Source organism: Diadema antillarum, unplaced genomic scaffold (genome assembly GCF_040938485.1).
Source record: "Diadema antillarum isolate AM-2024a unplaced genomic scaffold, OU_Dant_1.0 seq00000637_RagTag, whole genome shotgun sequence".
NCBI lineage: Eukaryota > Metazoa > Echinodermata > Echinoidea > Diadematoida > Diadematidae > Diadema > Diadema antillarum.
Window position 1 is genome coordinate 1,066,932 of NW_027271554.1, and position 72,089 is coordinate 1,139,020.

Consider the following 72,089-nt stretch of genomic DNA (forward strand, 5'->3'; position numbering starts at 1 on the left):
GGCTGCACAAGCTAATGCTTTTAAGCAGGCCCCGTCATATTGTTCGCATCATGACCACAGTTCAATTCGCATGTATACAGACCTTGAGTTTATACCAAGACAAATTTTTGTACATTCCGGTGAAGTTTTATCTAATTTATGTTTTGTATAATTTTCGTATTTACATACTTTATTGTGATATATGTAAGAAATATGAAAATAAATTGAAATGAAAATAAAATGAATATGAGAGCATGAATAAGTTTCCTTAAATCCACGATTAATTTCAAAGTGAAGTTCCAGATTTTGGTCAAATTTGAACCCTCTGTACAAAATTTAACTTTACACAGAAACCAATGATGTGTATGTGAGTGTGTGCTTACAATGACCCTGAACAATAGACATGAACACCACGAATACCACCTTTTCAGAGCTCTGCTGAGTAGGCTTCTATGGCCTCTTGCTTCAAGGCACGTGAATGCTTTATTGATAATTCATGACGGATCGCCCTGGGCGCTGCTAGTCTGAATTCATGGTAAGGGCGGACGTCCACTTGGGCGCGGACAAGCCCAGGAAGGGTTGCGGAAGCAAATTCTGTCATTTCGGCATCCTGTCCGCGTCAGACGCGGAATAAGTGTGTGAATCGGCTTGTCCTGGGACATTCCTAGGAATGTCCGCGGACTGTCCGCGGACTGTCCGCGGACTGACTGCGGACATTCCTAGGAAGCACTCCGGAAGAGCGCGAAATACCTCGGAATATGCTAATCGTAGCCGGGCAGCGCGGAAACATCTAGGATTACACCAGGAATGAACGCGGACAATCAGGATGCCTTCCGGACAACATAAGTTAGGCATGCGGACAAACTGCGGACAATACCAGGAAAATGGAAAGGTATAAACTTGGCGCTGACTTTGACTTTTCCTCATTTGACTGCTAGCCGTCATTGATGCTCCTTGTTGTGCTTCCGCAGTAGCTGCTGATATTATATTGATATGATTGGTCAATATTATTTTACAAATGTGACCACCAATAGTCGAAGAATAGGACTGTCTGCATGTCGGCTGACGACTCATTTTTTTTTTTTTTTTAATTTGTCTCATCTGGGAGAACAATCTTTTCTCTACCTACAGTCACATGGATGATATTCGCAAACTTTTTGAACCATATATATATATATATATATATATATATATATATATATATAAAGAAGTATTGGAACAAGTTCACGCGGTTGACTATAGGTTCATCCGTATTTATTGCTACTCGGAGTTTCATGCAACCTCCATGAGGCGCAATCATCAGGCAATGATGATTGCGCCTGATGATTGCGCCTCATGGAGGTTGCATGAAACTCCGAGTAGCACTAAATACGGATGAACCTACAGTCAACCGCGTAAACTTGTTCCAATACTTCTGTCTAAAGTTCTTCCTTTGAGGATATCGAGCACTCCTCATAGAAGGAAAGAATCGACAAGTGTACACTGCAAAAATTCCGGTGTTAAATAGTGAACACAGAGCTGGTGTTAAATTTTCGGTGCTCATTTATGGTGTTAAATTAGCACCTCCGGGTGTCATTTCCAAATTTTAAACTGTTTTTTGACGAGTTTCTTAGTAACTGCACTTCTAGTTGATTTTTAATTTAAACAAGACGATCAAGAATTTTACATTAAAATACTAGATTTTTGAAAAAATGTGAAAATAAATTTACACCAAAGTAACACCAGCTGGTGTGGTCTCTTATTGAAGCTGGACGGGTGTTAAACCATTGATATTAACACCAACAAATATCAAATCAACACCATGTGGTGTCATTTTTGAATTAACACCAGTACAGTGTCAAAATAACACCAGGTACAGTGTCAAATTAACACCACGAAGTGTTAAATCTAACACCGATGTTTTTACGGTGTATATAATATATACATATATATATATATATATATACATATAAATGTATATACATATATATATATATATATATATATATATATATATATATATTATTTATTCCCTTTTTTTAGACCTGTGCTTTATCCATCGTGAAGTATATACATGTTTTGTCTGATACTTCTGCAGAGCATGCCAAACTGACCCTAATCATTACATTTGTTTTTCTTTCTCTCATTTTTACTCTTGTGCATCTCTAACTCTCTCTTATTTTGATCACTTTTGAACATTTTGCAATGATTCAAGTCCGAGAAGTTTTTTTTTTTTTCATGCTGAAAGCTTACTAGCCTATTGTCAATGAAGTGTAAAAATGGGGAAATATTTTTAACCTACTTTAATCTACTTTTTTTTTTTTGGGGGGGGGGTTCAGCTGGGCTGTCAAATTGGGCAATCGAGTTTATTTGCAACTAAAACAAAAAGAGAACATAAAATCATTGGGTAATATTAGCTACAAAATCATTCAGGTAAAGAATATTTCTGGAATGATTTGTGATGCTTAGAGTGTACTTAAATATATACACTCAGCAAAAAAAAAAAAGAAAGAAAGAAAGAAATTAAACAATTTTTCGAGTTCATAATTCATTGCTTTTTCTCTCATTTCACTTGAATTTTGATTTGACAGAAAATTCTTTTCCTCTATTATCTTTAGCTTTCATTGTTATTTTGGGCTTCAAAGATATTACATTGTAATGAGACAACAGGTATGTTTTTGCAATTGAATTCATGCTTTTTATTGTGATGAATTTGTCATTTGTTCTAATATATTGTATCATTAGAGAGCATTTACGTTTGAATAACAACTTGTTCATGTTTATATAATACATTAACATTTAGCCAAAAATTCTATGGATTTTTTTTTTTCTGAGTGTATTTCCACCTACTTTTGTGATTTTTCAGCTGGGCTAGCTGTCACATGGGACAGCCTGGGGGTGTTTCATAAAGCTGTTCGTAAAGTTACGAACAACTTACGAGCGACTGGTGATCAGTTCTTGTGCTGAATTATGGAAATTCTGATAAGTATAGCACATCAGAACTGATCACCAGTCGCTCGTAAGTTGTTCGTAACTTTACGAACAGCTTTATGAAACAGGGCCCTGGTTTGTTTGCAAATAAAGTAAGAAAACATCATAAAGGAAAATGTACCATAGTAAGTAATGGGAACCATGAAAGTCACTCAGATGAAAAATAATTTCTGAAAAGATCAGATAAACATAAACTGTGACTAGGAGGTTAGGAGGGCTGATTTCACTTCGTCTGTTGAGAATGAGAAGGGCGTTAAGTGGTCTCGAACACTATGGGTTTTGTGGCAACTTAAAGCCCTTATCATTCTCAACAGAAGTCTTCTTTCTGGTTGCTATTGGCACAGTCTCTACTACCTTCTTCTTTGCCTTCTGGGACCGGGAACTCCTCAGATTTACCTGTTCTTCATCACTAGACGAAAGGTGTGCCTGTGATGGGGATATTTGCATGGGGGCCTCGCCTTCCTTCTTGCTCTTTTTGCGTTTCATTGGCATGACGCTCGCGGAAAGTGTCGACACTTTCGTGTCTGGATCACAAAATTTCTGCATCGGTTCCGGACACTTGCATAGATCCGCATCGGCTCCGCGCTGTCCTAAAACATTCCTGATGTCTTCCGCTTTCATTCGCGAAGTCTTGAATTTATTGAAACTGATTTATGATATCATTTTTAAATTACCTCCAACAAAATTGTACACTATTCAGTTATTGCTCATATCAATGTCAGTGTTATCTGATATGTAGTTTTTGAACTATTCACGATAAAAGTGGGAAATGTTTTTTGTAACACCTATGTGAGAATCATAGGTATGTATGTATGTACGCATTATGTATTGGGTGTTTGTGTATGTGATGATAATGACTAATAAAATTGAGGGTTTTTTTAATTTCTGCCCGCCGTAATGGTCACTCATAATCGTCGAGAATCGTAACACACATTCGGTAAAAGGAAGATGCACAGTGTTTATAAATATGAGGTAAAGTCAGAATTTAAAAGCTGCAAAATGGCCCAATTGTTGACGTCCCGAATGGAGTTTCCTCATTATGAGTGAATTCCCCATTGTTTCTTTGGTGTTCATTTACTTTAACAACATTTTTATGGAGTGAAACGTGCATGCGTTAGTAGTTTAGGTGTACGTATAGCGTCATGAAAATATGATTCATATTTCGATTGTTCTAGAACAAAAGAAATATGAAAAGACGAAAGAATTATGAATTATGAAATATGGATTATGATATGATTTATGATAAAAAGATGGATTATGATATGATTTATGATAAAATATGGATTATGATATGATTTATGATAAAAGATGGGTTATTATATGAATTATGATAAATCGATGAATTATGATAATAGATATGAATTATGGATATTTGCATAACAATAGAAATATGAAAGAACAATAGAATGTATGAAATATGAAAAATGAAAGATGAATATTCATGAGATATGAACGATGAATTATGGTTGTGAAATATGAATATTTATGGATCGATATGAAATATGAAGAATGAATTATGAAAAATATGCTATTGTTTGAAGAATCCGCGTCATTGTTACATCATATTCTTTTGTTCTCACATCGAGAGATATTTGCAAAGGCAATGGTCGAAATGGTCATAATGACGATTGAAATCGTATTCATGACATTTGTTTGTTTGATGACGTCACTCCGACAAGTTCGGACCTGTCCTCCGACCGACGCTCGCCTGATCGAAAACAAAAGAACTTTAAAAACAAAGAAATACATAAAACGGGGGCGTGTCCTATGACCGACGCTTGCGCAATGCTTGCGCAGTCGAAGACTAAAGTGAGAGCGTGTCCACTGACAGACGCTCGCACACTCAAAGACAAAAGACCAGAAAAACAAAGAAATACATAAGACTGGACCTCAAGTTCACGATAAGTTCGGACTTGTCCTCTGACCGACGCTTGTACGCGAGCGAAGACAAAAGAATTTTAAATAAAGAAATACATAAAACTGGACCTGGAGCCAGTGACGAATTCGGACTCGTCCTGCATAAAACAATAGATGCCTTATACATATTCAAAGAGATGGTGGCGTCCGTTGGAAAGCAAAAGAATAAAAACTCGAGGAACATGCGAGAGGGGCACATTTCAATTTGAAACCTTCCGAGAGCATCACATGTTATAGAATGTCTCAGCCGAATATCGCCAACACCTGGTGTCCCGAAATGCAGAAGACGGTGGAGAAGGTGAACTTGATGTTGACGGAGTATCTAACTCTCATCGAAGTCTTGAAACGGGCGCAAAACGTGCCAGATTCTCTAATAGACGGTACTCCCGAAGATCCACAGCGCAAAGTGTTCCAGGCGGTTCATCATTTGGACCCAATGACTGTAGAGAGAGTGTACCCTTACATTGGCAGGGTGCTCTGGATGAGACCAGATCTCGTCGAGTGCGGTTTTTTCCTGGAGTACATCAAGTTTATCCTGAGGGGAGAGACTCAACAGCAGCTGGAACAAAGAAGAGTCAACATAGGGAGACACGTGGAGGGGATAGAGGCCGCTGTGAGAGTGGTCTACAGGTCCTTGGGGCTCGAGACCGGCCTGCCCGACATCGTCTTGACGGACCCTCAGTGGAATGTGCTTTAGACGAACGACTGCTATTAACGGTGATAAAGGACACATTTCCTTCCGACTTTCACACCGTAGACACCGAGACAATCTTACGCGCATGTCGGACAATTGCAAGCGAGGAACAATTTTCCCGTGTGCGACGAATCAAGCTTCGAGGCAATGAGAGGTTCGACGATTGTATAGAGGCCCTGCTCAAAAATTTATAGAGAACCCCAATCATCCCAACAAGTACAACGTTCGCTGATAGCTCTATGCTATTTTGTCAACGTCTATCAACATGCCTGCATACCGGACGAGCGGAAAGAGGAATTTCGCGCGCAATTCGTGGAAGGACTCAAACGCTACAAAGTGCGCTGGTCGGAACACGCTCCGAAAATGACTGTTGGACTAATGTCTCGATACGTTTTACATTTTTGTCTGTATATGTTGTATAATGTATGGAATGTAGATGTTAATAGAATGTGAATTGATTCAAGCAACGAAACTCTTTGCACTGTGTGTATGCGTGTACAATAAATGATGCGTTTTATTTTCAAATGATTTTTTACTCGTTACCTTGTCTATCATTGATGCCTTTTATGTCATTGCAACGTGAAGGGAATGCCATTTCTGATGTTTGCTTCTGCAGTGTGTGGTTGCTGAGACGAATAGGCCCGAATTCACGAAGGTGGTACAAATGAAACCATGGTTTAAACCATGGACAAAAACCATGGAGCGCCAAGTGTCGCACGGAATATTTCGTTACGAAATCAGTCTTTTCGTCGATGAAATGATTATTTTGTAACGAAATGACAACATTTTGTAACTAAATGAACATTTCGTCCACAAAATGATAATTTCGTTAACGAAACGGTTATTTTGTCGACGAAATGACTGATTTCGTAACGAAATATTCCGTGCGACACTTGGCGCTCCATGGTTTTTGTCCATGGTTTAAACCATGGTTTCATTTGTACCACCTTCGTGAATTCGGGCCAAAATGTCTAATTCATTTGAAAGAGCGTTCGAGGAAATCTATTACGATCCTCAACACCCAGCTAGCTTCGGCGGTGTCAGTAAGTTGTGGAATGCGGTGAGAGAGGTGGAAACTGAAAAAGCGAGCTTGCAGGGTGTCAGAGACTGGTTAACGAAACACTAGATGCGTATACAATGCACGCACCGGCGAGAAAGACATTTAAGAGAAATGTTGTGAAAGTGAGGGGAATCGACGAAATCTGGGAGGCTGATCTTGTAGATGTTCAAAATTTGAAAAGGTTTAATAATGGTTATCGCTACTTACTGACGTGTATAGATGTACTGTCGAAATATGCTTGGGTGGTTCCTTTAAAAAACAAAAAATCAAAAGACATTGTCGGGGCATTCGAAACCATCTTAAAAGAGGGCCGAGTGCCTGTAATGCTACATACAGACAAAGGTTCGGAATTCACAAACATACATTTTCAGAAATATCTCGAGAAAGAAGGCATTCACTTCTACACAACAGAAAATGAAACCAAAGCCAGCGTCGCTGAACGATTCAATAGAAAGCTGCGAACAAAAATGTGGCGCTTCTTCACATTCAAAAACACTTACAGGTATCTCGGTATAATAAAAGATTTGGTCAAAGGCTATAACAACACCATTCATTCCAGTATCGGCATGAAACCAAAAGACGTGAATATTGAGAATCAAAAGCGTGCCTTAAAAAGTCTCTACGGTAGGGCAATGCGAGGGAAGAAGCGTAAAGCTCCACGATTCAAGTATGAAATCGGAGATCAAGTTCGTATTAGTAAAAGCAAACTAAAGTTTGAAAAGGGTTACGAAGCAAATTTTTCGAGGGAGGTCTTTACAATCAGCTCCCGCGTCAATAGGAGGGTAACTGTCTACAGAATAAAGGATTACAACGGGGAACGAGTGAAGGGTACGTTCTATGAAAGGGAATTGATAAGAGTTTCGAAAGACAAGGAGACTACTTACAACGTGGACAAGGTTTTACGCACGCGCATGCGCAATGGGCAGAAAGAATACCTGGTTCGCTGGTCAGGGTATGGCAAAGAATTTGATAGTTGGGTTCGACACTTAACTCCGCGTTAAAAACACGATTCACATTACTCTCGTTATCATTCTTCGCTTTGAACAAAGGAGAAGAGGCTGATCGAACATGGCTTCTCAATTTTACGTGACCCTGCCCAGTAATAGTTCCATGTCGTACTATCCAAATAACAAAACATGTCAGTTTACAACGCGGCTTCACGCACCTCTCTCACTCAACGAAGATTACGAGGTGGGGTTGGCAGAAGTTCAATTTCAGTGCACGTGGTATAATATACGACATAATAACAACACCCTCACTATTTACGATAATGAAGTAGCGGACGACGCTGTTCCATTGATGAAAAAAATTGAGATTCCTGCGGGATATTATAATTCTGGAGAGGAACTCATTGACTCGATCAACGAACAGTTCCGGAGAAAATTACGTAAAAGCGTCACATTTTATTACAAGAGGACCCAACGAAAATGTTTCATCCGATTAGAAGGAAATACGGCGGTCCTCATTCCCTGTGGTTTGGCGATGATGCTAGGGTTTGAAGGGGAATGCCATCTCACGGAATCAACACTGAGTCCCATGCCAATAGATGTACACATGAAATTTCATACATTTTATGTCTATTCTGATATCATTCAGTTTCAACACGTAGGTGACGCTGCTGTACCTTTACTGAGGACGATAGCAGTCATTCCGGACAAGGATCGCGATAATATCGTCAATACCTACATGTATATCACTCCGCATTACGTCCCTCTTAAGCTTTACAATTTTGAAACGATAGAGATTATATTAACAACCGAATCGGGTGAAGTGATACCATTTGAACGCGGGAAAGTGATCGTGAAGTTACACTTTGGAGAGCGCTCTACGAACTAGCTGGACGCTAAATTTACACAGCGATACGTCTAACTATGGTGGTATTTCGCTCACCGGCAAGGATTTTTCACGACCAATATGGCTCGGGATTACCCGTCTTCCGCGGGGCATCCATGCAGAGAGGACACGGGCTGGGTAGTCTGGTGAAGGGGCTCTTCAAAGTCGCAACTCCTCTCTTCAAAAGAGGGGCTGTTGCTTTGGGAAAAGAAGCTATGCATACAGGCATGAACATTGTTCAGGACACCATCAACGGACAATCTTTTAAAAGCGCAACTAGAAAAAATGTGGCTCGGGCGGGAAAACACCTGGCCTCAAAGACTGTTCGAGCAGTAAAGAGAAAAATTGGGAATCAGACTGGAGGAGCGCGATTAGTAGTTGTAGGAAGAGTTAAAAGAAGGAGGCGAGGAAGGAAGCGTATCATTCGGTCTCGAAATTCTCCAGCGAAAAGAGCTCGCTTGCGCGACATCTTCGATTAATTCGGACTATTCGTTTACCAGTCTCATACACGCCTTGCTGTCTTTGCTGAACATGGCGCTTCTACACGACAAGAGCGATGTCTGCTGCAAGTCCGAATTGGATTTGTTCACGGTACCACACACGCAAATGAGCATCGTCAAAGGACCATGGGTAGAATATCACCCCGTTAGCAGCATCACAGATGAAGGGCCCATTGAATTCAACGTGTCCGGCACGTCGGAAGAATACTTGGACCTCTCTCAGACCATGCTTCAAGTGACAGTCAAAGTTACGAACAATGATAACACGGCTTTACCAGCTGATGCCCCAGTTGGTCCCGTAAACCTGTTTCTCCCATCTCTCTTTGCACAAGTTGATATCATGCTCAATGAAAAACTAGTGTCTCAGCCTTCGAATACATACCCTTACAGAGCGTACATCGAATCTCTGCTGCACTATGGAGGAGAGACCAAAGAGTCTCAACTCACTCAACAACTATATTACAAGGACAAAGCGGGGAAAATGGATGCCGTTAACCCGCTGGCAAGCTCTGCAGAAGCTAATCCTGGTCTGGCGAAAAGACATGGATTCATCGTCGAGAGTAAATTACTTTCTCTACTTGGTCCGATTTACGCCGACATTTTTTTTCAAGAAAGACTTTTACTCCCGGGGGTTGATATGAAAATCAAGTTAAATCGTAGCAAAGACGCATTTTGTCTTCTGTCTTCGACGGAGAATGCCCGATATAAAATCAAAATAGAATCTGCTGCCCTCTACGTTCGCAGAGTAAAGACCAATCCTACCATCATGTTAAACCACGCCAAGGCCTTGGAGAAGACAACCGCGAAATACCCCGTCAACAAAGTAGACGTGAAGTCCTTTTCCATTCCTGCAGGAAGCATGTCGATTAATAAAGATAATCTATTTCATGGACAGGTCGTAGGATTCGTTGACACAGACGCCTTTAACGGTACTTTTGGCAAGAACCCATTCAACTTTAAACATTTACGCCTCAACTTCATCTCCCTCACTATTGACGGAGAAACGGTGCCGATGAGACCATTACGTCCTAGCTTTGCAGCGGGAGCTGGACAAAGTTACATTCACGCTTACAATTCACTATTCATGGGAACCAACCGACTCTTTGTAGACAAGGGAGTTAACATCAATCGAGAAGAATACTGCGAAGGTTATACCCTTTTTGCATTCGACCTCACGCCCGACCTATCTGACGGATGTCACTTGAATCTCATCAAGCAAGGAAATCTGCGCTTAGAGCTACAATTCGACGTGGCCATTCCAAACACCGTCAACTGTATCGTCTACTCGGAAGGACAGGGACTGATTCAGATTGATAAAAGCAGAAACATCATCTACGATTACCAATAAAACCTCTTCCGGACAACCGGCTGCCGAAATATTCTAATCGACTATGGATACATCGCAGATTCAACGTTTCTTAGAGAACGATCCTATTGTCAAGTCCTGTTTCAAAGGAGTATATGCGTCAAATATGTCTACCGCGATCAATTAGTGGGGCGAAGCAATGCTTCATCGCGAATACCGATCCTAGCGATAAACCAGGAACACACTGGGTGGCGTTCTACTTTTGCAACGGAAAAGGCGAATTCTTTGACTCTTACGGATATGAGCCCTTAACTTACAGTCTTGACTTTGTAAAGTTTTTGGACAATAACGCCTCGGCATGGTCCTCTAATTCCAAACGGCTACAAGGAACTGTATCCACAGTTTGCGGGCAATATTGTATCTATTAAGTGACGAAACGAGTAGGGGGTCAAACGACTCGAAGTGTATTAAATGTGTTTGGCAAGGATTATGCGAGAAATGATAAGAGAGTGAATGATTGGTTTAATCGACGTTCTGATGTTTCCCATCGTGTTCATGATACATCTTTTACTCTGTTACAAATCGCACGTAGCTTCGATAGTTTGTAAGAAGATATTGTAATAGCGCGTATAACGTGGTGTAAACTTCTTTATTGATGTGGATTGCTAGATATCTAACAGTATTTAACTTAGTAGTGCTTTGTATATATCGTATGTGCAAGCCTGTACTATTACCTTCTTTTCTCTCACTCTCTCTCTCTCTCTCACTCTCTCTCTCTCTCTCAATTATATATATATATATATATATATATATATATATATGTAACTCCAAATCATGAATATTATGTTCTTTTATGACGGGGAAAGCTAGTTTGAAAATAAGAGAATTAAGTTTGTATCTTTATGTTGAAACGTTGAGTGATTGCGACAGTTTGTTGCCAATGGAATATATTATCATTTACAATTCATAGATAATATATTATAGGCTACCGTACCTAGCGTAACAACCGCTTGAATACTTTGTAAAATTAGCTAACCTATATTATATATATATATATATATATATATATATATATTAGATTAAACTTGGGCTGGGTTTCGTCCTTCATAGTAATATACACGCTTTGTTATTTTCGTTACGCGTATATGTCTCATTTTCTCTTTCGCTCTTCGTTTTCTTTCTCGCTTCTCTTTTCCTCAGTCACGCAGTATATCACATATCACACATGACAAAACAAAAATAAGATGTAACGAGTGCGTTTCGTATAGTAAGAATATTGTACGTGGTACCTGTTTTATTTTCTCCAATAAAACAACAGACTATAACTATTTAAATAAATTACTCCTTGTTGTCCTTGTTTTTCTTTGCTTCCTTCTACGTTTTGTGATTGTGAGAAAAAAAAATCATTACATCGTGCAACGAACAAACTATATACCTTTCCACTGGATACGCAAAGAACTATTCCTCATATAAAAAAATACGATTACATTATTCAATTATGTTTCGATGTTCAAGCATGGCTTAAATCATACATGGTGATGAAAGAATAATTAACAACTTATGAACCATTGAGGTGATGTAGTCATCAGGGTTCATCATCCATCCACCAATCTTTCGTTTACTGACTTCATTATTACGTAATGGATTACATGGATTGTTATGCAGTAGCCATTAAATCCCTGCACAGCTGCGTGCAGTACCAGCCCTCTGAAGCACATTCTCAATCACCCCCTGTTCCATTTCCCCAGTTCAGCGTGTAGGCATTCTTTTATTCTCTTTCTCTTTTTTTCTTTTCCTTTCTCTCTCCCCATTCTTTCCGTCTTTTTTGTCAAGTCGTGTCATGTCTTTTGTATTTCTCCTGTCTTGTTCCGTTCTGTCGTAAATCATAACTGTGATAAGTATTTGTAAATAAGTAATTCATAAGTTTGTTCATTTTTTGAGTGGTTCACAACATACAAGCTTGCTTTTTAGTGGACCTCTCAGTTCTTTTTTTTCCTCAACTGAAGCACAACTTTGAACTTTTGTTTATTTGTATCATTTATCTTTTACAAAGTCGAATGTTTATGCTTATGATGTAATTCCAAATATATTATGCGTTATGTTTTGTTGAAAAAAAGAAGAATGAAAAATAAATGAATTGAATTGAATTGAATTGAATTGAATTGAATTGAATTGAATTGAATCAATCTGCAGAATCTGCGTGAGACATTTTACAGTGCATTTCCGTTTCGCCAAAGTTATACATTCTAGGTAAACAGACATAAAAAAAGAAATTTGCATGCGTTACATGCACAGATTTAAAACAGTGAAATGACGAAATTACGAAATGGCGAATCTGCGAAACGTCGAAGTGGTGAATATAAGTACAATATGACCGTCTTTATGGAATTAACTATGAATAATAACAAAAAAAAAACTACTTTCACCACTGAATGTAATAATGCATGAACCAGGCTGGATTTGACTATTTACATCGTTTCATGAGGTAATATACAAATATCGACTGCTGCAGAGGGAGATGGTAAAACTATTTGCACCGAGGTGATGTCTCAACAGTGCTATGTCCCGAGACGAAGTCGAGGGACATGGCACTGTTGAGACATCACCGAGGTCAAATAGTTTTACCATGGCCCGAAAGAAAGCAGTCGATATTTGTTTTATATCCCTCTCGAGCATTTTACTAGAGTAATGACGGTTCCCTTTTGGAAAAGTGTGCAGGTTTCGTGAACGATAAATCTAACGTTAGGCTGTAGCAGTGCAGCAGCAGTGCGTGCAGCGCGTAGCGAACGACACCGCTGCGCTGTTGTTGATTCCTACACACGAGCTACACTACAGCGTGCAAAACTCCGAAAGATCGAGGTCCAGGACTACGTTAGAAGTAGGCCTAAAGCGGCTTCGTTACCCAGATCATCTTCAAAATCGGTTTTAGTTTATTCCTAATTCGTACCTGATATGGTGTCCTCCTGCGATCATTCTTCCGTTACTGGAAGCAGTCACTTTGTCAATTGAGCTGAATGCATTGATCACGTATCACACGTCCACACGTTACACACCGACCGGCCACGCCATCGCACCACACAGATTTCTGTAATGCTGTCGCACTTCACACCGCGCGCTCTCTTAGCGCTAGCTAGCTAGCTACAAGCCACAGGACTGTCGCTCAAAAGTATCGCTACTACGCGCACTGCGTACATTCTTAAGTGAGAAATGTAGATATCGATCACACGATCACGATGGGTGCAAATCGTGGATTCCCAAAAGTACTATATCCCGCTGGCTAGTAACCAATTGCACCGCATCCAGCTGCTCGTAGCTAGCTAGTAAAACTACACCATGTTCGTGCTCTGTACAATCCTATGGCAAGAAGCTTTACATGAGGGATATAATACATATTATGTACAACTACGTCAGGAGATAAAATGAATGACACATCATTCGGTAAACAACACAGATAAAATCAAACGTCACGCGAACTTATATTTACAATATTTACATAGCAACTAGTCGAAATGTTCAGACGATGAAATGTTGAAGTGGAGAAACGTTAAGATAGTAGTGTCAATCGCTATATCATGCGGACAAATTCAATAGAACAGCTAGCATTGAACATTTCGAATACATTCAAACAGAATATTATGTATGTATACAGTCCTTCACATCTGAACATAGACCGTACAATCTTATATTCACATTGCGGGTCACCTGATGAAATAATCGGTTGGGGATATGTAACGATGTTAACGTTAAAACAATCAAAAAATCATCATTCGTAAAATATGATAATACATATTAAGTATGTAAATGCTTGTGTACACACTTTCATATCACCCCATATGCAACATCGATGGCGTACTTCAACATTCACCTAGATCAACACGCAGATCATAATGGTAAGGGCTACTATATCAAATTGTACATAAGTGTTTGAAATAGAAGAGTAGTAAATTAACATATGTCACAAATGTACACACTAGTAGTTATGTACATATAATAATTATGATGTACTGTATGCATGGCTGTTTTAATGTGTATGTACACAGGCTGACCAGATTAATGGAGAACATTCTATGTGGTATAGATATAGTACATACAGGCTGACCAGATCAGTTGAGAATTTTCTAGGTGGTATACAATGTAGCTATACAGTACATGCATGTAACAGGAAATACATTATAGCTCACTCAATCTAGAATGATTTCACCCATTCCAGAATGTTCTGGGAAGTGCTTACATGTTTGGCTGAGTGAGGCACTGTCCCTGTAGCCCAATGTGATTGGTAGTTAGTCTTGGTAATGATGTTTTGTATATAGTTAGGCAGTGAGTCATCCAGGTTTCCTGGAACTAGGACTTGCTAGTATGTTCAGGTATGTGGCCCCAGGTTGGAGAGAGTTACAGAATGTGCTAGAAAGGGGGTGAATGGATAGTATATAAGCCAAAGAAATTCTGCAGTAGGCAGAGTACCCAACACCTCTGCTCTGAGAGTTACGTCACTTCTGGCTCTGAAGCGACTTGCTATAGTCAGTCCTGTGTTACCTGCTGACCTGTTATGTTTGTGGAGATAAGGCCTGGGAGACATTTTGCCTGCAGATAATTAATTTGCCTACATTTGAGATAGACTCCATTTTTGTGTCAATGGACATTGCTACTTGTACGGAAAAGCTGTGACGGGCTGGATTCCTAGCTGAACATTATTGACCAAATCATCAGTCACCGCATCGACTGGACGTGGTCGTCATAACGTTGGATTCTGCACGTCTCGCTGTGAACATTATACCGTGGAGCTATAACGTGGACATACATGTGTATACGCTGGAATAATACCGAGGATTATCGCAACCTGCGCCTCTGGATTTACGTCGGAGGTGTCATTCATCGGTGCATCGCGGATCATTCATTTGTGCATCGAACATCGTATTTGGACACTACCAGGGAGCTGTAGCGACTTTGTGATTTAAGATTTGGATGCATGTAAGTGATTCCACTTCTGTTTTGTAATTGTTTCTATTGATCATTGTTGTACTGATGTGACGCCGATTACCAGTCTGTACCCACGATATCACTGTTAATAAACCGCCTGAACATCAGTTGATTGTTTCTTTTGTGCGATCATTCTCAGAGTGATTTTGGTCGTAACACATACAATAAAATTATTACACGAATTAACGAGAACAGCTCGGGTTAACGAGGATTGTGGTCATGCCGTTTAAGCCGTATTTTAAAAAGATTGCCACTTTGGGGTTTGAGAACCATTAGCATCACTAGCTCTTGTACGCCTTGTACGTGTATAACTTTTAGTTGTAGTAGGGGTTGTGTTCGTTTTGGGGTCTGGAGAATCTAAACGATGATGAATCGGGGTCTCCAAATCTTTCCCCCTCTTTACACGTTGAAGTTGGTCACGTCGGCTGAGATTGGTCAACGCAGTCTCCGGAATGTTCAAACGAGCCAGCGCGCGAATAAAATGTTCACTACCAGTAGAAATATAACCACTTCGCTCTCTGAAAATGTCGTACATTAAGTCGCAAATGTTACTGCCAGGCACACTTTCCCCGCTCACAATCAGCTCCCCTTTGTCCGTCCATCCCACATCGTCGCACCTTTTCATCTTTTCCAGCAACTGCGAAGCTCTTTTCACAAAATTCTTAGGCACGTGCTGCAAGATGTCACGCTCCACTGCGTTCTCAGATTTTGGCGCAACCCTCTGTCCATGAGTTACTAGATGCGTGCTGTCATTGTCTCTTGAGCTGTCGCTAACGACTTCAATAGACAATGGCTTCTTAACGTTGTCCGTCGCTTTCAAAAACCGCTGTAAGTATTGCGAATACAACAACGCCTTGTCATACTCTGGTAGATCGGGCCTGTCCAACACCGAACGAATCTGATCGTCCAATTCGTTGATTCGCTGCTCTGTAGGTGATGAAGATTGACTTTTGAGAGAATGAAGCATAGTTTGTTGCACAAGCACCATCTTGCGCGCATTCTCCATTATCAACGCGGTACCTCTATACAGTGTCTACTTTGGCGATGCAAAGAGGTTAGAAGCGAGAGTTCCGAGTACAGGCGTGATCAACCTGGCCTATGAGACCGATAAATCCTCCGCGTTTTCTCTCTGCCAGAGATGTACGACGATCCGCTAATTTACGGAGTTTTCGCTTGTGCTTAGTCAAAGTTTTCTTGTGGGATTGCGACAGCTTGACATTACCGCAGATCACGTTCAAAACACATTCACAGATGGCGTCAATGAAGTTCTTGTTAGCTGTCTTGATGAGAAGTTTCCGTTGATCAGGAGAGCAGTGTGCGAGGGTCTTGAGCAGGACTGCGTGGGTCTTCACTCGGTGCGACTTTTTTAACAAATAAATGACTTAATACACGAACGCGACAATTTATGTCTTAGGAACATATACACATTGAACTTCACCGGGAAATATTTTCGTTCTGAGACGTAATTCTTCCGGCGTGTCTGGTTTAAGGTCCACGAATAAATAACCCCATTTATCGGCTGTGGCGTCCGTAAATGCCTCTTGAAAAAACTTTGTTTTCGAGGGATACATCTGCTTAGCTAAACAAGCAATTTGTTGTTTGTCTCTACAATTTTTGAACAAAGCGTAGTACTGTGTGTTTAATGAAATAGTCCTAGACTCCTTTCCACGATGAAAGAGATTTTGAGTGATATAAATAACGCTCGCGTTTCTATGATGACAACCTTTAGTAAACAAGGCGGCTACTCTCTTGTCATCACCAGCCACATCCATTAAATCATCGATGACAAATAACACTGGTCGGGAGGGGTCGGTCAAATCATTGAAATCTGCTGGTAAATTTTCATGAAATTCAATATTCGGAAAGGATCGTGCCATTGCCGCGTAACACGGTTGATACTCCCCGTAAAACCATATAATTTTGCGAGGAGGTTGATCGATCATTTCCGAGGCATTTTTCAGTAATCTTTTAACGAATTCGGTTTTCCCTGAAAAACTCGGTCCGACCACCATACATGAAAAACTATGTTTGAGTCGGGCATCCATTGTAATTGACGGCATTAAATAGTACAAATATAGCTATATGAATAACACAATAAGATATTAAGTTCTGTAAATGAAATGAGAGCAAATGCCATACGAAGTAAGTGAACGGAATACTCTATCACGTGAGATGTGGGTTCAGTTAAGTTTCTTAAAAGAATAAGACGACGGTATGAAGCAAACTGTTAAAACTACGCGGTATATTCAAGAGCAACATAACGGTATAATGCGCTGCAATCAAGCGCCCGCGAAAGAACTGACATCGGTGATAACGTCAGTTTTATTTAAGGAAAAATCAAACCCATCCGTTCCATTTGACAAATGGGCATCTCTAGTGAGCAAAGACTCGAGATAAAACAATAGAAAGAAGAGAAATACAAAAAGCGCCAAACAAAATACATTTGTACCAGCATTGGTACTTTTCAGTACATTTCTGAGCACTGTGGACATATATGATGCGCGCGACTTATCCATGATTTTCCTAGCAACGACAATGCCAGCGGTAGGTACAGAGCTGATGAGAAAGTACCACCTTCTGCGACAATGTATAAACAGCGAATGATTACCAATTAGACACATTGAGGTCTTTATAAGCGAGGAATGTCCGCGTGTCCATAGGGCAGTGTCGTGCCACCTGGTAATCTAACTCGTTTCGTGAAGACTACCCTGTAGTCTTTTTTTCTCTCGGAAGTGTACACGGACTTGCTTTTTACGTCTCTGAGAATTCTACTTTCCACAATAGTCTTAAGACATCCCGGTTCACCTTGTATCAATTCGCGCATAGAGTCATGGTTTATAACGAGGGAGTTTGCCTCGTTCAAGGTAAATCCACGCACCTTACACACGGTGTTGCCTTTGTTAGTGCGATAACTATAGTTCTTAGGACCACCGCAAAGCCAGGTTTGAATGAACTCTCCTTCACCAAGTTCATCCGTCAAGTCACCAACGAAATCGCCGGTTTTGGGGTCGCGATGTTGTACTGTTGGGTCTGTTCTAAAGACTACACTATCATTGTCGTAATACAAGACCCTATCGTTCAGCCTCTGCAAGACAGAATACAATTTCAGTCGCGCCAATGCCGTCGTGAAACTGACTATTATGATATTTGTGTTGACGTTGTGGTCCACGACGCCTTCGGCTTAATTGAAATGAATTTTTACCATGTCGTCGTTTAGAACGAGAATGTCTTGTAATTCGATAGTGCGATCCTTTAAGAAATCTAACAACTCAGCGCTGCTTTTGACAAAGCGCGTTTGCTTCAGATTTGGTCTCTCAGCAAATTTCCCCCACAACACATTAACAATGCCCTTGGCAATGGCGCGTAAGCCGGGGTTTTTCGCGATGTTTTTAGAGTCTAATTGAATTCCCTCGTGGGCCAAATAATCCCGAATGTATTTTTCACGTTCTTCTTCAGTACTGGCATGGGCGGGGTAGCCTGAGGCTTCCTGCTTTATTTTCATAAAGCTGTCTATATACTGCGCAAACAGTCCTCCCGTCCTTGTTTTGGGATCGTACACTGTATACCTGTCAAAGTGCCATACTTCGATCATTCGGAGTTGTGTATACCCCATCTCTACAGCTTTTTTCAGTTCCTCCGATACCCACACGCCTTCTAACTCACGCTCCCTATCTGCGTGCTTGCAGGGCCCCTGATTCAAGGTGTCTACACAGGTCCTGCATAGAGGGAAAGTAAGTTTACCCCCTGAGCAATGGGGGAGCACTGGATGAAACAGACGTTTAGGAGGTAATATTTTACATTTGACGAGTCCGAAAATTCGAGACAGTGAAGGAAAGTTAGAATAGATAATTCTGGGATGGCCGACTGGATATTTGTCGAACTTATTGATAAAGGGATAAAGACTGGTGAAATCATAGTAAAGGATTTTTTCTTCGGGCTTCGCCTCGTAGAAGAGCGAACACCCTCCGGTTCTCCCGCCATAGAACGAGTCACGTGGATTTAATTGCTGATTAAAAGCCATTTGAAGGTGTGCAATGTGCGGGTGTACATCAGCCATTTGGCGCAATTGTTTCCATTCGCATTCCCAAATATAGTGTACAATATATCCATTCTCTTTGAGCGCATCAAGACGTTTCATGGATTCATTAAACAGTACACCCATTGCTTTGCCTAGCTTTGGGTTTTCGACACTGGGACTGTAGCATTCGCGACAACCGTGATAAAAGCACCCGAGAAACTCCCAAACATGTTTTTCATCATCTTTTTCGGCATAGCCATCTACGAAACGTCCGTGTGCTTTTCTTTCCCCACCATTAAAACTATGTCGAATGTGAAATCCCGAAAGCTGGGCCTCAAAATGAAGCCACTCTCCGGCTAAGGAGGACTGTCTTTTCCCCTTTCCATACCCTTCCTGGGGAATGAGCGCGATTGTCTTGGGCTTAAGGCAGTTCGTTCGAAACAAAAGATTGCACGCGCTGGGAAGCGTCAGACAGCGCATGAATGGATCTATTCCTTCGGGATTAGCCTCTGTTGCGCTCACACTTTTGAAGTGTCTTCTAAATATCTTGCAGCTTTGGTGCAAGATATTGACATCACTCTCGCAGTAGGCTTTTATTTCCTCCTGAAAGTTAAAGACATAATTGGCTAGCGCGAGTTCATCGTACCAAGCATTAAACTCTTCTCGGTCTGCTTTCATCATGGAATCCACGCCATAGAAACGTTTGTCTGGCAGTGGTCTTACATAAGTGGCATTATCGGGAGTGTTGAAAAAATGGGGAAAATAACCTTTTTTCATTTCCTGCAAGCCAAATGTTTTGGGCAGGTTTGCCAACCGTATCTGAAAGAAATTTAAAGAGTCTTTAACCTTAATTTTTGGCTCCCGTGTTTCGAGACTTATGATCTGAGCGCCATTCATCACTACGTGGGGTTCGATCCCTTGTTCTATTAGTTTGTTTAGTAGGAAATTCGAATCATACGCCTTTGAGTTATGTGCGATTGCTACCGAGTTATGATTTTCCATAGAAAACAACCAGTTTGTGAAAAGATCAAGGGTATTCGCTCCCTGAAATGTTATGGCACGGTCTTCGGGAGGGCCGCATCGTTCGCAGCAGGTGTCTGCCGACATTTCCCTATCCATGCAATTTGTGCATTCCCATGTTGCGTGCACGTAATTTGGTATATGTAAGCCTGTCTCTTGAGTACACTCAAAATCAAAGAATATATACTTGGTAGGAGATTTCTTAGCTTTTCTGTTTTGGGACTGTGAGTCACTTTCAGAGCTTTCACACCTTTGATCTTGTTGAGAAGCGTTTGAGTCACTTTTCTTGACGTTTTTGGGGTGGAAGGGACTCTCTTTCGTCACTTGCATGTAGCAATCGTGGTTGAATAATTTCACAGTATGTGCTCGAAAGCATTTCACGGTTAGAAACGTCATGTTACATTTCTCGCATACTAGCGTGCGATCGGTTTCACCAAAGCTATCGCGATCACAATCGGTCGATTGGCAATCGCGACACATGTGGCAACACTCGTGATATCTGGGATCGCGATAGGTTTCGTGACATTCGTCGCAAACAAATTTGGAGCACAGGAATGCCGATGGATTGGCAACCACGTCGCAATGACGGTCTGACAGATAGAGATAAATGGTATCAGAAGCCTGAGGACCGCTGTAGATTAACGCTTCTTCATATCGTCCTCTATAAATGACCAGTTTGTACTTTGGAAGTAGCACTTTTTGAAAGGAGTCATACTGTGAATGATCTACTTCTCCCTCAGGTACCCCTGCCAACCTGTGTAATTCCCGCGCCTCATTTCGGAGTCTTGTCGTGGTATTACGGTCATTTCTTGACCACAGTCTGTATCTCCTATCGTTTTCTTTTCGCAGTTTTGCAATGACTATTGCCTTTGCAAAGCATAGGTTATCTTCGTCCCTCGGCACTGTGATTATCGACTTCTTCTTGAGGGCCGCGAGACGCGATGGAAGGCCGTCGAATTTCGACGCTCGTCCACCGGCGGGATTCACCACATGATGGAATCTTATAGTGAATCCCGGACTGATGAAAAAGTCTTGGTTGCTATTCAACACTTGCTCGATTCGTTCGAGAATCAGTTCTACATCAAAATCTCTTACCAGGGCCCAAGGGAAAGCGATCGGATCGTTGAGTTGCTCCGAAACTAATACGAGACGCATGTAATCGCGCTCTGAAGTGTTAGACACGAGTAAGGATTTCAGTTCATCGAGCGATGAGCGAATGTAGTCAATCATATCCCGTATGTTAGAAATACCTTTTCTGTTTGCTTTGAAGTCATACCACACTTCCCTCACCCCAAATCTCTTAGACATTCTTTGATCTATAAATTCCCAAGTGGGGGATGAGGGAAGTGAAGCTGAAATGTCCGATAAAATGTCTTCTTCATTTTCTTCCACTGGAATGTGATTTTCTTTCGATTTTTTCTTTTTGGGGTTTCCCTCTTCATTTTTCTCGGAAGATCTCTTGACCCGTTTTTTACCCCTCTTTTTGACGTTCCCCCCTCTCTGATTCCCAATGCTTCCTGAACGTTTCCTATTTGAATTCTTTTTCGTTTCGAGAGAAGAAAACATTTCCTCATCGCTCGAAGAAAAGTAATTCACCGGCGGTGGCGGTGCATCGCGAGGATTTCTTTTGTAATTTGTGCCAGGGCCTTGGTGATGAGACGGACCAGGAATATCTTGGTTGGCAGGGACACTCGGGGAACTCCCGCTCCTACTATTATCTAAACCCACATCTCTCGAATGATTAGCATTGCGTTCACTTACCAAGGATGACTTTTCTCGACCCTTTGGAGTGGCTGGAGAATGGAGATGGCCTTGTAGTTCGGCAACGGCCTTGTCGACGGTTGTCTGTACTTGCGAGCTAGTTAACGATTTATACGCTGAACTCAACAAACTCTTTAACTGTGAAATGAAATTAGAGGTTCTCTGAGAATGAGACTGTGACTCTTGAGAAGACATGGTTCTCAGCTATAAGGGCAACGGCATGACCACAATCCCTCGAGTTGGCTCTCGAAACTGCTTAGTTGGTGGTGATTTCCCTATTTATAGGCAAAACTTGAAAGGAATGAATGATTACGTTTCATAATGGATAGTCCCTTCACATAATAAGGCTAGACGAAGTTGATGATGTTTGAAAGAAACAGTCTCGACGCATCAAAGGTCAAGTCCAGACACGTTGTGTTGTATGTAACGCTCACTGCCGGACAGTAGAAGGCGGTGTCCAAACTCTTTGAAAGCATTTGCACCTTCTTCGACGCATTCCCATTATGGATCTCTCTTAGTTGACGTTAAATCAGACGGTCTAATTGACGGCTATCTGGACAATTTCAGCGCTGTTGGTATCGTGCACGGTAGATAGCAGCGTTCAGGATCTTTGATATCATTTGCAGCTTTTTGAAATCGTCGACCGGTAGCGTTATGCCTTTTTTTTTTTTTTGGTTGGAAAATGCTTGCCTCCCAATGTGAAAAATTCTCGGATATCAACGTAGACATTTTCCTTGAAGACTTTGACCGTTACGTATCTGATTTTCTTCGGCGTTGTGTTAATGGGGAATTTGCATACGTCGTAGCTATCACAATTTGTACCCATTTTGCTCGTGTTCCAGACACCTGCCTCGTCGGTTCCAGACGCTGTCTTGTCTTTGTCAATTTGTCCATTTCCAGACGCGTGGATTGTATTGCCATCTCCCCTAAAATCACGATCGCGACGTTGTTCTTGTTCCATTATCCCGACTGGTTCAGAGTTGGCCTTAGTGTCTATTTGAAGTTCACCTCTGTTGGCTTCGTTATCCATGCCTGGCAGTGCTGCCGTTGAACGAGTATCGTAGGCATTGCCGTAGTATGAGAACATGTTGACAGCTTTTCACGTAGCAATTCCTTCAGGGTATTCGAATGCTCCGTTCTTCTCGGAGCTGAGATTTTCTACCCCCATTCCGAAACTTTTCTTAGTAACTGTACGTCGCTTTCCAAAGTTATGTGATGATGTCATACTTTTTAATATTTCTGTTGTCATTATGTATCTCTCCATTTTGTATTCATTACCCTGTGATTGTGCAAGGATCGGTCAGAGAGCATGTCCGAACTCGTCACGGGCTCGAGTCCCATTTTTATGTATTTCTTTATTTTTAAAGTTCTTTTGTTTTCGATCGGGTGAGCGTCGGTCAGAGGACAGGTCCGAACTTGTTGGAGTGACGTCATCAAACAAACAAATGCTCTGAATACGGTTGCAATCGTCATTATGACCATTTCGACCATTGCCTTCGAAAATATCTCTCGATGTGAGAACAAAAGAATATGATGTAACAATGACGCGGATTCTTAAAACAATAGCATATTTTTCATAATCCATTCTTCATATTTCATATCGATCCATAAATATTCATATTTCATAACCATCATTCACCGTTCATATCTATAATTCATTTCTCATGAATATTCATCTTTCATTTTTCATATTTCATACATTCTTTTGTTCTTTCCTATTTCTATTGTTATGCAATTCATATCTATTATCATAATTCATATCATAATCCATCTTTTTATCATAAAATATCATCGATTTATCATAATTCATATCATAATCCATCTTTTTATCATAAATCATATAATCCATATTTTATCATAATTCATATCATAATCCATCTTTTTATCATAACTCATATCATAATCCATATTTCATAATTCATAATTCTTTTGTCTTTTTATATTTCTTTTGTTCTAGAACAACAGAAATATGAATCATATTTTTATGACTCTATACGTACACCTATACTACTCAGGAAATTACATTTTTGGTGGCCAACTTGAATATCTCGGCATCTTCAAAGATGCAAAAGTTGCATCATCCATCGTCGGATTCATCACCCGCGAAATACGGCAAAGCTTCACTGCTGTACCCAATTTTCCTAATTTATAAAGGTATGTATAGGAATTTTAGATTTTTGGTTTCATTTTGGCTGTAATCTTGAATAAAAAAAAAATAAGGATGCAAAAGTTGCATCATCCAAATCGTTTTGAACAAGCGTAAAAATAAATAGATAAATAAATAAGTCTGTGAGCTAACCGAGAACACGCCGCCAGCTCTTCTCTCTTCCCTTCGTTTTACTCACTCGCAAATAAGCTGCGACATTTCAACTGATTGATAAATTGCCTTTGATCGTCTTAAACAAGCACTGAGCAGAGTATTCAATGTTTTACTCAAGTTTAGCAGCCGTAGTGAGACTGGGGATTCAGACATTATGGGTATACACAGGGATGGATTCGAACCAATGATCTCTTGATTGGAAGATAATGAAAATAATAATAATAATAATAATAATAATGATAATAATAATAATAATAATAATGATAATGATAATAATAATAATAACAATGATAATAATACGGTCTTATTTACCCAGGGTGGCCTCTTCAGTGTTGCCACTGCTCTGCCTGAGGGCCCTGCTATCATTATTACACTGGTCTTGCCAGGTACCCATTTATACACCTGGGTGGAGAGGGACATAGTGGGTAAAAACATCTTGTCCAAGGACGTATAAGCACTGGGCGGGATTTGAACTCGGGTCCTCCGATCGGGAGTTGGGAGTCGTATCCACTATGCCACAGTGTGCGTCGTATCCACCTAGATCACTGGGATTCCGCCTGACAGCCAGTGCTTATTCTTATCCATGTAGCAGCGCACTGCAAAAAGTCCGGTGTTAAATAGTGAACACAGAGCTGGTGTTAAATTTTCGGTGCTCATTTATGGTGTTAAATTAACACCCCCGGGTGTCATTTCCAAATTTAAAACTGTTTTTTTTTTTGAAGAGTTTCTTAGTAACTGCACTTCTTGTTAATTCTTAATTTAAACAAGACAATCAAAAATTTTACATTAAAATACTAGATTTGTGAAAAAATGTGAAAATAAATTTACACCAAAGTAACACCAGCTGGTGTGGTCTCTTATTAAAGCTGGACGGGTGTTAAACCATTGATATTAACACCAACAAATATCAAATCAACACCATGTGGTGTCATTTTTGAATTAACACCAGTACAGTGTCAAAATAACACCAGGTACAGTGTCAAATTAACACCACGAAGTGCCAGGTGAACACTTTTCAACACCATCACAGTGCATTTTTAACACCTGTGGGTGTGGTCCTTTAATGAAGTTTGATCGGTGTTAGATTTAACACCCGTGGTGTTAAATCTAACACAGATGTTTTTACAGTGCGGGTATATATCCCGCTTATTTATTCAGTAATGGGTTCTTGCGTCGAGTTCCCAATACATCAATATTGACCTATTGGCAAATGAGTTGCAAGAAAATCAACTCAACGCAAGAATCATATATTTTATTTGAATCACCTGTGGCATTGATTTTTCTCTCCATAGAGTCTATCTCTCTATGCACTTTTGAAAACGTAGTATTTTGGATGAGAATCTTTTTTAAGAGTGACATGTTTCTTTGGAAAGAATCAATGAAGGAAATATAAGCTATCAGCTGCAGATGGCAATACTGATCCATCGTTAAAGAGCGACTGTTTTGCCTAAAATTAATTTTTATCCTAAAATCGGTTTCTATCTCTTTTTTCCCTTTTTCAACATGATTCCATTGTCAGAGCTGACGACTGAAGTGTCAATGATGAACGCAAGGTAACGACGACCTTTAAATACGCCAATCATTGACCAAGACTCCAAATGTAGAAGCAGAATACCTCCATTTACTGAGCTTTGAATACAGAATTGGCGAAAAACAGGCATTTGTTAAAATCCATCGAATATCAGTCAAAATTAAGTTGAAGTTATTGAACAAAATCTCCAAACGTTCAGCTTTTCTTACTCGCATGTATCAGGTCACGCTCTGATACCTAAACTCATCGGACTATTTACTTCCCTGTATTTTAAACAACGGACATGACTGTGTAAAGCTCCATTCGCAAGGAGACGTGTTTAGACCACGACACCGGACGGACCTGCACGAAGCGGCAAAGGTGTGGTTCAGGAAGGCCGTTGTACACCACCGTGGATGCATCCGTATTGGCAGAAAAGATCTGGAAGAAAAACGACATGTCGTTTTGTATTTTAAATACGTTTTAAAACTTTGCAAGAGCCACCAGCAGCAAAAGCAGTTGAGGTGTGTGCTCAGTGTTGTTTTCTTTGTGCGATTTGTCAGATTTGGTAGGCTTTGAAATAATAGTGTCACAATAACGATGATATTACTAGTGTTTTCGTTATCCAGGGTAGCCTCTTCAGTAATGACACTATAAAAGTGGGTCCTGTCATTATCATTACCTCGGCTTTGCCAAGTATCCATTTATATAGCCGGGCCCAGAGAAAACAATATGCAAATAACTGAATGTTTATTGGCATGGTTAACTTCTTCTTATCGATCTATTTCTCAGTCGTTTTCATATGATATACTTGGTCTTCTCTGTGACAAATAGAGGCAAAAACAAAAGAGCACTCCGGAGATGAGAGGGTGTTGGGAGATGATAAAGACAGTGTTTAAAGCTGATAACGTTAAAATGATGTATCTTTTTTAAAATGTACTTTTGCAAACAATTTCGCATGAAATGAGCAATAGAATCAGAACAAAAAAAAAAATAGCTTCCTTCTTTATTTTTGTTCTTTAGTTCTTGCTGTAGTTGTCTCTTCCTTAAATTGTCTGATGTCACAAAGAGATATAAATGGAGTATAATAAAATATATTCTGGTGTTTCTTTGTCCTCGACTGAAAAAATAAAAACAAATAAGAGAATCGCGGAAAGGAAACCTCTGAGTTATCATTACCTTCTCTGAGACTCCATCAGATGATTTTTCTGTCACCATGACGATGCTATATGCCTGCTGTCCGCATCCAACCTTGTACTCTTTTATCCACATATGCTTGGAATAGTCTGTACCCTGCGTCGCTAGTCCAACTACGCAGGTCGGATGGTCGAGTTCGACCTGTGTTAAGAGAGGCACACACAAAGCAAGAACCGTATTGTCAGTTCAGAAGAGAAGAGACATTATTATCTACATCTTAAGTCAGCAGTTTCGCGCCAAGATACTAAGAGGAAATTTTGTACAGTGTCCCCGTGTCTTCATGTTTTTGACCTCTACATGAAGCTGTTACTTTTCTGTTTTGCTGGCCTCTTTTTTATATGAGGCATATTCTTTGTGAGTTTGTTGTACACAATATTCATTTGTAGAGCGCTCTTAATGAAATACGTTCACCATAGGTAAATAAGTTTGACTCCATATCACAAATTCTCCGTTCCTTACATTGGTTACCTGTAGAAAAAAAAAGAGAGATTATTTTCAAGATTCTGTTGTTAGTACATCATTTAGTTCAGTCTTTTTCCCCCCTAATACCTAAGTAACTCTGTTCAAAAATACAATCCGACACGAAGTCTACGTTCATCATCAGATGCATTGTTACTCCAAACAACCAGAGTATGCATCGTGCTTTCTACGTCATGGGACCAAAATTGTGGAATCAGTTACCTATTCAGTTAAGGGAACTGTCATCTACAGAGACATTCAAATCCAAACTAAAAACGTTTATGTTCCTCTCACATTGAGGACTGTAATTGCTGTCATTCATGTTCGGAATAATATTGTATCTTTTATTTGATATATGTTGCATTCTTTATTTGGTATACATATCTGTTTTTTTGTTTTGCATTTTTTTCTTTGTTGACATGTATATCTATCTTTTCGTTTTTGAAGCGCCATGAGCACTGAGAGGAGGACATGTGCGCTATGCAAGTAGCTACTATTATTATTTTTGTTGTTATTATTATTATTATTATTATTATTATCATCATTATTATTATTATCATCATCATCATCATCATTATCATCATCATCAAATTATATCAACTTTCATTCCGATACATTAAGGGGTTCTAAGGTTACGCTCCAAATGCTAATTGTTTTCTTTCTGAATTCGTTATAAACATGATAACCTTGCGAATTTGGTGAAAATCAGATCATTTGTTCCAGGGTTACTGTCAGATCAAGCCAAATGTTTATGCCCATATATCCTTTGATCTTTGACGTCATGACTACCGACTACGCGAAATAAGAAATACAATGTACATGTTTGGTTGTTGTTCTTTTCCCGAACTTTAGCCGAGAGAACTGGACGTAAAAAGCAAAGCAAAACAAACATCGGTACGCAAGTCTAGTAGTAGCCCTACGCTGATATACATCGTTGATTTTACTCTGATTTTCTGTGTTCATTGTGTTCAGCTCTTTTTGTAGTTATTGACTTTGTCCTGTTTTCTTTCCCTTTCTTCTTTCTTTTTTGCTTATCTCAAATATCAAGCAGTGTTTGTTTATTCGCTTGTTCTTACGGTTTATTTTCTGGCTTCTTTTACAATAAGAATTGTAACAGCGCATCACAAAACCAACAAAAAGTAGCATGCTCACATTTTTTTCCACGATGACTCAAAATGGGTAGAATGGGAGAACCTAGTCAGTTTTATTTTTATTTTTTTGTATTTCCTGAAAGAGCAATTCTTCTTTCAAATAATATGTAAGTTTTGTTTGGGTCGTAAAATGAATGCAAAATTCTTTTGCTTACAGTTATTCTACAATTTACGAAGGCCTTTTTTTTGTAGGGGCAAGGTTTGTTTCAGAGGCTCTGTGTTATTTCTTAGAGACCCTTTTACACCCTCTTCACTTTCAACTCTAATAACTTCGAAAAAGATAATGCTATACTGCTTTAAAAGTGAATAGTGGTCATGAATAGAATTTGTTAATACAGTGTACACGACTTCGATTTAATCTGATAATCCCTCTTTGTGATTGCCTTGGAGTTAGACACTATGCATTTTGTTCTATTCGTCACACAGAGCACAGTTTGGTGAGGTAATTGAATACAGACCCTCTATTTCAGATAGATTGAAAAAATCCATTTTGCATTCATTAAGACATCATTTTCAAGATTGAAGAGTGCTCTTTTAGAATCTGCCCTTACTTAAAAATTTATTTTTGGCGACTTTTTGTTGGTTTTTGTGATGCAGGGTCACAATTTATTTGTTTTGGCTGATCGATATCATCATTTGATATACACTTACCTGGATCCAGCTATTGATACTGAACGTCGGACTCCATCCTCCATAAGCGTTGAGTCGCCCTTGCTGGGGTGTAAATTGGGACGAAAAGAAGCTAGACGCCGTAATGCTTATATCCGGAATGGTGTGAGCTTCCATCCCTAGCGCCTTTGCCAAGGCGGGAATTTCTAGAAGTAAATTGGAAAAAAAGAGAGAATAATCTGGATATATGGCTTTCAAAAAGAAAACAACAACAATAACAACAAGGACATGTACTTTAACAACGAAAAACCTAGTTTATATAGGAATGAAGGAACTGAGAAATAATCCGGAAATGTGCATTGATGGTTGTATATCTATTATACACGTACAAAGCTGGATATTAGTGGCGTCCTAGGTCTCCAGAAATAGAGTTTGGGCCATTGAAAATAGTAAGTAAATGGATAGGTAAATAAATAAATAAATAAATAAATAAATAAATAAATGAAAAGATAAATAAATATACATGTATAAATAGTGTCGAGCCTTGATAAAATATACCGCTATGTGCACTCTTAAAACATCCGAGTCAGAACTGACCCGGAACTGGGTCCGTTGGGGTCATACACCGTTCCGGGTCAGAAATGACATGGAGTGTGGTCAGATATGACCCATTCAGAGTCATGAATCGGGTGAGGATGACCCCATTCGGGGTCTTCATGACCAAATTCCAAGTCATTTCTGACCCGGAACGGTGTATGACCCCAACGGACCCAGTTCCGGGTCAGTTCTGGCTCGAGTCTTTTTAGAGTGTGTGTACGTGTGTGCGTGAGAGAGGTTGTATGTGTGTGTGTCGTGTATAACAGTTTTTTTTTTAAATCTCTGATATTCGGAGGATAAGAAATTGAATTTGCAAAAAACTCCGTAATGCAACGAACGCACTCATTGAAGACTGCACGTAACTGACCATGGTCAGCGGCCGTTATATGTTACAGTTTGTTGCAATTTTTAAAAAACCTTTCATACCGATGTTGTTCTCTCCCCGGCAGTTTATTTTTGAAAAGATTGGTATTAAAACCTCACAAGAATAAAATATGAACTTTGCGCATCGAACAAGCAGCTAGAGATTTAGATTTAGCAACGTCAACAACGGCAATATCCGAAGGTCATTTCAATAGGTCAGGTTAAATGAAATTGTGTAAAGAATGGGAATGTTTGCGTTCAAATGTGTTTGCTATCTATCATTACCAATCATAGACACAGACACACACAGGTACACACTTATGCGCGCACACACATTAAAAAAAAAACTTCAGCAAAATCAAACCAACATGTATGAGGCATCTGTACCTCCAGCCGCTTTGTACCAATGTCATTTAAATTCATTTCTAGAGAACGGTTGGAGTAAAATGCTCCAAAAGGTTTTTGGTTTAGAATGAGGAATGCAACATTGAACATTAGAAATACATCCTCCTTGCAAATACCCTGTCAAATATGTCAACAAGTTTCTTAAAAATGCAATAATGTAAACGATTATAACGTTAAATAAGATTGGCTAGTGAGGAGACTATTATGACTTCAATATAAAAATTGAACGTCACAAAATATAAAGCTCGATTGTGATATATTTACATGCTATGAGGCACAAACTGAAAGAGCAAATTAACCGTTTAAAAGATTGATGGAAAGAAGGGTATTGTGGTCATGAAATGAAAGAATCAGCCTCATGCAGTAAATGTTACAAAAAATGAAATAGTCTTCATAAAATGGACAATCTGAGGTAATCTTGCTAACCTAGTAAAAACAAAAATATAAAAATACATAATCATTCTCAAGCTATAAACTCAGTGCTAGAAAAAAGGTAACACAATACTGCACCCAGGCTTCCTTGGATTGTCAAGTCGTCCATAACTGCCTCAAGCACGTTGTCCAGGGGGCTACAAGAACTGAGCGTTGTCGACAAGGAGGAGCTGACATCTGGTGATGATGCGGGTGATGTTGGACCTTGGTGAGTGATGATGATGATCGGGAGGAGGAGGAGGAGGAGGAGGAGAACAGGAGGGAGCGAGGGAAGACGAATGCGAGGAGAGTGCGTATATCATGATAAAGCATGTGTGTATCCAGGCTAACAATATAACTATATAATTTGTTCACCTTTGACAGACTCTCAAGTAATTCCAGAACGCTTTCCCATTTTCTTTTTTTTTAACTCTTTCCTATTTGCTTGCTAGGCGAATCACATCAAACCATATCACACCATTGTGTATTTGTTATAAATTTGCACACTCATAAAATGTCGTCTCTATCATCTGTACACATTCGATTGACTCATAGATTACTGTGAGTATGGGTTTGATATGTCTCTCAATTTCTGGAGAAGCGTGGATGTTTCTACTCAAACTCGGTATCCATGAGGAAAAAGGAAATTCTAATCAATTTATTGCCTTTGCAAACTACATGCACTTTTACCAAATTTGTTTTTTTTTATAAATTTCTACCCTTGATAATCTAACACCACAAATGAGCACCGGAAATTGAACACTAGCTCGGTGTTTCATATTCATATTAAACTCAAGACTTTTTGCTGCGTAGTTAAACTCTAATGACAATGCGGAATATCGTTACGTGACGTAATCATTTGCCTCTTACTCCAAGTTTCGGAGTTGACACTCCCAGTGTAGAGCTCGATACGCATGCTGGGATAATCGTACCACGAGACCGGATGGACCTGCACAAAGCGGCAAAGGTGTGGTTCAGGAAGGCTGTTGTACACCACCGTGTTTGAATCCGTATTGGCTGAAAAGATCTGCAAGACAGACGATATGCCGTTACATATCTAACAGCTTCATGAAGCTAAAAACAAACACAAAAATAACAGTTACTTGATCGATGTTGTTGTATGGCACTTCGCGTTGAAAGTTTGATAAATCTGGGTAGGCTTAAAAGCAAAATCAATCGAACTTTAACGTGCCTGTAACAGTGCCTTGTTATCGTTAGTATATTTTCATATTCTTTTTTGTCTGCATGGCAGTTGTAGATTTCCTCGAAGCAATCTTTCTTCACACCATATTTTCTTAGTCTCGAATAAAAGCTAAAAAGAGCATAGCGATCCGAAACTTATGAAGTGTCCATTTAGAATAATATAATGACCAGGCCCTTATGCTCTTTGAATTTTTCTCATGATTTCCAGCAAGTTTCATGGCCGCAATTTTAAACAATAAAGTGAGAACGGCTGTTGGGCGAATAGTTTGTCCGGCTTTGGCAAAACGGAGCAAGGCACATTCTTTTGATATTGATTTAAAATTCAATTAGCAATACATATATATGTCTGGGTTCTCTTTTTATTGTGTACAATTTTGACACCCATTTTCTTTCACGTCGCAGAGCTAGAAACTTGTCACTTAAGAAGAGCAAATAAAGTGAAATCCTATTTTAACGTTACGGTAATATCAGTGAAGACTTTTTCATTTGCTACTCAGCCAAGGAAGGAGAAGGTTAAAAGTTATCATCGGCGTTGGTTTATCTGTTTGCAAAATAACACAGAAAAGTTGTGCACGGAGTTGAATGAAACTTGAAAGGAAAGTTGATATTGACACAAGGAACAGATGACTAAATTTTGGTAGTGATCCGGAAATAAAATTTGATTTTTTTTTATCCTGTAACAGATAAGGTCAATGAACTTGGAAATTCAAGCTGCGCATAATAATTGATTGAGGTACGCGAGATGCTCTGTTCAAAGCGCGTGCTCTGCTCGGGTGAGGCGCCGAGCAACTGGAAGCTGGTGACGTAAACAAAAGACATCTATATTGGGCGATTTTCAGCATGCCTGTATGGGCGGAAATGAACTGCTTGGCGGAGGTCTGCGCTTTTTTTTTTTCCTCCATCTTTTTTTTTTGTTGTTGTTGTTTATTTCATGTGTCTTATGACTTCTTCTTCTTCTTTTTTTTTGACATCATCAACGCAAACGTAAATAGAGATGCAACCAGAAATCAGCTTCCTGACTCGTGTTTCTTTGTTCTTTCTTTGCTTGTTTGGTATTAACATTCCTCTCATGACAGGTTTCACAAAGGGGTAAAAAATGAAAATGTTTTCTTGTTTCTTTGTTGTCGTTAACAAAATTACAACAAAAAGAACCCCCCCGAAAAGAAACAAAGAATGATAATCTGAGATGTTACCTTCTCTGAGACACCAAAGGGTGAGTTTTCAGTCACCATAACGATGTCCCCTGCCTCCAGTCCACATCCAACCTTGTACGCTTTCACCCATTGGTCATTCCGCCATTGACCTTGAGTTGCGAGTCCCACTATGCAGGTCGGATGCTCGAGTTCGACCTGTTATGAGGCAAACCATACCAAGAAACGTACCCGTCGGTTCACATCGAAGTAAACCATCACCCGTTTTGTGACACCGCGCATAAAAAAAGTTTACATTTTTACACGACGTATACGTTTCATCAGCTTTAAATGAGTGAAATTATGAATGCATCTTTACTTGTTGGTGCGAATGTAACTATTTTTCGTCGAGTCCAGTCGAGTCCAACACTTCTTGTATCGATTTTCGTCATCGTTGAAAACCTTCTTTTTGATAGGTATGGTTAGCCCACCACCCCCCCCCCCAAAAAAAAAAAAACCAACTGTTATGTCGATCGTCCCATACCATGCTATCATCTTATGTATCATTTTTTACTGTGATCGTAAAAGACGTATATGAAAATGGGGGAAAGAGAACAAGAATAAGCCATCCCGTGATGAAAAAGTTAAAAAAAAAAACAAAGTTAAAAGGTTCATACCAACTTGACAACGTACTTATCATTTAAATATAGATTTCATGTAAATTTCATGATGGGCACCTTAGAGAGAGACAGAGAGAGACAGACAGACAGACAGACACAGAGAGAGAAAATATGGAGAGAATTTACATAGGTAAGAAAAAGAACCAACAGCAAAACATCGCTGAAACATAATAGACGTATTGCTTATTTTCTTTTATGGCTCTTCTTTTTTAATTTTGAATAGTGTCAGCACTTTTATATTTATTTCCTTTTCTTTTCTTTAGTACCGCTTCCAATATCACAAAAACTTGTCAATAGTAAAAGGCTGTTATTTCAAACACAATTATCAAGAGCAAAAAGGTTTTTCAGTTCAGTCGATTTTTTTTTTCTTTTGCTTGTTAGTTGATGACTATGGCTGACCAATATTATCTTTTATGCAATATACCTGGATCCATGAAGAATTTTCGGTTTTAGGGGCCCCACGCGCCCCGGTAGTTTAGTCGCCCTTTCTTGGGGTCGAACCACAACCACAAGCTAGACGCCGTGATGCTTGTATCCGGTATGGAGCCACTTTCCATACCTAGTGCCTTTGCCCACATTGGTATTTCTGGGAGAAAAATCGCAAGAAGTGAAGATTATAAGTGGAAGACAACAACAACAACAACGAAGACTCATTATTTCGCAAAATTCTTGGAAGGGGAGAAGGAAGGATTAACGAGTACTCAGCAAAGTTTCATTGCATTTCATTTCATTTCGATTTCAATTTCAACAATTCAATTACATACAAATAACACAAATCAAAACATGGTAACAATGAAGATCGGAAATACTGCGAAATTAACAATTTTGTTTATTCTTTTTCTAATCTATTAATTCTATTTTTGTTGTCAGATAGAATCTCGTGCTTTAGCAATTTTCGTGTGTGATTTCCGTTAAAAAAAAGAAATGAAATAAAACTGAAACTGAATTGAAACTGACACTGAAAGTAGCTGTAGATTCCGGGTAGACGCAGCCTATCACAATGTAAAATGGTGCTCTTACTGTACAAATGATCATCGTATCCAAGAGCTTTCGGCGCCATGAATTTGAGAGGACATATGTTGTAATCCTTTTCAAGTAACATTTTGATAAATTTGAAGCTTAGACTCTGTAGACTCTGAGTAACCAAATCATTGGAAGTTTTTGACCCTTTGAAAATGCTTGATATGGTTTAGTTCTGGGTGGAATTAGAAAATAGGGACCTCCCGTTGTTTTTTTGCCTAACTTCTCCAAATGTGAAAACTCAGACGACGCAAGATCGGTTTTGATAAACGATTTTGCGCATGCTCAGAACATTATTTCCCTACAGTGTCCATGTCGCGAAAAGCAAAAGTTAGCAGCAACATAAACGTTAGATTTTGGGTGTCTTGTGCAAATTGATTTCGGGTTATTGCACAGCAGGGGGGATCCATGAATTCTGTAAAGAGGGGGCGCCTTTACAAATTTAAAGGGGCGGTGCGGTGCGGTCCTCCCTGGATCCGCCACTACATGGTATATTTCAAAGCTGGGCATCCTGCGTTTCAGACGTAGCTGAAAGAAAGTGACGTCAAACGCACAATCGCACCAGGAATATCTCGACTGAGCCACCCCGTCGAGGATTTGCGAAAGCGCTTGCAAGGCGCAAAAGTGCATTGGTTGCTTCCTACGCAAGGACGCCCTGCGAGGGCGTCCTTAAAGCTGCGTTTACAGGGCTCACACCCATAAATATTTCCCCATAGGGATGTGTGTTAAAAATCAAATTTCAAAAAATTCTGTAAAATAGCTGGGAGAAATGAGGTAGGCTATTTCAGCTTCACTAACCTGGATAAGTGAGATATACCCTTTCATCCATCAAATTTTCAGGGTGGATCATTCTGTTCAAATTCTGTCCAGGGGTCCACAAAGCCAGACTACGAGTTCTTGTCACTCAAAAAATCACCTATTTTCCGTACACGTACCCAATGAAATATAGTCCCCTCAAATGCCATCAGAAAAGCTTTTATCTTCCAACCAAAATGCAGTTTGTAGATGAATTCATACTCAGTCAGTTTTTTGCTAAACTACATCATTGATTTTTAATCATTTTTTTTCTTCATTTATTTTGGTATCTTTGGTACGAACTTGTGAAGGGGTCTCGGACATTCCATTGTATTTACGGGTGTGAGCCCTACACCAAATCCGGCACGACGGAGCCGGGTTTTTGTTATGGTGCGCCAACTGGAACCATATCTGGTTCTGTTACAATATCACTTCCCGCTAATAATTTTGTTACAAGACTAACCTTCTACTGCTGATTTGTTGGTCTTGATTTTGACATAAGATACCATTTGGGATGATTATGTACCGAATTACTGATTCTTTTTTAACAGAACAAGACATGATTCCTTTTGGCTTACCATAACGAAAACCCGGCCCATTCCCCGTGCCGTGCTTGGTGTAAACGGGCCAGTACTCCTACGCGCTGATCACCCAAAAGCTAATGCACACAAGGTGATCTTTATAAGTTGGAAAGGAGTAGAAGCAGTACTGTACCATGGTTTCCCTTACCGGTCAAGTCACCAGTAACCGCCTCAAGGGGACTGCAAGGACTGGATGTTGCAGATAACAAGGGGGTGGCAGTAGATGGAGCTGCAGTTGATGTTGGACCTTGATTAAATGATGAGGACGAGGGGGAGGAGGAGGTGGAGGAGGAGGAGGAGAAGGAGGAATTAAGAAAAAACATATTAAGATACAGTTGTTTTGACGTCTCAATCACTAAGAAAACATCAGTACAAATGTGAAAGTACGCCTATAGCTCCTCACTTGACTTTTTGTAATAATTTAATTTCTGTACCCACGATGAAACTAGGTATAATAAAATGCAAAAACGACGAACGCGCATATCAGGTCACGATATGAAGTGAAAAAAATATATGAATATTCAAGAAAAGAAATAAAATAAGATAAGGAAAGGGAGACAGTTTATATTTCTGTTGGAAAGAACGCAGTGTTCCACAGTGTGTACACAATGTGTTCACACAGTCGGCTATGACCAGATCGGAGATCGCGATCATAATGATCATGTTAGATCGTAACCAATCCTGGGCTCAATCCTATGGGATCGTATTTGAAGTGGAAACTAGATACGAATCGACTCGCATCACCTCGTACACAAACGTGAATTTTCAGGTGAGTTGAACAAAACTTCCACGATCAGTTCCGAATGGCCAATCATGACGTTCGTAACAGATCGCACGGTAGTGGAACGCCGCTTTGAGAGCGGGGTTCTCACTATCACGATTTGCGCCATGATTGAAATCATGGTCTTAATCGTGAAGCAATCGTGGTGATCTTATCAGGTCGTTTTAGCTTGTATCACATCTTGAGGTCAATCGTGGCAATCGCGTTAATCGTAGAAAATGTTTGGACGGTTCAACAATTTTCTACGATTAACACGATTAATTTTTGATCGTGATCATCGCATCAGATTGTCTTGGATCATATCAAAACGCAGTAAATCTTATCTGATCGTGCTTCTTAATCGTGTTGATCGGGATCGACTTTTTCACTTTCCTTCTGCTTATTTTGCACATTTGCCCTTATTTTACTCGCAAATCATTTGTATTCCGCGAGGTTGAATAAGGGAGGGGTGGTACAATGAAATACAAAATAGCAACACCACTGAAACATCCACCAGAAGCAGAATGTTCCACATATACCCCACAAATTATCTTTTGTGACTTTTGAAAAGAGACCACTATCGTGGATGTAAGGTCACTCGTGCATAATTATAAAGATCTCTGTCATTATTTTTCACATAGAAGTTAGTCAATAAGTGTAGCAATACCCCTGTGATATAATTTTTCTTAAGACTTTTTTTTTGGTTAAAAAGTGATATTATTTTAGGGGAGTTACCTTTCTGTTGTGTGTGTATGTCAGTTTTGTTAAACACTGTTAAATAAAACAATGAATCAAGCCAAACCAATTGAACTTTCAATACCTCATTAAATAACGACATTTTGAAATAAAAATGCATATGATGCAATACTATGCGAATATGAAATCAAACACACAAGCAATGCTATCAGTTCGGGCAACTTTCTTATATAACACATATTATGTTAGCATTCAAAAAGATCCCATCCTCTTTTTTAGCTTCAATTTCATCATATGTTCTTCATGTATTTCAAAGAAATGTGAAAACATAATTATGTCCTGCTTTTTTTTCTGGAGAAGATGGGACAATGATCTGATCTTGTGTACATTCGTTTAGTTTTGTTTTGATTTGTTTTGGGGGGGGTTTGGTGAGGGGAGGATGAGCACGTCGATTCAATAATCTCTTAATTTCTTAAGGTTAAATTAGAGGAGGGACTATTTGAGGTTGTGGCTGGCCTAGGTGATGCTTTCTATCTGATGATAACGTAATCGTCATTCGCAATACTGCAAAGGCCACGTTCTCATCATCCTCAACCTGTCAACCCTGGCCATCATCAATGGTCAGTTGTGGATAGTAGGCCTAATCACTCTGCAGAAGTTGGGGAAAAAATGAAATCGTCAGCCCGACTATAATATTCCCATTCGGGTCCAATCGCACCTTAAATGGGGGTCACTTTTGATCCCGATCGTGAAAGATATCGTATCTTATCTCAATAGCCCGCATTGGTTCGCAGTATTCGTATTGGAACGTATCAGAACGTAGCTGCTCTCACCAAATCGGGATCACGCTCGTAATGATAGTGGTAGATCGGAACCAATCATGGACTCGATCGGGACAGTCCTGGTGGATCGTATTTTAACTGGAGACCAGATCGTGACAGATCGTATTGCTTGAAATAGACCAATCTTGACCATATCGCATCCAAGCGAAGCAACACGTATTGACTCGCATGACCTCGTATCCAAACGTGAAATTTCAGACGAGTTCAACGAAACTTCCACGATCAGTTACGAATGTCCAATCGTAGCGTTCGTAATAGATCGTACGATAGTGGGAACCCCGCTGAGCTACACAACGTCTCCATCAAGCTGAATCCAGAGTTTTCCCATAACTGCGACTTTCTTTCTTGCTTGCAAGCTAAAGCATAACATTTTTGCAGCTCGGAAAATGCTTTTTCCAAACACAATGACAAACAAGGTTATTTTACAGATAAATTTTGCAAGATCCGGACTATACATGTACACAGATAGATAACTTACCGGTTTCGCAATAAGGCCCTGTGTAACCTGGTTGGCAATGACAGGTGTAGCTGTACATCGTTTCCTCGCAGTATCCGTTCTTACACGGCATGGACAGGCAGTCTGAGTAATTTCACACACACCCACAGGCACACCCAAGCAGAGAAAATATTTGGTCACAACTTTAAACCATTCCAGGTAGGGAAATTATTTGTTTTTATCATATGATATCGTACCAGCCTTTTGCCTCATTATCTACTTTTTCATTGCGTTCCTTCCAGACGTTAATCCCAAAGAATTAGTGCGCGGCCTATCCGTTTCCCCTGTAAACAGAGAGTAAAAGAGGGAGTATGTTACATCATATTTGCCTTAGCTGGAAGTGTTAGAAGGAAAACGACATCGAAAGTCGTCACGGGTAAAGAAATTGCAACTATACAACCCTCTTGAATCATAAGTTGATATTTCTTTCCTTTGATAGTGGGTCAAATTTATCACATATATCAGTGTAAGCCAGTGGAAGGCTATTAAATATTAATTAATGGCAACAGCATGGTTACCTCATCCAGTTTCCATAAACTATGATCACATGATTCTGACCTATATTGCTCTTTCGTGAAACAGCTGAAAATGTTGAGTCACTTCTTTCTTATTTTATTTTGTTCCATCTTGAACATGGCGTTAATGTATTCCCCTTGACACGATCGGGGTTTATGGGAGAATGTTCTTTTTACTGTTTTACCCGGTATCCGGCAGACGCGGTAACCGTGATCCGCGTTTGCCCGGCAGTTTCCCGGCCGAGCTTGATGTCCAGTCAGTTTTGGTATAAGCTGCACGTCCATCCCATTGATCTCTGCTACCGGACATCGCCGGTTCATATGGAGGGTGTAGTTCAGGTTGTAGCTGGCTCCACACTGACCTTTGGCTGCTACATTGCATGGTTTGCCCGAGACGACAGGCAAGGACATAGAATGGAGATTTGACATTGAAAGGATTATGAATGTGTGATGAAGTTTAAAAACGTGCCTTTGTGTACGGAGTACCCTTTTTTAAATGATCTACGTTATGTGTATGAATATCACTGTACAAATACAATATATACACAAACACATACAAAAAAAAAAGAATTATATATCTTTGTGTAACATATCCACTAGTCTGCTGTGATCGTGGAACAACGTACGTCAAACATTCTTCTGACGATATTTCTGTATGATGATAATGACGAGTAATTTGTATAAGTGATCCTGCACCTCAAAACAAACAAAAAGTCGCCAGACACAAATTCTTAGTTAAGACCATGTTCTGAAAAAGCAGACTTTAAGCTTTAATACGATGTATAACTCTAGCACTATCCTTTCAAAAGTTATTAGAGTTGAAAGTGAAGTGTGTGGACAAGGTTTTTCAGAAATGAAAAAGTAATTCTAAAGACACACCTAATCACACTATTCTACAAAAAATGGTCGAGATAAACTGCTCAAAAACACACTTTCCTCCCCGTTTTATGATACCAAATTTTAGCATAATGTACAAGAAGACTCGCTCTTTCAAAAAATATGAAAAAGTCAAGTTCGGCTAGGTTGACCCATTTCACTTATTTTCAGTCCTCACGCAAAATCAGTGTGTGCGACTTTATGTTCATTTTGAGGTGCACGGTCACATAAGGTACCCTAGACAGTAAGCTGACCTGACACTCCAAAATCGTCCCTCATGATAATTTCTTGATGTTCTCTTTTCTTTCTGAAACATTCACATTGATTCAACGGCTCAGTTAATTATCAGCATATCGTGGGAGTTATTCTTGTACAGTATGTCCCCAAAAAAAATTACAATAGGATTTTGGCATTGATAACACCCAATACGATTAAACTGTCTAAATGGTACTTCAGAGTTTTGAAATATAACATCTTAGCTCTATTTTGCAGAAAACCCCATCCGATTTGGTTAAGCAGTTACAGAGAAAAATGTGGATTGTTTGTAAAGCATGTTATGAGTCTAATTCTTCCAAATTTAGCACTTCGATGATCTTGTGTGTGAATACAATAGACAGAACTTGGAGGGAACAAATTCATGACATCCTCTACAAAATTCCTCATTTCTCTTTGACCACTGAAGCAAATCAAATTGGGCTTTCTGTAAGATGTTGGCAATGAACTATAATTTCATACACTGAAATTGTGTTTGGATTGATTCACTATTCTTAAAGCTATAATTGTGGAGGGTACCGTTGTATTTTTTTTTTTTGGGGGGGGACATACGGTATAGCAAGAATAAAGTTATAGCAAATAGACACTTTACGTGAAAGAAAGACTCATATTCAATGACTCTATTTAAAACATAAGACACACGGGGAAATTATGAAAATGTAGTAGTGATCAAAGCCATGTTAGTCATCAACGACAACTTTACTAGCGGTAAAACAAGGATGGCATATCCAGAAAGTGCTTTCACTGAAAAAAAAAGAAAAAGAATAAGACCATCATTAGTTTCGCAACAATGTTCGATCACGTAAAAATTAACAGACCGTAAAGATTTGTGATGTTGTTCTAAACTTGTGAGAAGACTATTGTATTTCTCCAGCTACTTCCAGTTGATTCAAACAGACAAACAAATCAATTCCAGCTTGGCGTGTCATCTACATCTTTGGGAAAACAAAAACAAAAAAATATGCAAAATCGATTCCATCTTGGAACGACTCCTCATTCTTAACAACATTGTTTTGTTTATACTAACCAAAAATATAATTGCATGTGAAAAGATGACATCAGTGTTAATTTTATGCTCAGATATGATAGACTTTTCAAAAGCATGACATTCGAATTTTGAAATTGAGAATGGTTCTTCAAGCCAAATCACATTTAGCCAAGAGTGAATGAGGCCAACACAAAGTAATCAGAGCAAAGGTTTCATAAGATGTAAGAATTTCTTATTTTCTGTCGAGACTCGCACTTAAAAAAAGTAGAGAAGTATTATATCTTTCAAGGAGAGATATACTATAAGATGAAAATATTATTCAGAAACAGAAACGTATCTGAGCTCGAGACTTATGCTTTGAAAGGAATTTTATAACAAAAATACTCAATCAATCCTGGCAAGACTGCATATTTTTTTAATGGGAAGGGGGATGGGTGCGACGGAGGTGTTTTGTTTTATTAATTGTGTACGTATAGCTGTTGTTATGGAAACAATGCAAATTTGAATACGTCAAATACCATAAAAGTTAATCATGTAAAGCCCGGGGCAGGTACACTAGGCCCCCTACCATATCTTAATTTGCCACTTAAACCAATTTCAACCAAATTTGGCGACTTTTCCTAAAATTTTCGTGCAAACATCTTGATATGTAATCTAGCTATGTAAGATATTGTTGATTGGCATGACAACCTTTCACTGAACACATTGTCTGTCAGAGTTTGCATTTTTTTCTCTCTCTCTTCCAATTTCAGTTAACAATATAATAGTGGATGAAAAAAAAGGGGGAGGGGGGTTCCTGGCTCTTATATGAAGTAATATATGCAGTATTTTCCTAAGACTGACCCTCTTATTTGGTGTCATTTAGAATCTACACAAGTTTTGCCTGCAGTATTATCTGCTTATCATAGTCAATCTGCGTAGGTCCTACTCAAAATTCTAGAATTATGGCGATATGAAAAGTGAAATCATATGTCTCATAATATTGTATTTCTTCATAATTGTAACGAAAAGAGACCCAACGTGTTGACCTTGAGAAATTTCAAGCATAACAATTAATTAACATTGATTTCCTCTTCCTTTGCGGTAAAATATGAAAATGATTAGTCTGAAATAAAGACATATTCTCAGAATGAAAAAACAATTAAAAAGCTAATTTCAGCATAATTCCTGTGTATTTCTTTATATTTTGGTGAATGATGACTTAAATATGTGATCTTAAGAAATTTCATATGTTTGGTCACGTAAAGTATGAGTTGCTCCACCCATGTGGCAAAAATGTGACGGTGATACAGCAAATTAATGAAAATGAAGTTCCAGAGGGGGCAACTTGTGCCCCCCCCCCCACCCCTTGGGCCAGGAAGGGGTCAAATTAGCTTGAGCTTTAACTGTGTCTGTTTTCCTGCTGTTTTTGTTTAGAAAGAATTGGCACTATTCTCATAAACTATTCGTTATTCAACAAACTTACCATAGCAACTATTCTCCCCGACCTTTGAAAGCACGTTTCTAGGCCGTCAAATAACAAAAACGTTGCATTTTTAATGGTTTTTGCAGCTCCAGAGTTACGTCGTCAGAGCAACGGGGCTTGTGCCTTTTCACACAACTATTAATATTAACGTGGAAGGGAACGTAATACATGTACTCTCAAAGCTGCGGAAAACCTATCACTAGTCAGGTCGCTTATATAGTGAAATTACCGTTACACGGCGGACAAAAGCACCAAATTTGGACAGATGACCCCTCAGGACTTACTTATTTGTATTTGAGTAGGAGCCATCTGCAAAATTTTTATTTTCATAGTATAAATGCTGAACGTCATTTTGCAGAAAATTTCGCGAGCTTGAAACTTTCTCAAATTTCCCTAGGAGCTTATATTCGCGAAAGTAAATGCACGCGATTATAAACAATGTATTTAATGCGAATGGCAATTCGCGGGAATTTCATGCTGCGAAAGAGACCGTCGGCTCCAAGTCACGAAAATTTCAGGTCGCGAAAATAACACAGTATTAAGGTATCTGTGGGAGTAAAGTAACAAAAAGAGGTTCACATTTGTTTTATTTTTCATGGAACCGGAAAAATGAACCCAATCTTGAATTCAACAAAGCATTTGAAACATGGAGGTGGTTTAGTTAATTACCGATTTATGAAGACAAAATGCTGTTGAGGTGTCACAGTGTGATGTAGGTCTCTACTATTCCCAGTTTAGCTATGTACTATAATGTTAATGCTTGGAATGTTTTATAATGTTAAGGGGGGAGAGATCACTGACCCTTGAACAGCCCCTCAACGGTCCGCAGCAGCCACCCCCCCCCCCAACCCCAACATTAGAAAACGTTCTGCAGCCCCTTTAATATCGGGTCTATGTTTTATGTACATACTTGTAACTCTGAAGTGGCAATAGTACATTAAGCCCTGGTCACAACTCGCCGTGCGTGCTTTTCGTCCATACGTTCTTGGTGGAGGCCACGGCGTTCACGTTTTTTCTAAAAACGTGGGGAGGAAGTGACTAGCGCAGGGAGGAAGTACGTCAACGCACGACACTCGCACGGTTGCGCAGGATGTAAGTACGTGGCCCGCACGCCACGCCTGGAATGAGGGGTTACGTGCATCGTACGTTGCGCACGTGGTAAGTGAGTTGTACGTGCTTACAACTTACAATCTGCGTGAGATTGCTACGTTCTCTTGCGGAGGCTGTAATTACACGTGCTGCTCACGTAAGGTATCCCTACTCTGTCGCATGTTGTAAGTGCGTGCAAGTGCGATGATTTTTTTTCTCCCCGTCAGATGCCACTAGGGGTAGGCCTAATTATAGGATCACCTTCCAAGGTTCTTCAGATGTATAATCATACTTCTTCTCCATGGATGTAGTTTAACCTTCTGTGTGTCATATTCATTTCATGTCTATAGGCTTTTATATATTCTGTTGAAAGAAATGAGATTGAAATAAATAAACTAAGTGAAATATGTGAAATGTGTGCATATTTGACTCATTGACAGAGAAAGGGTTAATAGGCTATATCAGGTATAGGACCAAAGAGCTGTACAGCTCTATGTATAGGACCTAGGTTACATCACGTATAAAATGGCATTGTATACCTGATGTAGGCTAATAGGCTAATGTAAATATCAGGTATACAATGACATTGTATAACATTATTTGGATTAAAACATCCTAACACATTGGCACTTGAGGTGAGGTGCGTATAATTTGCTGTTATTAAGTTTGCCATCTTTATACCCAGTTTCAGAGGTGGTGGCATTTCAGACATGGAGGCATTTTTTTTAGCTAGATTTATCAGCATATTAATAGAACAATGAATGTAGGCCTATGAGTTTGCAGTTTCATCTGAGACTAAAGGTGTCACGTTTGCAATTAAGGCCCTATATAAGGTAATACTGTCATAGAAAATTCTTCCTTCCTTAATTTCAAAATATACACATTCTCAATTTCAGAGAATGGTACTGACTTTATCACTGTTCTGCATATACAATGATGATCAATGCCTTTTAACCACGCTTGTGCAGATCTTAAATGTATTCTTTTTAACTCCAAAAATCCTGTCACTTCATGCATTGACCATTCAGAGCTCAAGATTTCTATATATTTTGCTTCTTCAAGAAGTTTTTTTACTTTGTCTTATGTGCCACAAAATATGGTACAAGTGTATACAAGTGTGTGTGTTATACATATATATAAATATATTACTAATCGCCTACCATGCAGAAGGGTCCTATAACATAATAATTTCGATTTGTGATACAATTCGAAAGATTTTTGAAAGCCCTTTCAAGTGATATAACAATCATTTTACTGTGTATGCGATTTTTTCGATCCTATAATCCTTACAGGGAATTTCTGCCCGGTAGGTGAAATAGAACAGTATGAATATATAATTGCCATCATCATGACATCTTGGAGACGAAAATGATGATACTCGTCCGTCGGCTCGGTTCGTGTACCTTGCAGAGATCACTGCGCACAACTTACGTTTTAAGTGCGGAGCAGGTGCTTATTCGGCAGGTTCGGTACAGTCTGCGTGCTCTATTGAACAGTTGAACTCAGGGAAGTGTCGAATAAACACGGGCTGCGCACTTATTACGTGCTCAACACGTACGTGCTACGTGTGCCGTCAGCCGAGCAAGTGACGGTGGGAAAATTTTAAAAAACGCACGGAGTCAGTGCGTTGTACGCACGTTCGCTGTAGAGTGCGCGTACGTTGCCCGCACTTAGGGTGAATCCGTAGCCCGAACGTAGCGAAAGTTCCTCGGGTCCTAAAAGTGCTACGGCGTGTCTGCGCGCTCGAAAATTCGTGCGGAGGCGGTACTTACTACGTACGGATCCCCAAATTTTGCCCACGTTTTTGTAAGTAGACAGCACGCACTTGCAAGTACGGCGAGTTGTGACCACGGCTTTACACTGTGACACCTCAACAGCATTTTTCTCTTCATAAATCGGTAATTAATTCAACCACCTCCAGGTTTCAAAGGCTTTGTTGATCACGGAATTTAAGATTGGGTTCATGTTTTCTAGTCCATGAAAAATGAAACAAAATACAACGAATCTAAATCTCTTTTTTGTTACATACTTCCTCTGATATAGATACAGTGTTATTTTCGTGACATCTAAAAAAAAAATCACGAATTGGAGCCGACAGTCTTTTTCGCTGCATAAAACTTCCCCGATTTTCAGTTTCAGTTTCAGTTGGAGTAAGTTTTATTTCTCCACTTGTACATAACAGAAGATAAGAATAGAAATATGAAACATATTATCCACAAGTCATGAAAATATAAACAAAACGTCGCATTACTAATAAATAATCATGTGAAATAATACATAAATATCATTTCAGATCTTTAAGTGTACAGGTAGAGGAGACGCTTGACTTGGACAACGGCTTCTGAACGTAATATGGCTTGTAACAATTCTTTTATTTAACTATAGGAAGGAAAGTAACATTTATACACACCTAGAACAAAATGTAAATCTTCAAAGTATTTTAAATATCATTTGATAAAAAAGGACAACACAAGGTGTAATGTATAAAGATGAAAGAAGGACAAAGCAAATCAAATCAAAGCCCGAGAATAAGGTACCCGAATAGGAGGAATAGAGGAAAGAGAGGAGAGAAGAAAAACGATGAGATACAGTGTTCAGGAGTTGGGAACAACAAAACAAAATCGTAATTTTTTATTCGAGTGGTACATTGCGAGATGAACGTTTTTATAAGATGATTGAAAACAATGAAAAGATCAACGTTTAAGGTCACCATTAAATGAGTGCCATACATCTGGACCATGATGTCTTATGGAATTTAGAGCTATAATGAGCTTATAGGGTTTTCCAAATGTTAAGCTGTTGCATGACGGGTAGGATATGAATGAATACTATAATTTGAAATTATACATATCTCTAAACAAATCAGGGAGCCGATTGTTAGTATGATATACATGAATATTGTTGTTTGCCATGTGTGTTTATCAGAAATTCTAAGAGTCTTTAAATCATAAAACAAAGATTCAGTGTGTGCTAAGTAGTATGAACCGGTAATAAGTCTTATAGTAAGCGCTTTTGTAATAACAATATCAACTTTATTTTGTTAACACCGCAATTTCCCCACACAATATTACAGCAGGTGATATGGGGTAATATGAGTGCATTATAAAGAATTTGAAGGGTATGTTTGGTAAGATATTCTCTTACTTTCCAGAGGATCCCGATATTTTTTTGATATTATTGGATATTTTGCCACTGGCATTTAATGCATTGTTTAAATCGCGCTCATTCAGCTTTCGCGAATCTTGGCTCCTCGCGAAATTTGCGAAAGTTTCATGCGCGCGAAATTTCTGCAAAATTAAATTTAGCATTTATACCATGAAAATGATTTAAAAAAATCAAGAAGGCTCCTACTCTAATGTCAATGAGTAGGTCCTGAGGGATCGTCTCTCAAAATTTGGTGTTTTTTTCCGCCGTGTAACGGTACATCTCAAAATATGACGTTAAAGGCACAATTTACCACTTGCAGATGAAATAAGAACCCAACATTAGTGCTTTAAAATAGTTCTAAAATGTGAGTTAAAGGGGACGGCTACTAACTGATCAGTGGGAAAGCTGGAGGATGGTTGTTCCAATTGTTGTGGGGTTCATTTAAGAGTATATCATGTATCAATCGTTGTGTGAAAATTATTTACTTCAGAACGATCTCATATTCAAGTAATGTGCAGTTTAATGCCCGGTCACTGTACAGACATGCCAACCTGGAAACATTAAACTGCACATTACTTGAATAGGTGACCATTCTGAAGCAAACAATTTTCACTCAGCAATAGATATAATGTACTCTTAAATGAATCCCACAAGGATTGGAACAATCATCCCCAAGCATTCCCTCTGATCAGTTACTGGCCATCCCCTTTAAGGATAGAAACAACCAATGTGAAATTTGAATTAATATAATCAGTGTTAAGTATTCTTAAATATACAAAATGTAAGCAATGGTTATAAAAAAAAACAACGTTTCCAGACTAAACCATGTACGGTTATGGTTTATTGAAAAAAAAAATGAAGATGCCTCCTTATATTTTAGGTTTTATTTCAAAATTTTTATATGGCAGGATGTTTTGTGATACAACTGTCCTACGCATATGTATCAAATGTGATATCTTGAAGACTTTTAAAAACACTACTTCCAAAGGTAACCTTTAAGCGACCTGACTATGATGAAGGGAACCTCGGAAGTTGTTAAACGTACCTTCGTTGCTTTTCTTTAAAAAAAAATCCAGATATAAGGTTTAAGGTGAACTAGGTGCTTTTAGACATCCATATTGATGATGTCACTAAAAATTTACAGAAGATTAATTTTGGTAAAGTTTATGAGACACTGACGTGAGTTATTATATGTTTAAAAATGCAATTTATATTGTCACATGGCAGTCGCCATTATGGTCATTTTTAGCGATCATTTGTTGATGTAAAACTTACATCATAAAATCGATTTGTGAATGCTGTTCAAACAGAAATTCCACAGTCAATGTCTAACGAAAATGCAACTTACCTACTACGCTGCACGCACACATAGTTATCGTCAATAGGAGGGTCCAGTCGCAGAGATGTTTATCGTGATGCTGAACAGAGATCAGAATGTGCGTAAAGCAGCAGAAAAAAAAAGACATAAAGGAGACCGAGCAAGAACATTACACCCATCATTTTTTTTTTTTTTTTGTATCATGCAAACTGTTTTAAGCCATGGTACATCTATAGGGTGATATAACATCAAAATGAGAACAAGACGGAAATATACGAATGAATATGATTCTGGCTAGAATTATTTTTTAATATATTTTTATTGCAAACGAAAAATGGATAAATCGATGCCAAGGCAGATGGGCATCCTCGTTTTCAGATTTGATTTGGCTGTCCAGTAAGATGTGGGGCGCTGTGGCATAGTGGATACGACTCCAGACTCCCAATCGAATGACCCGAGTTCGATTCCCGCCCAGTGCCTCGTCCTTGGATAAGATGTTTTTACCCACCATGTCCCTCACGACGAGGTGTGTAAATGGGTACCTGGCAACGCTAGGGTAATAATAAGGGCAGGGCCTTCTGCTAGAGCAATGGCGTTGCTGAAGAGACCTTTTATTGTTGTTGTTATCATTATCATTATTAGTAGTAGTATTATCATTATCATTATTATTATTGTTGTTGTTATTATCATTATTATTATTATTATTATCATCATTATCATTAGTATTATTATTGTTATTGTTATTATCATTATCATTATTATTATCATTAACATTCCATGTGAGAATTACCGAGCGGGCCTTCTTCCCGGTTGCAATAACAGCGAGTGTTTGAAACAGCTGCCTTTTGTTGTGACATGGGGGTCCGGGGGAGTTGTAGTGTTTTGTGTATAATGGGAGGTGTTTATATCGTGTGCTATCAAAGTTCATCAGCTCTACACTGCTGTTATATATCTCCTATTAATCAATTGTACGAGAATATAAATCTCCACATTATATTGTTACTTATCTTATACTGCCTTATAATTCGAGAATGTTTAATCATAAACATTGCTCTCTAGCTCTTGTTGTTAGGTAGCCTACGCACATTGTGAACCTACTGATATACCGAACTTTATATAGAATTACCAATCTCATCAACTGGGAGGATATTGCTCATCTAATGCAGTCACTTTATGTATAATCAATTATTATTATGCATGTATATCATGTAGGCCTATGTAAAGTGAGAGTTAGGAAGGAGCGGTAGGCGTAGCTAGATTGAAGCAGGTACTTTATCGGAAGAGCAGCTTTTCCATCATCAGAGCTATCAAAATCTATTCGCAAGCATTGTTTTAAGCAGAGCGGTGCTATATCTAATAAAGGAGTCTTTTTCTCTTGTCTGTTTGTGCAGCACTGATGAGTTCACTATAGGACAGAAAGCTCGAAAAGATGCATTTCTTGATCATTTTCGTATACAGCTCTCAAATGTCCACAGTAAGTAATGGAGCAAGCTTCAACAGCCGAAGATAGTGCACAAACTTACCATTATTTTTCTCGGCGAAGTGCAGCAAGGGGACATTAGACTCACAATTTAGGAGCTGACGAAAATGTACGAAATTTTAGACATAACCTCCACGTAAAATCTGAGAGAGTCAAGAGACGTATGACATAAAGTCAGACAAAACGATCTCTTCCTGTAAGTGGCGTCCAATTTGATCTGGCTGAAGTCCAACGCGGTATTTCGTCAAGCCAGCAATGCCAATCATGGCTCTTAAAGTAGGTCTTATAATGTCGATTTGCTATACTACTCTTGCGGGGTTTTTTACGAGCGCACAGGCACAGAGACGGAGAGAGACAGACAGACAGACAGACAGACAGAGAGACAGGGAGGCAGGCAGTTACACAGTAACACTCATACATGTTTTATGAATATATATATATATATATATATATATATATATATATATATATATATATGGGTGAGAATTTTGAACGATGTACAATTGCTAATTTTCGTACCTTATGACATTCTTTCCCTTAGAACACGACAGGATGATCTAAGAAACCGGATTTTTTCATGTCATCTCAAAGATTGGTAAATTTCCTTTCAGGAAATATATGGTTTGGTTGACTTTTGCCTGATATTTTTCATTTTACAAGGACTTACAGCATAAAAATACGGTAAAAACGCTATTTTCACGATAATTTTTGTTTTTCAAACTAACGATGTGCATTTTTTATGGTACGTGGCATCTAATATCTGACCATGTTCTGGATCTGACATATCATGGGTATGTACCACAAAGTTATAAGAACTTTATGAGCACGTATAAAATTACAGAGAACAATTGAAATATCAACGTCCTAAACAGACGAACGTCCGTGATGCTTTTATTTCTATCGCTGCTGCAAATTCTACTTTGTTGTCCCAACTGTAACGTATACGAAAATTTGGTGTTCCACCTAATGAACATATCCTGCAAAAATTGTACGTCTCCTGGCTGTACATGGGACGTAATATTCTTTTATGCAAAATTATACTCAGTTTTCGTCACGGACGTGCTTCCGCTATTTTCTAATAAAGATCGTAACCCATGAAACGTTATTGGCGATATTGTTCTGAGTCGCAATCAACTAAGATCTAGCCACACGATAATATGTTTGTTTTGAGTTTCTGTCCATCCTTTGTCAAATAGGAACCGAAATTATATTTTTAGACGAACATCCGAGAAAAAAAGAACGTGCGTGATGATTAAAACGTTTTCGAGTGGGACACCATCTTGCTTTGATGGCGAAGGTGCATTTTACCTTTGGCTCTCTAGCCGAGGAGTTGCATGTCATTTTTGGAGCGGACTGAGGTACGTCCGCAGTTTTTGGACCATGCAATTCACCAAAAACCAAGCAAATAATTAATATTTTCTCTGAAAATTCACCTCCTGATCCCCCTCTGAGCAATTTATATGTTGTAAGGATGTCAAATTTCTTCAAATTTGCATTGACAATACCTTTTCAAATTTTTGAAAGAGTTAGGAAGGCTAGGTACTCTCTGCCGATTAGTTATCCGTCCTGGAACATGACCCTATAGTAGTAGAACGAACGTCCGTGACAATTCCAGCGAACGTCCGTGACGTATGCAATCCCTCCGATAGGGATAACTTGTCCCGAAAGTGTCCTGTATTCTTTAAAACTTTTGGCTCCAATAGCTACAAATGAAGTTTTACAAAGTAAACAATGAGTTTAGAGCAGTAGTTTCAGAATTTATAAGGCGTTATGTGATCATGATGAACAAACAGTTGAAAATTTACTCACAATGTTACGCTTGTTTTCCCTCTAATTATACAAAAACAGCTAAACACTGAAAACAAAGTTATAGGAAAATGGAATTTTGCGTAATCTGTAATTTCTGTGCATTTAGATTTATTTCTAATGAGGTTTTGGAAACAGTTTGTACTGTTACAGGTTCTGAAAGTTTCGCTCACGGACGTTCTGTCCGAGAAAGGACATTTCTGACAATTACAAATATATCACTGCACATAAAGTTAATGTTAGTTGAAAATATTACCAAATCACCGAGCCGTTTATACCCGAAAGTGAATAGCGTTCAGCACTCAATTTACCTGTAATAACAAACGGAAAACGTTTTTTTCACGGATGTTCGTTGGTTGAATAAGTCAATGGATTACATAGTAGGAGAAAGAGGATCAGTGCCACTTTTTAGTGACAGGTGCTCTAAGTGTTTATCTTTTGAGTATGGTAGCTGCCGTCTCAAACAGAACACATCCAGTTTCGGTCTCCATAACGGACGTTCGCTGTAATTGTCATGATATTAAATGTCATGATATTAAATTCATTCTTATTTTTCTCTTCATGACGATTTTTCTCTCATTCCCTCAATAGCCTGAACATGCTGCGACCAAACAGAAAACAAAAACAAAACAAAACAAAACAAAACAAATCCGAAAAGTGCTACGCAATCACATTCAGGATAATGACGGAAGAAGTCTGTAATGGGCATGTGTTGAATAAGAAACGGAAAAGTTTCAAAAGGACGTGGAAGCAGTTGAATGAAAATGACTGAAAAACAGAGAAGGGATCGAGCTCCAACACACAGAGAAAAGAATTCCCAGTGCACTCCCGTTATACCAAATTCCTCTGGAGAAGTTTTTGTTTGTTTGTTTATGTTTTTTATTCATCGAAATGCCGTCACAAGCGAGCAAAAATAATGCAGTATACAATTATTGTCTGATGAAAACACACAAATCCTCCGCTTATCATCACATGGTGTTGTTTTATACTCATCAATGAAAAGCAATGTTCATTTGTAATTCTTTCCAAGATTTTTTTATTCATTTTACATTTAAGAGACAGAGAGATCGTCAATTTGTTCGTGCTTTTGTGCTTACTTTGAAAACACATGTTAAAAAAGTAATGATTTAGAATAGGTTTAAGGTTGCACTTTGATACGTTCGCTTTTCCAAAGATTCGTTACTCCGATGTCCAAAGGTTTGTTATTCCGAAAATGGAAAAAAAAAAATGTAGTTAATTCAGGAGGTTTGTTATTAGAAATGTTCTTCGAAAAATAGATATTAAGGATCGTTATTTTTAGGTCCGTTCTTCTAAAAGTGGAATGGGCCTGATATTCGTTTAGGTGAAAACGGTTATTATGAGGTTTTGAAATTTGGAGGATTTTAGTTGTTAACTTGTTTCTCCACATTTGGATAAGCGAACATGATTTTTCATGTTCCAATTAATAAGCCTTTCGATTAACCTTCGGAGATTCCTATCATTTACCGAATAAAAGAGCTTCATAATTATACGAACTCTATCAATTTTCGTATTGACAAACTGTATGAATAACGAGCCTCCGAAATGACGCGCTACAAAATGTTTGTTATAACAAACCATATTGTATCATATCGAAGTCACAAACATCCATCCAAGTTATATGGACTTATTGTGTCTTGTTAAGACGAAACTTCGCAGTATCGAACCTATTATCATTTCTGACTAATATAATAACACAAATTCTCTTCGGTAACAGTGTGTAACACAAGGAGCAAACACAGAGGGATTTCTTCCTAACGTATTCGTTTGCCCTCCCCAGCTAAACTTCGTATTTCTATAATGAAGCACATTTCTGTTGTTTTTCTATATTAATTCTTTGTCATAATTTTAGCTGTGACCATGTTCGTTATAAGCAAATGTATTGTAGACTTTATATAGCAAGTTTAGGACCTGAATCTTTATTTCATGATAACGAAATTTTGATAAATATATTCGTTCTCAAGGATGGACTACGTCACTGAGATTACACGTACGTTTGTACGTTCATTTACGAGAGATGGAAGAATTGTTTTCTTTGATTCCTCAGTATGAGAAGATAAACAAGCTTATAATAATTGAGAATTGGTAATATCTATTCAGGATTTTGCAGAGGAGTTTGTTCTCGACATGAAATTGCTGTTTGTTGTGAGTAGATTGCGTTTCCAACTCAAGAGAGCTGCATTGTTCAATATCTTGTTTGTTCCGAACGTCCGTGAGCTACATGCGAACCTCCGTGATGAAAACTATGCTATGTTTGTTGGGTTATAGAGACTGCCCAGATCAGATACATCTTAAAAAGGTATGCTATTACTTGGGAGTGAGGATTAAAGTATGGGATAGAGAAATAAGAGGTCAAAATATTGAGTTTCTGTAAAATGCGCGTAAAGTGGAGAAAGTGCTTAGCGGAAGAGCAATATTTCCACAGAAATGACGAATTTAGTTAAATCATCAGTTGTCTACCATTACGTACAGGTTAAGAGTACAAGCTTTATATTCTGCAAGCACGTACACATGTCCCTTAAGATATTTCGTTAGGATTTTGAACTGAATCAGATCTTTGCAAACTATTTTAAATGGTATTCAAATGTATGTGCAGTACTATTCCTCACGGACGTTCGCTGCTCTGGACATGGTGAACTTCAGCGGTGAATAAAAACTTGTTCCTCTGGGAAAATCCTAGTATAATTGGGTTCATATTAAAGCTTGAGTTATACTCTTTCAGGTAAGATGAATGATTTGGAGAATTTCCTACTTTTTAAATTCTGCCTTGTTTTGGCTCAATTGTACATCGTTCAAAATTCTGACCCATATATATATATATATATATATATATATATATATATAAACTTATATATACTAGGTGTTTCAAAAAACATTTCCCACTTTTGATCATTAATAGTTCATAAAATATTCATGCGATAAAACTGTCATTGATATGAGTGATAGTTAAATAGTGTACAATTTTGTTGAAGATGATTTTGATGTGAAAGCACAAATCAGTTTCATTTAATAACTCTAAGATTGATTTTGAAGTAAGGTTTCAGATTTTGGTCAAATTTTAACCCTCTGTACAAAAAATGAACTTTGCACACGAACCAATGATGTGTATGTGAGTGTGTGCTGACAAGGGCCCTGAACAATGGACATGCCTGTACCACCTGTCTCGCGCTCCCAGGCACATGAATAATTTATGTGGATTGCCCTGGGCACTGCTAGTCTGAATTCATGCACGGTAAAGGGTAAAATGTATGCACATGGAAAAAGGAAACACATGTTTCCATGTGTTTGCGAACACCACATTTCATTCCAGCTGGCAATCATTTTCAGATTTTGCTTCACATATCACTAAATCTGGGATATAAATAAGCATAACTGATCTAAAGTTCTTCATTTTAATACAATTGTCTACTAATAGTCTGACAATTTTGTCGCTTTTTCGATAAAAAGAGATCATTTTTGGTAAAGAGTTGAGCAGCATTTTTCATTTGGGCGATTTGTTTCACAGTAGATTTATTTAAGGCTTCATATACACAGGTGTATACTCTAATTTATTTTCTTTGCTTCCTGTCACCATGTTTACGACAGAACAGAAAGTATTCATTGTAATTTCGTTTTTCAGAAGTAGGGAGAGCACTGTCGCCACTCAACGACAGTATCGGCAGGCGTTTGACTTTATATACAGATACTGCCAGAGGCTGAATAAAGACTAGTTGTGATAGTGGAATTTCTCATGAAATAATATTGAAGCACTCAAACCCTGGCCATTGTTCAGGACCATTGTCAGGGTGTTAACCCTATAAAGCCCAAGGGGGGGGGGGGCACATTGTGCCCCCCTACCAGATTTTCGTTTGCCACTCCTTCATCCTTAATCCGATTTCAACCAAATTTGGTGACTTTTCCTAAAATCTTATTGCAAACATTTTGATATATAATTTAGCTATATTTGATGTTGCTGGTTGCCATGGCAACCATAAACTGACAACCATGTCAGTCAGATTTTGCATCTTTTTTCTGTTCCCATTTCATTTAACAGCATTACAGTGTATGAAATGGGTGTTTTTTGGCTGAAATTTGTTGAAGAAGCAAAATTTGAAGTAATCATGGTCCTGGAAAGTTTTTCCTATTATTTCCTTTGTTTTTATGTGACAAAGGCATAAAACAATAGATATAATAGAGATAATTGAAAACAATAGTATTTTCTACAGATTGCCCTTATATTTTGCGTTATTTTGATTCCCTTCACCAAAGTTATGCCTCTAATATCATTAGTTTATCATATTTTCAATTTGCAATCTAAAAATTCCACTATTATGCAAATATGAAATGTGATTACTATACGTGTACCCGTCCTAAACATTTCATCTCAGGTTTCATAATGTATCACTATGTTGATATGAATAGCGCCCCCATGTGGTGACCTAACACATACCTAACATAACAAATAATAAAATTCCACTTGCTTATCATTTGTGGCAAATATGAAATTGATTGGTCTATAATAAGACATATATAATGGGGATAAAGAAATTATACCAAAAAAATCACGTTTTTAGCATATTTCCTATGTATTTCTTTATATTTTTGTAAATAGCGCCCTCCATGGGTAACCTTGTGAAAATTCGAATGTACGGTCATGTAGAGTATGAGTTACTCTACCCACGTGCCAAATATGACGATGATACATCAAATAATAAAAAAGTTATATAGGGTGGCACAATGTGCCCCCCCCCCCCTTGGGCCTGCGAGGGGTCAAAATAGCTTGGGCTTAATAGGGTTAATCACACACTCCCATACACACCCATTGACCCCTGTGCAAAGTGAATGTTTTGTGCAGAGGGTTGAAAATAGAGCAAAATCTGGAAATGTGAAATTAATCATGGATTTCATGAAACTGATTTATGCTTTCATATCTAAACCACCTCCAACAAAATTATACACTATTCAGCTATCACTCTTATCAATGACAGTGTTATCTGATATATAGGTTTTTTTTCCATTATTAAGAATCAAAAGTGGAAAATGTTTTTTGAAACACCTAGTATATATATTATATATATATATATATATATATATATATATATATATATATACATATATATGATATGCACACACAGAAACAAATACACACACGCACATTGTTAAATTGTCTGTATAAATACATGTACTTGCATGAATTTTGTTCTGTTTTTATGCCTCCGCCACGAAGTGGTGCCGGAGGCATTATGTTTTCGGGTTGTCCGTCCGTCCGTCCGTCCGTCTGTAATGATTTTGGTGGACAGGGTAACTATCAAAACCTTTTGAGGTATCCTAATGAAACTTGGCATGTATGTGTATTAGGGGTGAACTTGTGCCTATCAACTTTTGGGTGCACATGCTCTAGGTCAAAGGTCAAAAAGGTTAAGGTCAAATACATAAAATTTCAATATTTCCACCATATCTATGCAATGCCTGAAGATATTTTCTTGAAACTTAGTGTATACATGTATTACCCAATTAAGATTCTCTGGTGAAAGTTTGGGTCATGAGGTCAAAGGTCAAAGGTCAAAAGGTCAAGGTCAAATACATAACATTTTACTATTTCCACCATATCTATGCAATGCCTGAAGATATTTTCTTGAAACTTAGTGTATACATGTATTACCCAATTAAGATTCTCTGATGAAAGTTTGGGTCATGAGGTCAAAGGTCAAATGTCAAAAGGTCAAGTAAAAATATTAAAACTTCACCTTTTCTCTGTACCTTGGAAATTGTTCAAGGTATCTTCATGGAACATATACATGCACTGACTGGCAGTGATTATCTAGAGAATCTAGGGTTCATGGGGTCAAAGGTCAAGGGCAACACTTCAAAATTTTTCTATTTCCGTCATGTTTATGCAATGCCAGCAGGACTTTTTTTTACACTTGGTGTATGCATGTATAACCTAATAGAGATTCTCTGAAACGTTTTTTTTTCTTTTGTTTTTGCTTGAAAGGTCAAAAGTTCAAAGATCTAGTGATAGTGCTGAACTAAATTTATTCTCCCTATCTCGGAAATGGCTCAAGTTATCTTGAAACGTACTAAATATTTATGCATGTTTTGTCTGACAGTGATTATCCTATGAATTTTAGGGTCAAAGGCCAGATGAAAATGGCAACAATTTACTATTCAATACAGAAATTGCACTTTGTTGAAAATTACTCAATGCATTTAACGTATGAATGGGTCAAAGTCAAGTTAAAGTCCTTAAATCCCAAATACATGCTCTCCTATTCATCCAATCAAACCTAGGTCAAGGAAGGTGAACATTCAACACCTTTATGACATACTTGACATTTTATTATTTTGCCAATTTTGAGAAAATGTAATCACACATTGTCCACATGTACTATCTAGACCTATTAGGAGAATCATGCATTATGGCGGCGGCATGCCAGTCGCCATAGCGACATTTCTAGTTTTCTTTTATGTTATCACACCAACACGTGGAAAACCTTCTCAATATCATATAAATAAAGAAATAAATGAATATATATATATATATATATATATATATATATACATATATATATGCTACTGGTATTTCTCTTTATAGCACAATGCATTTGAGTCTGTCACACAATATCGTACTCTTTCAAAACCTCCGAGCAGAAAACCAGTTTTATACTTTACATACACAATCCTGAATCAGACAACCATGCACCATTACACAGAAAATGTATGTACAATGTGTACTAAAGAAGATCTTTTTTAATGGAATCTAAGTCATCAAGATTGGACACAAACGTATATTGCAAATACCATTTGCAATAATAGAAAAATGAAATAACGAGTTCGTTATTCTATAGGGTTTATTAATCCGTAGGGGCTTATGCTTAATGTAAAACTTACATAATGATGCTACGTTGACTGACAAAAATGTAACAGTTTTGGTCAGTGCACGTATAACATACGTTCACCAGTATAGTCTAGAAAGGGTATGAAACCCTGCGTTTACATTGGTTTATACAAGAGTATAATAGAATCATAAGGTTATTAGTGTTACGGTCCCAGAGTTAGGCAAATTGGGACTCTACTTGAAAGTTTGGTATTAAAGGCAAGTGTTATGGGCCGACACATTAACTGAGAACATTGTTTGTATCTGTGGTTCTCTCTTTCCCCTTACCACGGACGAGCCCTCTAGACTCTCTGACCCTGTTTAGTGCGGGGCTCGGCCGAGCCCGGCCTAAATTGCGGGGCAGAGCCCAGCAATTCTGTCCATTGACAGTGCCGGGCTCGGCCCGGGCTTTAAATTCAAACCTTTCAATATTTTGTCGTAGTGGCGCTCTGCTTGTAAACAAACCAGAGCCTTTACAGAGTTTGGCCAACTTAAACACAGACGCCATTTTGTGCCCGATTTGTGCTCACCAAAGAGGTTCTATAATGTAATAGAGTGCGCGCTCGCATTTATAGAAGTGGGGCCAATTGAACGACCCGCCGCCATTAGCAAAGTGGTCGAGAAATCGAGTGGTCGAGAAGTCGAGCGTTCGCAAGGGTACCACACGTTTCTGGTAGTCAACCTCATTTGTGCGGGCGCGCCACTGTTCAATTGGCCCCGTTTTCATTTGTACGCACTGAATGGTGAGGCTTACTCTATTACATAATAGAACCTCATTGCACGCAATGGGCACCGCAGATCGAAAAACTCATAACAGGGTTGGCCAAACTCTGTAATAGAAGGCTCAGAAGGCTCTTAACCCATTGAGGACGGTTTGATTTTGCTACAACACGCATTTCCCGTAGACACTTGCCCGAGTATTGACCGATTCTGTGACGCGCTATGTGTATTTTTGGCATGGGCGCAGCCATAGTGGGTGTATCAGCCGACCCCCCCCCCCCCCCCCTCCGCACTCCCCCACCCCTCTCCCTACATTAGCACGCGCGCAGAATGAAAAACTGCTTTAGCCAATGGGCGTCTCGTACTGAGTGCGCGAATGCTTGCTTAGTGCGCGAACCTTTGTTACAAGTGCGTGATAAACATGTTGCCCGGGGGTGGGGGAGAGCAGGGGGGGGGGGGGGGGGGTCGGCTGATACACCCACTATGGCTGCGCCCTGTGCCGTAAAATGTCTGCTGCCCTCAACGAACCCGAATCGGTCAATACTCGGGACTCGTCCTCAACGCAATTTGGTATAGTCTGGTTTTCAGACCCTTTGCCAACTGGACTCCGGGGCGACAAAGTCGCCGTTCAGCAAAGGCCTTTGCCGAAGAAAAAGACAAAACCACCTTAAACTATACAAATTTTCGACGTTGAGGGCGTTAATATCCTGAATAGCGAAATAGTACGGGCAGAGGGTCTGGAAGCCAGACTAAATTTGGTACCGCATTTGGCCCAGTGTGCGTTTACAATGAGAAAAGGCCGAGACTACCTCCAGAGTTTGGCCAAAAACAGTTCCTAGCATGGCGGTCAAGGCGGTCGAACGTGCCTCTTCTGATGCCTCTTAATTTCTGATTTTCTGATTCTCTCCAAGCTTTGGAAATTCTTATTTGGACATTTTATTTGATTTATTTGATATACAACCTCAACCTGCCGCGGCATATGGGAGACGAAACCCTGAACTTTCTCACAACTGTGTTATTTGGACATTTCGGGTAAGCAAACATTTTGGGCTTCTCTTCGCACAACTAACACCCCTCTAATTAACCATTTCGTTTTCCCCGCCAAATTGGCACCTGCCAATGATGGCGGCCAGTGCTTCGCATACCCAATTTGATGAGGTAGTAGCCAGAGTGTGGAAAACCTTTCTTTTAAGGCAGATTCGTCATCCGGATCTGAGAATGAATTCCAAGATGTCAGTACATTTTGTACCCCGCCACTGATTCGAGAACCCCAAATCTGAAAGTGTTTATTAACCCCATCAGCAAAGAAAAATCCCTGAGAAATGTCAGCCCACTTACAATTGCAAAGTCTGTTCAAATTTGCTGTGGATCACCCCCAGAATTTATCAAAACTACAAGGACCGGAATCCTAGTGAAATGTGCCAATGTCAAACAAGAAAAACGACTCCAAGAAATCCAAATGATAGGGAATATTCCTGTAGCAATTAATAAGCAGCCAAACTTACAGAGAGGTGTGATATCAGGAGTACCAACGGAAATGTCAGAAAAAGAAATAGAGAAGGAATTGAAAAGTCAAAGAGTAACAAGTGCTAAAAGAATTGTGAGGAAAGTAAAAAAAGAACTCAGACACTGACATGGGAGACGAACAGAAAACACCAACACGCAGTGTAATTCTTTCCTTTGATGCAAAATCCCTCCCAGAGGAAATTTCGCTATGTTTTCAAAGAATGCAAGTCAAAACATACATCCCTCCCGTGAGGAGGTGTTTCAATTGTCAGAGTCATGGACACACGGCAGCAACATGTCGTGCAAAACAAAGATGTGTCAGGTGCGGGGGTGAACATACGTTCGAGGCCTGTACCAAAAAGGATCAGCCAAAATGTATCAACTGTGAAGGGTTACATTCAGCCGCATATCAAGGCTGTGAAAAGGCCAAGAAAGCGAACGAAATCCAGAGAATAAGAGTTGAAAACAAATTAACATACGCACAAGCAGCAAAAGCATTCACCGAAAAACAACAAAACCACGACACATCCCCAACTTCAAATCAAGGAAACGACATCAACACAGACAAAAGGAAAACCAAACCATTGTACAGGCACAAATTCACAGAAATCCAGAACCCAACCCATCAGCTGCCAAACACAACCCCGCCAAGTCTCGGCAACTCCACAAATACCTATGTCCAAAAAGCCAATTCCACCAAAAACCTCGCACAACGAAACAACAATGGAAGAAAGGCTTCACCCCAACCCTGCTGAAAGAGAACTTCCTAACAACAGCCACCAACGAGCAATTAATTCTTTTCCTCGTCAAGATCCTGGTTATCTTCGTTTAAGACCGGTCAGAGGCAGAAATACTCTCTTTCATTACCACCGCCGCTGACCAGTTCTCACTGCTATCTCACCAGGTACAAGCAAGTTAATGAACCTTATCGTGCCCACCCTCTTCATACTACAATTGAATGCGCAGGTCATGCACGGGCATGGGGATGAACTGGTAAAGTACTTAGCTTCTAAAAGAGAAGAAATTATTCATGTGATATGTATACAGGAAACGTGGTATACAGAAAATCAAACAACACACATCCCTAATTATACCTGTCTTTCAAAAATCAGGGACGCCCGTCTTAGAGGTGGATGCGCTATCTACGTACATAATTCCCTGAATTATGATTACCCGAGCTTGAAAATAGATTGTGAAATGCAGTTGATAAATATTTATTTAGATGATTGTATCATCTCGATTATTAACTATTATAATCCATTTAACAAATTGAGAGAAGAAAATTTGAACGAATTGTTGAATTGTGTAAAAGATGTATCACATTTATTAATACTTGGAGACTTTAATTCCCATAATAAGTTATGGGGAAGTGTAAGAACAGATGGTAACGGTCGCATAATTGAAAACTTTCTTATGCAGAATGATTTGGTCATTCTTAACGATGGATCTGGAACTAGAATCGACCCACATACCGGCAAGATATCTTGCCTTGACCTATCCATCACTTCACCGTTCCTAGCAAATAAATGTGAATGGCGAGTTTTATCTGATAGATTCGGAAGTGACCATTTTCCCATTAGAATAGATCTGTATCTCAGCAATAAACAATTTACATGTGATTCAAGTTATCATTCCACAAGGAAATGGTCCTTTAAGAGAATGAACTGGAACGAATTTGAGTGTATTAGTGACAAACATTTTCGAAAATTTAATTCAGAGACATATAACAGATTAGATGTCATGGAAATTTATGAATTATTTATGAAGTCTCTTACAGTTGTACTCGATGAGTGTGCGCCACAGTATAAGAAATGTAAAAGGAATCCTGTCCCTTGGTGGACAAAAGATTGTTCGATAAAGATTAAAGAAAGAAACAGAGCAAAAAACAAGTTAAGAAAGTGTCTCTGTGAAAAAAAAAATTGAAACTTTACAGGCAAAAGAAAGAAGAAGCCCAAAGAACAATAAGACAAGCAAAACAAAAATACTGGCAGGCCTACTGTGCAAAACTAGATAGATTTACCCCAACCTCGCAAATTTGGCGGTTTGTTAAAAGACTAAACGATTTATCAGTGAAAAGACCTAATAAGCTTCCTGTTTTGATCATAAATGACAGATTCATAATCAAAGATGAAGAAAAGGCAGATGAATTTTCAAAAAGTTTTATTTCCATGGGGAGAAACAATACTCATAATAGAACGGATAGAGAAATTGATGAAGAAATTAACAGCCTCCCTTTTAGGGAAACAGGTCATATGATGCTTTCAATCAATGACAATTTCCAAATGAAGGAATTAGAGAAGGCCCTGCAGATGAAATCTTCTACAACACCTGGGGAAGATCAGATAGGATATCAGGTATATAAGAACCTTCCAAAAATAGGCAAATACATGATGCTTTCTATAATGAACAAAATATGGGTGACCGGTGAAATTCCAGCACCGTGTAAGCACTCAGTGCTGATTCCAATTTTGAAGCAAAACAAAGACCCGACAAAAACACTTTCATACCGCCCTATTGCTTTAACATCGTGTTTTATGAAAACAATGGAAAGTATGGTAAAAAAAGCGACTCCAGTTTTATTTAGAAAAGTATACTTTTTTGCCTCCAATACAGAATGGATTCAGAAAGGGACGCTGTGGAGTAGATAACATTGTTCACCTGGAAAATGATATACAGAAGAATTTAGAAACAGGAATAAAGACAATAGCAGTATTCATAGATTTAGAGAAGGCTTTTGATTCCCTGTGGGTCAAAGGACTTTTATTCAAACTGAGTAAACTTGGACTGAGGGGTAACATACTTCTTTACTTACGTAATTTATTGTTACATCGTACATTTCAGGTACGTGTAGGAGATCAGTTATTTCCCGCGAAGGAAATCAGTCATGGTCTTCCACAGGGTAGTCCACTCAGTCCAATGTTGTTTAATGTAATGCTTCATGATATCCCCACTTCACCCACTGTGCATAGTCTGTTATATGCAGACGACTGTGTAACTTGGAAACCTGGAAGTGATTTGAGAGAATCCAGCAAATATGTCCAAGAATATTTGAATACGCTGAATGATTGGTTTTCATCATGGGGTTTAAACATATCATATGAGAAAACTGTTCCAATGTTGTTTTCTCGCTCAAATAGAGAAGAGCACCTTGAGATAACGCTTGATGGAAACAAACTCATCCCTCAGAAAGAACACAAATACTTAGGTGCCATATTTGACAGTAGACTAACTTGGAAACCGTATATAGATGATATAGCCCAGAGATGCAAGAAAAAAATCAGCATATTGAAATGTATAACTTACTCTCATATTTGCACCCAGGTTCAAGAAATTTTACAGGTGTATAGAGCCATTATACGTTCCCTCATGGATCATGCTTGTGAGGCATACGACTCCGCATCAACAAACGTAAAGAATGTTTTGAATTCCATTCAGTATCAGTCTCTGTTAGTCTGTGCTAGGGCCAAAAAGGGAACCTCTCTCAGAACCTTACAGGTAGAGTTAGGGGAAATGCCTTTAGATTTACGTCGTGAAATGTTTAGTGTAAGATTAAAAAAAACGTGTTGTTAGTATTCCGAATCACCCTCTCGCAGGACAGTTGGAAGATTGCTGGCAATTCAGTGTTCAGAAAGGTAAAAACACACGAGAACCTTTCGCACAGAGAGTATTGAATTTGTCGGAAGATTTGAATTATAATGTAGAACAACTATTTATGACAACTCCAATGCCGTTGTGGCACTATGAAACGGCGGTAGTATCCACGGAGTTAACTGATAATATTTCAAAGAGTGATCATATTTTGTATCAAAGACAGCGAAGATAAGAACTGATTAATCAAAAATGGGCGAATTATCTCCATATATACACGGACGGTTCCAAGTCTCCAGACAAAGGAAAAGTAGCTGCGGCTTTTTATGTCCCTCATTATAATCACGTAGAATCTAAGAGACTCCAAGACAATACTTCTTCATACAGAGCTGAATTAATAGCTACTGTGCTCACTCTACACTGGCTAAACCAACTGCCATGTTTGCATACGGGAGCAGTGATATTCTCCGATTCTCTTAGTGCTATGCAAGCAATAAAAAATGATCGGGAAGAACAGATCATCTTCGAAATATTGATGTTGTATACAAATCTACGCCATGAAGGAACTCAGGTATATTTCGAGTGGATCCCAGGTCACTGCGAGATCCATCCAAATGAGGTAGTAGATAGAGCGGCTAAACAAGCCTTAACACACAATCAAGTAGAAGTTCAAAACCAAATAAACAAGAGTGAGTCAAATAGTATTATTCGATTGTATTGTATGAAAAAATGGCAAAAAAGATGGGAAGAAACAATCTCCCCCCTAAAAAACATACAAAATTATGTATCAGTGACATTCAAATGTGTATTAAAGCAAAAAAAAACAGTGAGACAATTTTGCACTGTTTAAGAATGGATAATATTGGCTTAAATTATAATCTTTTTTTATTGCAGAAGCATGATACCGGGCTATGTGAAAGATGTGGAGTATCAGAAACCACGAAACATTTTCTAATCGAATGCCCTAGATTTATAATAGAAAGGACAATGTTGTTAGCTGAAACAGATTGTAAGGAAGCAAAGAACATTTTGAGACTTTTAAATTCATCAGAATATTTAAACCAAAAAGCATTGGTGGCCTTCGTAAGGACACAGAAATTCTCCTTCCTATAATTATTATATACAATAAATCGTTGAAGATAACATTATGTACTTATGTATCTTATATTGTGTAAGTGTGTGTATTTTTGTATGTAAAACAAAAATGTACGTAAGAAGCATATTATGATCATCTGCACCTCACCAGAAGCCCTGAATGTCTGCTTTGATTTTTATGTTATAATGGTTTCAAAATTATTATATTTTGTTTTTTGGTTTCAGTAATTCAATCAGAAAAGGAGACATTGACATTAACAGACATCATCCCAGTCTTGGCAGGTATTGGAGGGGCCTAGGCTTGCACGCGCGCATGCGCAAGCTGAGAAGCCTGTTCACGACGAACCGGGCTGGCCAGAAAATACACAAAAACGGCCAATGATGGGTGGGTGACAGTCTGTTTATAAAATCTCCACAATTGCAGCAATAATGCAGCGGAAAATTTTGAATTAGTGATGAATAATAATAATCATAAAATATTTGTATAAATTTTGACAGGCATTAGGCGTAAATATTCATAAATGAATGATACACGCCAAAAAATCAAAATAACAACAACAACAACCAAATGCGCGGCCCGCATTGGCCCGCATTTGGCCTTTTGTGCGTTAACAGTGAAATGAAAGCCGGGCTTTTCACTCACTGTAAACGGGGTCCAAGTCCCCTGACCAGACCACAATGGTCATCTGTTGATACGGTCATTGTAGAATGCAGTCATTGTTCTTAAAGTAGTTCATTGCAATACATTATACAAGAAGGTGATGAATGATGCCTTGCTGTTGTAAAAAATAAGAGTGAGTCTTGAGGAGTATATCCTCGGAAGCTGACTGGAGTAAAAGTCAGTCAATGAGCACTAGCGCGTGATAGTCATGTAATCTTGCGAGCCCGAATAAACCACTGGATCGAGACATGAGCCATCGAAATGACTGGTTCCTGGTTTCTTCTTGTGTCCTTTAGAGTTTAACTCCAACTGTCATGGGTACCAACTCAGCGGTTCCAACATTATTATCTTTTCCAATCAACACCAGGCCATTCACTTGAAAAACGAAACAAATTTTTGAACGATCATTCATTACTTGACCTTTTACGTTAGCAGACCATGCATAATAGAATAGGATATCAGGTCCAGCGTAAGATGCATTCGCCCGATTTTTTTTTTTTAATTGTGGCTGAAATCAGTATAGTAATAGACTGCTTGTTTGAAACGATTTAGGGGACAAATTAATCACTCGTTGTAAAAGTTTACATTTGGGTGAAATGCACAATGGAAACAGAAAATACTCCAATATACCTGAAATGTAATGTTTTACTGCGGATATACTCATCAATCTGTGTATAACATACTATTGTATTGTCTGCAAAGTAGTGACAGATTGCTTTGTGAGAGCATGCATTTATTGCAAAGCACTTTTGACATCCAAATGCGTATTATTCGTACCTAACAGCAGAAAAGATGAAAAGATACATGCACTGAACAATATCAATTTCGATTGATACGGGATCCTGATGAGTCGGATAAAAGGTTTTGAACATTTCACATATTTGCAGGAAAGCGGTTAAGCTGCATGGAAAAAAACATTCAATGAATAAACTGGGGACAGCCACCCCCCCCCCCTCCCCACCCTTGCATAATTCATTCACAACTGAGCTACGGCATACAAAAGATGTTTCTCTACCTTTCCGTGGAAACTTTTCAAGACGTTGTAAATAAATGGATAGAAATAAGATAAGTTTTCTGGTGGCTGTTAACAACTGGTTAAATACATTTATTACAATGTAGACCTGTCGTTCAATTGATGAGCGTGTATTGCCTAAAAATCATTTTTTTTTGTCTAAAATGCTTTGTTACAAGTCGATTTTTCACCATTTCAAAATGTGATTCTATTGTCAGAGTTATAGTGGCTGAACAATTAGTGTGGACAAAGAAAGCGAGGATAAAAACGACTTTAAGCTTATCATCTACCGCGACTGCCTCTGTCGAAATACCTCCACGGTGAATAGCAAAGAAAAAAAAACAATATTTGAAACGGGTATACTTTTATTTGTTATTGTATTTATTGTACTTATTTATATATTTACTTATTTGTTTATTTCTTTCTTTATTTACTTATTGTTTTTTCTTTCTTTTTTTATATATCTATTTATTTATTCAGTCTTGTTTCAACAGGGTAGCCCCATCAGTATGCAGATACTGTTCTTCCTGGGGGCCCTGTACACACAAGCATAACAGATGGCAAAACAATGACATTTACACATATTCGATTTAAATACATCGAATATCATTCATGATTACGTTGACACTTTTCAGTTGGACTATATAGTTATACCATCTGCCTATCTCACGTGCATAGGGTATCAGGCCGAGCTACGATGCACCCATTGGACTATTTCACTCACTTTATATATAACCACCTATAATCACGAACTTCCTATAGAAAAGAAGAATCAAAACTTTTCCTTCAAAGAAGGTTCTCTGCTATAGTACATGCACCTCCTTGGTCTGTTGGTCATCCTATATGTTGCTCCTCGGTTTTTTGTTGTTGTTTTGGGTCTTTTTTTAAAGAAATGAGAATAATGTGTCCATCATCTACGTCGACGTCGACGTCAGTGTAAATGTTATAACGTGTAGAATTAATATCAACCTTTGAGAAAGAAAGGGAAAGTGTGTGTCTGCTTAAACTCGGCAGCGAAGTAAATAACGAAGTACAAAATCTAATCAATATAGGGCCTACTCCTTGCAAATACAGCTCAGTTACTTGTAAAGCTATGGCAGTAGTAAACACAGGAGAATAAAACATGTGTCGAATTCTCAATACTCGAATTAATTAAGTGTAGAGTGTACAGTGTAGAGCTCGATTCGCATGCTGGGATGATTGTACCACAACACGGGATGGACCTGTACGAAGCGACAAACGTGCGGTTCAGGAAGGCCGTTGTACACCACCGTGTTTGAATCCGTATTGGCTTGAAAGATCTGCAAGAAAAAAAAAGAAATGTAGTTATAACTCAAAGCATTCTTAATGAATATAACAAAACGTGAAAATAGCGGTTATTTCAAGTATTGCTCGACGTTATTGTTGTGATTTTGGTTAAAGTTTGGTAAACTTGTGGGTAGGCTTACATTCTAATCAGTCGAATGTTCGCATAGATAACATCGCTTTGTTATCTTCAGTATTACAGTACAACTTTTGTGTTACGCCTTTCCATCTTACCATGGTTGTAGATATCCCCCGTGTCATCTTTCTTAACATTTTTAATCTCAAATTAAGCCTGAAACGGAAAAAAAATGCACACCGAAGGTGGCAAAGTGTCCGAAGTTTATGAAGTGTCCAGATATCAGAAAGTTTGCGAAGATAATGAACAGTACGTATCTGTTGACGCAAATACAACTATATCACTGAATGAATATCTTCGTAATTGCCCCAAAATGACAGGGTCGCCATTATGAACAAGAAGCGAGGACGGCTGACGGGTGCACACTGTTTTACTTTGGCAAAATTAAGAACCGGACAGCAAGTGCTTGTTTTGTTTTTGTTTTTGTTTTTGTTTTTGTTGTTGCTTTAGTTTTTGTTTTTGTTTGGGTTTTTTTTTGTGGGTTTTTTTTTTCGTCATAGAAGGATCTCCCGGTATCTTTCACTTTTTACTGCATGGGACATCAGAGTATAAGCCTACTGTTAAGACAACCGTTTCTAAAACATAAACGGACATGCGGCCATTTTATCAGCTTCCTGCTTTGTCCTTCTTTGTTCCCTTGTTGTTCCTGAATACTGTTGCTTCTCCCATATCAGGTGGCAGGAACAGTTGATAATGTTATTCAGAAATATTTTTTCTTTAATATTTTGTTCACGTAAACAAACAAACAGTGAGAAGAAAAACCCGACAAAAAAAAAGGGGGAAGAAGAAAAAGTAATGTCAGCTATTACCATCTCTGAGACTCCGTCTGATGAGTTTTCTGTCACCATGACGATGCCTTCTGCCTGCAGTCCGCATCCAACCTTGTACTGTTTCACCCACTGGGGATGGTCCCATCGACCTTGCGTTGCGATTCCAACTATGCAGGTCGGATACTCGAGTTCGACCTGTTTTCAGAGTGGCGAAGACACAACAAGAAACGCATCGTCAGCCCAGACGGGAAATGGGGAAAAAATAAATATCATTGTATTTCCCCGATTATCAGAGCTCGAGAATTTTGTTTTAACTGTTTAACATGTTTGATCAGTTTTGATTTTCTGTTTCATTGACCCAACTCATTCGTTAAGGTCGGCATGAACTCGCTGTAGCGGCGTTTCCGTTCAAGCCTCCCAAGCCTGTGTACTGATTTTTACGACTGTGTTATAAATCTTATTCATGTTTGGGGAAACTTCATCAGTGGCGGATCCAGAGAGGGGCGCAACCGTCGCATCCCCCACCCCCCTTTATTTTTCGTAAAAAACAAAAGAAATAAAAAGAAAAACAATGAAATGAAACCCGGAAGTGTCACCAGAAATATTAGTCACGCCCCCCCCCCCCCTTTACAGGATTCCTAGATCCGCCCCTGTTCACTACGAACTGCCATGTCCATCGTCCCATTCCATCCTATTATCCTTCCACTACGTTATTGCGTCTGGCTCTAAAAAGAACGATGAAAACAAGTAAACTAAAACAAAAGCGGAAAAGCAGCCACAAGCAGTTCAGATGAAAGAGTAAAAGGCATTGGGTTACATGCAAAGGCTCTTTAAAAAACATTCTGCCAATTTGTATATCATTTTGATCCACATTATATTTCTGTCACAATGTACACTTGATAGAGACCCCATCCCCTTCAAAAAATAAAAACAAAAAACAAAACTACAAGTAATCGTGGGTATTGAATGAAAAAAAAAAACACCAAAAGATCCCACGTAGTATGTGGTTATACAGTTGAAATTAAAAAAAAAAATACGCTAACAACAAAATATCGCTGAAACACAAGCAACGAACTTTTGTTCTGTAACTTCCTTCCTTTTATTCAATTCTCACTCTTAGATTTTACTTTGTTCCGTTTCGCTAGTTTTTAATTGGTTTTCAATTGTTTTGTTTTGTTTTGTTTTGTTTGTTTGTTTGTTTGTTTTGCTTGCTAATTTGAATGTTCTGGCTGTCCGACATTTTTGGAATTTGGGAACACTAGATACCTGGATCCATTCACTATGTTTCCCCCTCGGGGCCCAGGTTCCTTGGACATTTAGACGACCTCTCTCGGGTTCGAAATCGGTCGACCACACGCTAGACGCCGCGATGCTTGTATTCGGTATGTTGCCATTTTCCATCCCCAGCGCCTTTGCACGCATTGGTATTTCTGAGAGAAATATCGCAAAAAAGTGCTTAATGATTACGGTAGAGACAACAACGACGACAACGGACTTTAAATCAAGCAAAAATCTTGGCAGGGAAGTAGGAACTGACGAATACCAGGTTTTTGAGATGACTGTATATACCGTATGTATATGCAGTACGTGAAAGAGAGATTAATATACACATAATCACCGGGATACGAATAAAACTGTAACCCTACGATATATATTTCACGCACATTTTGAATACCCGAGAGTGAGCTGCATCTCTACCAACGTCACGAACTTAAACCTGTGCATTATTTGTTTCGTGTTTCATGTTTTCCATGTATCTTTAATGGGTGAATATCCGTCAGCTACCCGTAGAACTTGTTCAAAGGTCAAGATGTGAGATGTTCTTTGCAAACAATATTGTATATACGAACTAGAAGTTGCTTACAGAATCATTTTCAAAGTGATTGAGAGCCACCATCCATTACGGTGGAAAAACGTCACTAGTTACTGTGGTTCCGGAAGGAAACGTCAACGTGTACAGGGATATCTTTGAGTACAACGTGTACATGCACCTTCCACATGCAAAACGAGAGTACGGACACAATGTCTGACTGCAGGACGACAAGACTAGACCGCACAACGTCCCTACAGGGAATTACTTGAGGCGGAACTCATGGAGCACTTATTGCAGCAATTTGTTCGCCGGATATTACCCCATCGAACATGCAAGAGATGTACTAAGCCGAGCCATCGGCGACAGAGGTGTTAGTCCTCAAATCGGGCATA

The 72,089-nt window shown here is 38.8% G+C and overlaps 2 protein-coding genes across 2 annotated transcripts; one reads left to right on the plus strand and one right to left on the minus strand.

Moving 5' to 3' along the window:
• The first annotated feature begins 8,984 nt into the window (after positions 1 to 8,984).
• LOC139736348 (uncharacterized protein F54H12.2-like) lies at positions 8,985 to 10,301 on the plus strand. The gene has a single exon (XM_071647104.1). The coding sequence runs from the start codon at positions 8,985 to 8,987 to the stop codon at positions 10,299 to 10,301; it is 1,317 nt and encodes a 438-aa protein (XP_071503205.1).
• Positions 10,302 to 26,156: 15,855 nt separating this feature from the next.
• Positions 26,157 to 40,186, minus strand: LOC139736350 (lactadherin-like). The gene is made up of 7 exons (XM_071647105.1): positions 39,953 to 40,186; positions 33,454 to 33,609; positions 31,928 to 32,084; positions 31,157 to 31,255; positions 29,324 to 29,487; positions 27,045 to 27,203; positions 26,157 to 26,306 (listed from the first exon to the last, which is right to left on the minus strand). The coding sequence occupies exons 1-7, from the start codon at positions 40,184 to 40,186 to the stop codon at positions 26,157 to 26,159; spliced, it is 1,119 nt and encodes a 372-aa protein (XP_071503206.1).
• Between the last annotated feature and the right edge of the window lie 31,903 nt (positions 40,187 to 72,089).

Excerpts from the sequence above, each read along its gene's own strand:
- LOC139736348 (XM_071647104.1), top strand. The coding sequence starts at position 8,985 with ATGGCGCTTCTACACGACAAGAGCGATGTCTGCTGCAAGTCCGAATTG.
- LOC139736350 (XM_071647105.1), bottom strand. The coding sequence starts at position 40,186 with ATGTCCTTGCCTGTCGTCTCGGGCAAACCATGCAATGTAGCAGCCAAA. Across the intron at positions 33,610-39,952 it reads GCCGGATACCGGGTAAAACA|GTCGAACTCGAGCATCCGAC; the intron begins GTAAAAAGAACA and ends GCCTCATAACAG. Across the intron at positions 29,488-31,156 it reads GACAATCCAAGGAAGCCTGG|AAATTCCCGCCTTGGCAAAG; the intron begins GTGCAGTATTGT and ends ATTTACTTCTAG.